General features: G+C 34.9%; 1 protein-coding gene across 1 annotated transcript; it reads left to right on the forward strand.

The window, feature by feature from the left end:
* Nucleotides 1-20,055: 20,055 nt before the first annotated feature.
* Nucleotides 20,056-54,463, forward strand: LOC134232237 (sortilin-related receptor-like). The gene is given in 43 exon segments (XM_062714189.1): nt 20,056-20,349; nt 22,033-22,266; nt 23,212-23,373; nt 23,991-24,058; nt 24,465-24,648; nt 24,896-24,994; nt 25,421-25,596; nt 26,036-26,246; nt 26,538-26,726; nt 29,057-29,145; nt 29,305-29,480; nt 29,643-29,832; nt 30,013-30,230; nt 30,535-30,704; nt 30,893-31,128; nt 31,416-31,680; nt 31,859-32,000; nt 33,412-33,555; nt 33,697-33,801; nt 33,970-34,071; nt 36,342-36,419; nt 36,704-36,711; nt 36,953-37,090; nt 37,523-37,590; nt 38,611-38,739; nt 39,288-39,388; nt 39,852-39,980; nt 42,827-43,099; nt 43,346-43,437; nt 43,439-43,458; nt 43,754-43,929; nt 44,058-44,170; nt 46,321-46,437; nt 48,620-48,869; nt 49,586-49,684; nt 50,160-50,266; nt 51,121-51,328; nt 51,747-51,853; nt 52,093-52,288; nt 52,520-52,632; nt 52,895-53,093; nt 53,220-53,446; nt 53,811-54,463. Coding segments are annotated over 43 exon segments (6,501 nt in total). The 3' UTR covers nt 53,910-54,463.
* The last annotated feature ends 17,626 nt before the right edge of the window (nt 54,464-72,089 follow it).

Here is a 72,089-nt window from a genome sequence, read left to right on the forward strand (position 1 = left end):
ACACTACCACCTGTCGACATTTCTCTTTCTTGCATAGCATTTAATTATATATTATCATTTATAAAGATTATTTTTTTCATTTTGTAATTTACGACAAATACGCTAAAAGTTTATGACTAGTATATCGCTTGCCTCCATAAAATTCAACCAAGGATTCTTATTAAACGTAGCTTAATTTACAAACTTCACGAAAAGCATAACTGTTCAGAGAACAAGTTTACGATGGATATTTTTATCCTAATTTTTCTTTAGTCCTTTGTGGCCATTATCTCCATTTGTAAAAAGAAGTCCATTGCTTTGCCAATATTGTGATTCAATGACGTCATCATTCGATTTTAAATCAGAAAGCCATGTATGTTTAGCGATGGAAATGACTATACAAACAGTCTGAATCAATAAAACTAAAAACCCAAGAGGACTTGAACTTCTGCAGTGTTTATCTGGCTGCACTTTTGCTTCAGCAGGTTTATCTAAATTCCTCTTTGACTGATAATAAATTCATGTAAAACTTTTAAAAATTCTTTCCATCCATGTTATCGACACTTCGATATATCAAGCCGGAGCTGATATTGAAGACAGGATCCGTAGGGCTGATATTGAAGAGAGCATTTTAAAACCTTTATCACTTCCCAGTGCCACTGATTGCATCATTTCATTAATTTTCCCCGCCGCTGGCAGTCTGAACAGTCTAATAACAAGGCATTTTTGAATATTTAACAATTTTTTTTCCAAGGACAAAGAACGAATCTTGTTTACTTGGATATCAAGATTCTTATTTCACTGTTAAGGTTAAGCGTTCTGTTTTTATCGTCTGATTGCATTCTGTTTATCTTATTCTACAAAATAAACAAAAATTTCGAATTTCCTCTATTAAGGACAATAAATTATATCAATGAGCAAACAATTTTAATCAATATCGCTTCTTCTGTAAATACAAGAGATCGTCGCTTTTCTCTAATTAGTTACAGTTAAAAGTTCGTTTTTGGTAAAACGTCTATATTTCATGTCATTTGTTTGCCTTTCCCTTCCACATTATAATGATCAGGCCCAGGGCAATAAATCGCAGATGAGCTGAAGCCAGATGAAATTCCTCCATAATAATGTGTCAAGGTCTAAATATTGAAAATGAAAATAAAAATTTAGGATATGCATGACATAAGCTGATACCGTCTGATATATCTATTTCATATTCGGAGATTTTACTAGAAAAAGACGTTAGTACAATTCTCAGTTACTTCTTGGACTTTAAGAAGGGCGTGGTATTCTCAGTGCTACGTAATCAGCGTCTGTCAAATGGCGAATAGATTCTCACTGGTTAGAAAGAAATTAATAACATCAGGAACTTTAAATCGTTGTTGAAAACGATCAGACGACTTAAATCCCACCTCTTTGCCGTAGGAGTCACTGTTATTGCATATTTGCTACGATGAGATGACTTAAGTCCCACCTCTTTGCCGTAGGAGACACTGTTATTGGATATTTACTACACTCGTTGACATTCGCCCGAATTTCTATCCCATGTATATTTCAACAGTGAAAGAAAGCTGTGTAATATTCGGACGCTAATTATGTAACGTCGAGAATGGCACGCCCTACTGAAAGTTCAAGGTTAACTGAGAATTCTATTAATGCTAAACTTACCCAATCTTAATGACAAACGTGATGACTTCTACTTTCAATCGTCGTTTTCCCTGATTTATGAAGCAATATGCCATTATCACCTGCACATGGGGTTTATGTTTTTTATTTGATTCGATAAGCAAGTGCATGTTCTACGTACGTATTAACAATTTCTGAAACGAGGCAAGCTATTGACAAACAAGTTGTTGAAACAAGGATTTCGACAATCCCGTTTAAACTCATCATTTCGCAAGTTCTATATAGTCGATACAATGATCTTGTATCAAGTACAATCTATCATTTGACTGATGCGTTTTTTCATACTTACTGTTAGGCCACTATATACACAGTGAATTGTATACGGATTTTCTGTTTACCTGGTCATGACAAGGAGGTGTGACCTGTCCAAATAGATACTCCTCGGAGGCGCCTTTTTCCAATTATAATATTTCAAATAGAGGTCCGTGATTGTTCTTCTTTATTGTTCCAATGAACCTTTAAGCTCAGGCACGTAGCAACAGGGGGGCCAGGGGGCCTGCCCCCCTTTTTTTCCCTTTCCTATTGAAAATGTCCATTGAAAGGTTGGTTGGCCCCCCCACTTGTTACCACAGTATAGTGATATGAATGAAATTGTAGTATTGTAATGCAAAAAATTGGAAGTGAAAGGAAGTTGGCCTTGAAAAATAGTTACCCCCCCTCCCCCCCCCCCTCCCCGAAGTAGGATTTTCGAGCTTGGAGAATTTTCCTTTTTTTAATTTTTATTTTTGCTTGTCAACCTTTACAGGTAAGTAATTTTTTTTTCTCTGGTTGCCCCCCCCCCACTTTCTAAAACGATGCTACGTGCCTGAAGCTTGAATACTGTTTGTTATCTCCATATGTTATTGTTGATGCATTTAAAAACCAGTCAAGCTATCACAACATGATATTAAATAATTATATACCGGTATATCATTGGTGTATAACAAAGAGTTACATAGGAAACCCTTGTTACAACTCGCCTTGAAATGCTTGTGTCTTCAAAGTGCGTTAAAGCTGAACACGATTCGTAAAAGGTATATGTGTCCGCCATTTTTGTTCGGATTCTCGCTATATCTGCAGACCCCTATAATTATAAAGGGCAAGACGTAATCACTGTTCAGTGTAATCAGTCGACACCGGTGTAGACCGCCTGTTTACTATACTGCATTGGGTTGCGACAATAATAACGTAATACTGGAAAGTAACTTTAAGATACCAAAGAAACTTACAATTAAATAGTTGTACTGGTCAGTGCAGTATACAAACAAACACAGATACACGTAACTGCAATAAAATGTAAAGATAACCAGCACGATCGCCATTCCACGCCGATACCCAAGATAATAAAGCAGTCAGTTCTAACGAATCTGAAGATTGTACCCTGGAGTTGATGTATCGTAGATAATATCGACAAGCTAATTCAGAGAATTTGTGTCCCCCGCTTAGGGAAAAAGTAAACCATGCGCAGTTCGTGGAGGGGGGGGGGGGGTGTCAGATCCCCCTGACTTAAGTTGTAAATAATTAAATTTGTAGAATTATTATATGTATACATGTATACTGAAGCAAATAAAATACATGTATGTCAATATGCATATAAAGATTTGATTGCTTATTCTTTATTACGTGTATAGAAGATTCTTTTTATATGGAATATTTATCACACTGTAATAATGATTTTATAACCTCATAAATTTTTCATTTCACATGCTGAATACTATCATTTAGTAAAAAAAAAAGTATTTAAAAAAAAAAAAGAAAGCATCGACCGAGATTCGATCCCGGGACCTCTCACACTTGAAGCGAGAGACATGACCACTGGACCACGGAATCGCTTTGCCCGATGTGAAGTATATGTAGAACTGAAGTCACATATATGTATATATTCATGTTTTCATGTTCGGTATTCTCAAAATTTTACACAATCCATGGTGTTTGATTTATTTAGCCTGTATTAAACAGTTCTAATAGATGTAATAAGAACATAAAGTCCGCCGAGAACCTGTTTTATACGCAATAACTCTCCTCATGCCCCTGCGCTAAAAATAGCGACATGCAATACTATAAATACTAATAAAACAACGGGGCGGGGCACTTTGAGAGGGGCGAGAGACGTCCTAGGGAATTTTGGTATAAAATTACATTGCATAAGCTCAAAATCTTCTTGAAATATCGCCCGGAAATGATAGTATTACACACAGACAGAATGTATAAATTTACGACCTTGAACTTTAACCTTTTGACCTCAAAATCAATAGGGGTCTTCCTTAGGCCACAGGGAGTTGTTATATAAAATTTCATTGCAATAGCTCAAATGGTTCTAGAGATATCGTGTGGAAACGAAAGTGTTTTAACATACAGAATTTGCTTATTTATGACCTTGACCTTTGACCTTTTGACCTCAAAATCAATAGGGGTCTTCTTTAGTCCATAGGGAGTTGCTATGCTAAATTTCATTGCAAAAGCTCAAAGGGTTCTCGAGATATCGTGTGGAAACGAAAGCGTTACAGACAGACAGAAAGACGGACGGACGGACGGACGGACGGACAGACGGACGGACGGACGGACGGACGGACAAACCCAAATTAATATCCCCCACTTTTCAAGCGGGGGACAAAAATGGCGTATACCTATTTATGAATCGTGTTCAGCTTTACGTTAGTGTTTAAATGATACTCATCACTAAGATAATAACAGTAGTGAAGGAGAAACTTCAAGAGCACTGTACGTGCAACAATATATTCAATTAGTATAAATCAGATGTGGATACTTAAAAATCCCAAGGAACTTTTGGAAAATTTGAAATCACAAGATTTTACAAAAAATCAACAGCTTAAAAACTTAGGACTTTTCAACTTTATACACAACCATTCCCCATGATAAACTAAAGTCCAGGCTTTTTGATACCATTGACAACTGATTTTTCAATAAGAATGGAACTCGTAAATTTACTTACCTTTTCAATGGTCATTTGCAAAATTATTTTGTTACAAGCATTCTGATTGTACACACGAGTACTCTGAAGTTGACATCAAAATGATTCTTGAGTTTCTAATTGACAATATCTTAGCAGTTTTCCAACAATTTATTGGAATTCCCATGGGTACCAATTACGCCCCGTTATTAGCTGACCTATTTTTGTATTCATTTGAAGCAGAATTTGTCCAAAATCTTATGCATGAAAAGAAGAAAATACTTGCTGTGATCTTTAAGTCGACATTTAGACATATCGACTAGGTATCCATTCCTATGTCGATACAATATATCCCGGTGAGCTTGAGATGAAAGATATCACAGAGTCTGGAACATCTTTTTCATATTTGGATACTAGTACTTTACTTTAAAGACCCAATTTTTTTACCGTACGGTTACCTGAGGAGGGGGAGTGGTCAAAGTAACAGTGGTGTTATTTACCTGGAGACCCCCAATACCCAAGATGTCAAAAATCTGTGTATAATTATGTAGCATTACACAGGAAGTCTGTGTTTGGTAATCAGGGTCAACAATCAACATTACGTGTTTTGTGTCTGGTTTTGAGTGAAACTACGTAAAATAATTATTTAAATATGGAATTTATTTGTAAACTAAACGCTTTCATCGTAATCATGTGAAACGGAAAGCTGTTTCCTATATGTTTAATATAGCGGAGGTTATCGCCCTTGTTATTTTTAATTACTCATTATATACATCGAAAATAAATACTTAATTAGTGTTGAATTTGAATTAAAGTGATCAATAATAATCTTTGTATGTTTCTTTAGTTGGGATACTAAAGGTTTGTTAATTGGAAGCTTGATTGAAATTTTAATTAGTTTGTATATATTTAATCACTAAGTATTTGAGATGGTACTTGAGATATAAGGGTTTTTACTGGCGATGATTAGAAAAAAAAAGGTTCTAGAGGTAAAACTCGACAAATCTTGTTGGTACATGTAAGAGTGCGGACTTCCCTGCTTATATTGTACTGTGATAAGTGTGTGGTCATCCCTGCTTATTACTTGACAGAGTGTGTGGTCATCCCTGCTCTGTGATTGGCATCTTAAAGTAGCAAGTGTGCGGACATCCCTGCTTGTTGCTGCGCAAGATCAGGTGTGTGGACATCCCTGCCTGCATCTTGTGGTAGAGCATTGGTGTGAGGACATCCCTGCCAGTGTCTCTAGACTAGAACCGTATTAGTGTCAAGTGTGTGGTCATCCCTGCTTGTCACTGCGCAAGGGCAAGTGTGCGGTAATCCCTGCTTGTCTCTTGTGGAAGTGCGCTGGTGTGTGGACTTCCCTGCCAGTGTCACTTGTTCGCTACCAGTAAAGACCTTATATAACGCAGTACCAAGTGATTAAGACTGCGCATTGTATATATTTGCAGCATCTCAAGGCTATCCGTTTTTATCACGGGTACGAGCCTGCGGGGGTTCACAGGCAGTGACCTCCCTTGCACGTTACATAAAATTTGGTGGCAGCGGTGGGATACCTTGAGATAGCTGGACAATGGAAGACGTTGACAAAGAACTGTCCATGATAGAGGAAAAGCTTGCGGAGCTGAAGGAAGAAAGTCTAAGGAACAGAAGTTTCAAGTCGTCGACTCCAGTGACCCCGCGTACTAAAGACAAAGTAAGAGACTCAGGTGTTGGCGAATCTCGTATCTCCGGAGAATTGCGGCAGACAGAAGAAAAGTCATTAACGCTTGAACATGATGGTGCGCTAACCCATCACGCACCTATCCTTGAAGAAAAGTCTCTAAGACAATCTCTCAGGGACGTGTTTAGAGAAACCGGAGCAAGACCCCGCGATTACATTCATTCAGAGTCTCCTACCAGATTCGATAGAGAAGCGGCGCAAAACGACAAACATTGGAGTAGACTTCGTACTGAAGAACTTCACAGAGACGATCAAAACGATTCTATTCTCCCTGGAATAACGAGAAGGAGGTCCAGAGTTAGATTTGCAAGTCCTCAAAGGGGAGACGATGCGCTAACAGAGTTTCCATCACCGAGACAATCGATAAAACCAGCAACGTATGATGGCAGTGGTCCTTGGTTGGATTATCATGCGCATTTCGAGGCATGTGCGGAAATAAGTGGATGGAGATATCATCAGAAGGGATTGTACTTAGCAGTTTCTCTTCGGGGAAGTGCGCAAGGGGTGTTAGGGAACATGCCAAAGGGGGCAAAGCCCGATTATCAAACATTTGTTAAAGCCCTTGAAGACAGATTTGCACCCCCGAGTCAAACGGAGCTATACAGGGTGCAGATGCGTGAGCGGCGCCAAAGAGCAGGAGAATCTCTTCCGGAGTTAGGACAGGCTATTCGCAGACTTGCAAACTTAGCCTACCCCACTGCAACAGCTGAGATTCGGGAAACACTGTCTAAAGACCAATTTGTGGACGCATTGGCCGACTCGGAAATGTGCATCCGCATAAAGCAGGCGCGTCCTAAACATCTTAATGACGCTATACAATTGGCTGTCGAATTAGAAGCTTACAACAGAGCTGAGAAAAAGAACTATGCGCGCCCAACTACCGTTGAATCCGCTGAAGGAAGAACTGTCTCAATGCTTGAGGAATTAAGCGCAAAGTTTGAGTCTATGCAGAGAGAACTCAGAGAAATGAAAGCAGAGCGCAGTGAACGTTCACAGCAATCCCAACCATGGAAAGCAAACCAAACATTGGAGACGCAGAAAAGATGTTACTTTTGCCGTAAGCCGGGACATTTACGCAAGGATTGTAGAGCTTTTCATGCGCAAAGGAAAGCTAAACCTCCACTTACGTCCTCTACTAGAGACCGCCCAGAAAGTGATGGTGCAAAGGCAAAAGACGCCAAGCCTTCCAGCAGAAGTGTCAAAACCGGACAGAAAGCATCCATAGGGGCAAGTCCAGTCGGAATGGACGCTGGCCTGTTCATTGAAATGGATGTCTGTGGCGTAAAGGCGAAGCTTTTGGTAGACACAGGTGCGACAGTCAGCCTAATATCTACTGAACTGATGAGTAGAATTCCAGAAGAGGACCGACCTAGGCTTGACTCATTCAGTCGGGATATACTGGATGCTGGTGGCTACTGTCTCCAGATAAGCGGTAAGGGAACCTTTCCAACACAGATAAGGGGATTCTCTTGCAAACTGGATGCTGTCGTGGCAGACCTAAGCAATGATGGACTTATGGGTCTTGATTTTCTGGAAGAAAATGGATGCGCAATCGATGTGACCAAGAAGAAAATGCGCATCAAGGGAAAACAATACGACCTGATAAAAGAAGGAAGTTATGGGTGCTATCGCATCGTAGCACCGAACAATGTGACACTTCCAACAAATCAAGAGGTAATCATAAAAGGGAGAGTGTGTGCGCCAGAGGGCAAAAGCATTACGAAGATGCATGGTTTGGTGGAACCAAATGAAAAGTTCATGTCGACAGGTACTCCTGTCGGGAGGACCTTAGTTAAAGCAGACAGAGTTGCGCTGAACATGGGACCAGAAAGTAAAACCATTTACAGTGGCACTCATATTGAGAAAATGTCATCCGTCTGCGCAGTACAGACAGAGAGAAAGGCAGAGAGTAACTCTGTGTTACAAGAAAAACCTGAAGTCTTATTAAGGCGCAGTAGTACAGACCTGACAGAAGATCAGATACCTAAAGTGAGGGGCTTTTTGCGACAGTACCCCCATGCGTTTGCACTCAGTACCTCTGAGTTAAGTTCGACCAACGCAGTTGAGCATGGAATTCATGTTGGCAATGCTCCTCCCATAAAGGAACCTTTGCGACGTGTCCCTTTAGAAAAGCATGTAAATGATATGCTGGAAGATGGAGTTATAGAGCGCGCCTCTGGCCCCTGGACAGCAAGTGTTGTCTTAGTCCGAAAGAAGAATGGCAGTACTCGCTTCTGTATGGACTACAGGAAATTGAATGGACTAACCGTCAAAGACACCTACCAATTGCCGCTGATTGATAATGCGCTGAATAGCCTCTCCGGAAATGCATGGTTTACGACACTGGACTTGTGTTGGGGATACTGGCAGATATCTTTGAAAGAAGACGACGCAGATAGTACAGTAATGGTGCTTAAGGCAAAGGATGAATCTCAGGAAAATGAAAAGAGGGGTCTTACTGAAGATGAAGTTGAAATTAAGCGCACGCGCCATCCTCCCCGCTGGCATGAAGAATACGTTTGTAAACAGTGTTATTGAAAGGCACCTGGGCCAGCAAGTGAACCTGATTGGTTCTATTTACCATTGGGTTAAACAAAATTATATTATGTTTGTTTTGCGTAATGGTAAATGTGAAGGGTGACTGGTATTACTATTCTGTTGAGTAGAATATTTATATATATTTTATTTTGCAGAATGGTGAATACAATGTAAATAATTTTTTTTTTCTGTGAATTGCGCTTTTGTTAGATTTTTTTGAATGCTGCTATGTGTTTTCTTATGCGAGGACGCATAAAGCTGGGGTGGGGGTGATGAAACGGAAAGCTGTTTCCTATATGTTTATTATAGCGAAAGTTATCGCCCTTGTTATTTTTAATTACTTATTATATACATCGAAAATAAATACTTAATTACTGTTAAATTTGAATTAAAGTGATCAATAATAATCTTTGTATGTTTCTTTAGTTGGGATACTAAAGGTTTGTTAATTGGAAGCTTGATTGAAATTTTAATTAGTTTGTATATATTTAATCACTAAGTATTTGAGATGGTACTTGAGATATAAGGGTTTTTACTGGCGATGATTAGAAAAAAAAAGGTTCTAGAGGTAAAACTCGACAAATCTTGTTGGTACATGTAAGTGTGCGGACTTCCCTGCTTATATTGTACTGTGATAAGTGTGTGGTCATCCCTGCATATTACTTGACAGAGTGTGTGGTCATCCCTGCTCTGTGATTGGCATCTTAAAGTAGCAAGTGTGCGGACATCCCTGCTTGTTGCTGCGCAAGATCAGGTGTGTGGACATCCCTGCCTGCATCTTGTGGTAGAGCATTGGTGTGAGGACATCCCTGCCAGTGTCTCTAGACTAGAACCGTATTAGTGTCAAGTGTGTGGTCATCCCTGCTTGTCACTGCGCAAGGGCAAGTGTGCGGTAATCCCTGCTTGTCTCTTGTGGAAGTGCGCTGGTGTGTGGACTTCCCTGCCAGTGTCACTTGTTCGCTACCAGTAAAGACCTTATATAACGCAGTACCAAGTGATTAAGACTGCGCATTGTATATATTTGCAGCATCTCAAGGCTATCCGTTTTTATCACGGGTACGAGCCTGCGGGGGTTCACAGGCAGTGACCTCCCTTGCACGTTACACATGGTAATGTTTTGAAGGAAAAAAATAAGATTCATGTATATCGTTTTAGAAAATGTTTTCCTTGCATAAAAGAAAAATTCACGAGTAAAAACTACAAATCAATAATATTTATCTTTTTTAATCTTCAATAAAAGAAATCAATTGATTTAGAAAGTCTGACTATTGAAATAAAAAAAATATTGAACCACCTATTCGTCGTGCATGTGAACATGCATTTACCGCGATCGGAATGTATTTTTTATGGCCAACAATGTTGTCCAAAATATTCCATATTTTTTATTCTTCGTGTGTTAACAAAATTTTATTGTTAGAAAGACTTCTTTTCAGAATCGGTCACTATTAATTACCTTCACATTTTCATTACGTATATATTCAGACGCTAGAGGAAATTCGAGCATTAATTCTGACATCAATTTCTGTACAACATCGTGCGAATTGTAGCCATAGTACAAAATAAAACATCTTTTAAAAACTATGCTATGCCGTTTATCAGTGCTGAATATTTTTCTTATATCTCATTTCCTAAAAAATAATTTAATTCGTCGGACTTCTAATTACGGCAATTAGAGCCGGTTTCTGTGGACGCGGTCTTTTTTTCTACATATAAACGTGGACGATATAACACTTACAAGTAACAAACAGCAATGAAGATAGAAAAGAAATATTTTATTATGTCAATGTTTTAATAATCTACTTTCAATTATTTTTTAAAATAAAATTCAAACATATTGGAGTTTTCTAATACGCGTGTATACTATGCGGGTACATGAAAGCGTTTGACGCGTGACCAGGTAATTGTTTTTAAAACATGCAAACTCGGATTATCAAAAAGCACAGGTAGCTGAGCTGTCAATCAAATCAGAAGCTATTGTTTTTTTAATGATTGACAGGCGGTAAATTATTGATCTTCAATCAGGTAGATTTTGGGGGCGTTAACATAAAATTGGGTGTTTAAAAAAAGACGTTAATGGTTATCTAACAACCAAGCTCTATGATAAACGACGTGATGAATTTAACTTTTCATTTGTCAACTTCCCTTATCTATATTTATAAATTGATAAATTTTGCAAATAAACTCCGAAACTGGTGCACCAGAGTTCTTACTTACTCCTGTAATACCACACTACATACAAGATGATGTCCGTAAACTATATTTAGATTTCACTTGGATAGTAAGTATCGTACATAAAATTAAAAGTCTACTTCAATTTTCTGAAAACAGCCATGAAATAGCATCAACGTGAGTATGGTGGCGTTTCCGGTTGGCGGATCTAAGCTACTGGCAAATTTTAATGAAACTGACAACAAACAATCGGTTATTCATTTCGTAAAACGTTATCAATGAATTATTCAATCAAAACTTGAGTTAAATGACATAAAAGAAATAAGTTGTGATACCCAATTAAAAAACGAAAAGTGCAAATTATTTTCGTCAATCACCAATCTCAATATTGACGGAAGCTTCTAGAACATCATTAAATGTTTAGATTTATCTCCCTTTTGCTACATTGTTTCAATCAAGAAATAATTGAAAATAATGTAACTAACGGAGTATTTGATTAAATAGATTCACAACAAATGATGTTATATAAATTGAAATACAATAAAAGTTTAGTAAAAACGAGCAAAGTATGCTTGGATAAATAATCTGAAACATATTGTTACCGGGAAAGCCACTAATATTTATTGATACATACAAAGATTATATAAACGTTACAATCGTATGGCTACAGGACAGAGCCCGATGTTATAAGAAGGAGAGTCAAGCGAATTGAGTGGCAAGAACATAAGAAAAACACTTTTGTGTGAATGGTCATTGAAACAATGGTAAACCATTGATAACTACTGAGAGCATCGTGGATACGAACCCGACGTACAATTTGTACTTTGTAATTTAGAACTTGCTGACAATAAAAGAGAAAACTTACGAATAAGGTACATAGGCGTCGGAACCGGGGAGGGGGTGTGGGGGGTAAGCCCTCCCCCTCCCACTTTTTTTGCAAAAATATACATTATATAGGCATTGAAAATTGGGATTTACCTTTTTTTGTTGGTTTAGCCCCCCCCCCCCAACTTTCGATTAGCCCCCCCCCTTTCAATATGCTTCCGACGCCCATGAGGTATTGTTCAAATACAATTAGAGCTGTAAAGTTTTTTGCTTTAATAAAGACATTTCGGTTTTTTTTTCTAAAAAAGTATTTTGTATCAATTACCTTGTCTATTCACAGGGGGGGGGGGGGGGGGCAAAAGCCAATTTTTACACGGTACTTGGGTTTTGGTTTATGAATATGTACATGTTTCTACTTTATTGATATGTAAAAAAGCATTTTTACTTATCGATAAGGGTACATGTACATTTATACTGAAACGCAAAAGAAACGCAACAAGCAGTAATCTACAAATGATTGAATTTTTTATCTAATGATTGACAAAAAAAATACAGTAAGGCTAAACTCACTTTTCAGAACATCAGAGATTTGATAAAAATGTTAAATGTTTATCTGTTGACTTTACTAAGTAACATATGACTGTTAAAACACCCCCCTCCCAGCCCACTCCAACTAATGTGTTCGAAACCCTTTATTTTTCGGTTTTCTGCAAATTATTAAACCCGAGAAGTTCGGAGTAGCTCTGGCAGTGACTCTGGCGAGAGTTAGTGAGAATACAGCGAGATTGGGTAAATTATTCATGGAATTTCGGCTAGATAGTGACTAGCACGTGGAGACATGGTAAACAGAAACTTATGTTCGTTTCAGTTTTCAATACCCTATATAATATATTTAGAAATGTACTTCAATCGATCTCTGTTGAATCTCTCTTGAATTCATTCAAACTTAAATAAGTATTCTCTACGGCGCCGCTGGAGGGCCAGGTAAAAAAAATATTTTTATTTGTTCGGACAAATTAGAAATTCGTTCGGACGAATTAGTTATTTGTTCGGACGAATTAGATATTCGTTCGGACAAATTAGAAATTCGTTCGGACAAATTAGAAATTCGTTCGGACAAATTAGAAATTCGTTCGAAATTCGGACAAATTAGAAATTCGTTCGGACGAATTAGTTATTTGTTCGGACGAATTAGATATTCGTTCGGACAAATTAGATATTCGTTCGGACAAATTAGTTATTTGTTCGGACGAATTAGATATTCGTTCGGACAAATTAGAAATTCGTTCGGACGAATTAGAAATTTGTTCGGACAAATAAGTTATTTGTTCGGACAAATTAAAAATTCGTTCGGACAAATTAGATATTTGTTCGGGCAAATTAGATGTTTGCACAAATTATCCTGTAAAGAGAGATATACACTTTGTCTATTCAGGAGGATTCATCCTTTTTTAATACATAAATAGCTCTTTGGACCATGACACACACACGTAGCAACTAGACATGTGATATTAAAGTCGGGTATGTTGATTGTAAATATTCGGAAATAATGGATCTATACCGGTATAATATATTATAGGCCTAAAGTCTGCCATTCTGAAAGTATATTTTCTGAAAGCCCACTAGTAAATTCAAAGGGTCAGTAACTTCTTATCAAACATATTTTCACTCCCATCCCTGACTAACACTGGGGTGCCAGTGGTCAGTTACCGCTTCTTTGAAAAGATGAGATCCACTTCTTAAGGTTTTACTCCTACTGCAGGCAATTGGTACGGGAAAAAATTGGCATTGAAAAAGTAAGCCCCCACCCCACCCCCCCCCCCACCCCCACCCCACGAAATAGGACTGTCAACTTTGGGCAACTTTTCCTGAGTCACCCCCTTTTTTTTTGCTCGTCAACTTTTCAGGTAGCTATTTTTTTCTCAGCCCCCCCCCACTTTCAAAAACGATGCTACGTGGCTGTTTTGTATTATGTTGAATAAACTTCGGACTCAAAATATCGAGCCTCTTATTCGATTGTCTTAATTTTTTTAAGGTGGGGCTTACTAGCTAGGACATTTGTAGATTTGCTTCTATACCGCTGTTCCCACATTTAAGTATTTTGTAATAAAGGAACAAAAAGAGGGAATCTCATAAGTCCATCTCCAATAGATTCTTTCTAAGATCGTTAAAAACTATTATTATGTATCTATATAAATTTTATTTTATATTTAAATATCAGAAAAGCGCATGAATTAAAACATGCAAGTATAATATTGACCAAATTAAACACACGCCCCTTTCCGGGAAAAGGATAAAAAATAGATGAATACATGTACGTTCCTAGAAAGTGCAGTAAAATTTAAAAACACATCATAATTTAATGCAAGTTAAGGTTCTCAATGATTGAGACAATCGATCGTTTTTTTAAATAGAGGAGGGGGGGGGGGTTGTTACTTGAAAATATTTTGACATTCATTCATGATTTATTTTCCCCGTAAAAGGGGTTGCTTTCATAATTTCCCTTTCTATGTGAGTCATTGGCCTATCAAACCTTCGAACTGGTACTCAACTGTAAAAGCGTATAAACAAAATCAAGAAATGCTGACAGTGAAATTAAATAGTTTGTTCGACTACATGTACCTCTCCAAAAACGGGAGGGGGCTATAATTATGCTCTGAAAATCAATGGACTAGGGAGTACTGTATACAGGGAAATTTTCGCCCCCGTTTTATTTTCGCCCCTTTCGCCCAAGCCTCATTCGGGCGAATTTAAAACGGGACGAATTCATATAATACAGTATAAGTACTTTAACAAAACTTTGGCAGGGCTAATTTAAAACGGGGCAAAATTGTTCGCAAGTGTGAAAGGGCGAAAATGACCCTGTATACAGTACATGTATACCAGATTGATCGGTTGACCTCGTTATTCACCGGCTCGCGAGTCATATGAACAACCTGGGATCAATACGAAAGGTTCATTTTTGTGAAGTTTTCTAAATTCACAAACAGGAATATTTAATTAAAAACTCAATGAGGACCTTTTAATCATTTTATACACCGCATATGTTCCAGATTGATTGACTGAATGTTTTACGCCGAATCGGCAATATTTCAGCTACAAATCGGCGACATATGTATCAGAAATGTATTTCAAAAATCATTCACATGTCATGATTAATAACTGCACGGTAGTTAATATGTACATAAAAAAATCATAAGAAAGAGATCAACATTAAAACGACTTATCTTCAAAATATTTATTGATAATGTTGTTTATTAAAGTTATTTTGCAAAGAATCAAAATAAAATGAAACGTTTTGGTGCAAACCGCACATTATTCGCGGTGTCCTGATAGTTGTTCACAATTTCTCTAATTTGTCCGAACAAATAACTAATTCGTCCGAACGAATTTCTAATTTGTCCGAACGAATATCTAATTCGTCCGAACAAATAACTAATTCGTCCGAACGAATATCTAATTCGTCCGAACAAATAACTAATTCGTCCGAACGAATTTCTAATTTGTCCGAACGAATTTCTAATTTGTCCGAACGAATATCTAATTCGTCCGAACAAATAACTAATTCGTCCGAACGAATTTCTAATTTGTCCGAACAAATAAAAATATTTTTTTTACCTGGCCCTCCAATATTGCCAAATATTTTGTTAAACATGCAATTTTTTATTTCTGTTAAGCAGACTCAAACTTGACTTCCGGTTATGGTATGAAAATAGTTCAACCGTTAAATTACCGATGTTTACCAAATTGAAGATATCCATAATTTTAAGATACAAAATTCTTTACTTTACATAATTATTTCCCCCTAAATTAGGGTGTTGCGTTTCTTTTGCGTTTCAGTATATATCTATAAACCAAGATCCAAGTACCTGTGAATTTTTACCCCTAACCCCCCAAAAATCAATTTATTTATAATATATTTGTAAATGATGTATATTCGCTGCTTTTACCCTTCATGAAAATGAATTAAGATCATCTGAAGTACAATATCCATAACATTATAATTATGAGGTTTCACATAAAAGAAATCATTCTTCTTCAAGTTTTCACAAAAAGTGGGTGGGGATGGTGACGTACATCTACTTCATGAGGGATTTTCTTCCCTCTATAAGCCTGTAGTCTGTCAGGAAAATCTACAATTTACAACTACAATATATTTTCTGTTTAAATTCAATTTCCTGTGCTTGCGCGGGTTTTTATCTAGTATACTTTTATATGCAGCGATATACCTTCATTACCTGCATGTGGAGTTTATCTCTCAGTTGATTCGATACGTAAGATCATGCTCTACGTATGTACAATTTCTAAAACGAGGTAAATAATGGACAAACAGGTTGATGAAAGAAGAATATCAGCATTCTCGTAACCAATAATTCTACTAGCGGGGACGTCACAATTGTACAACTTCAAATAGAATTCGTAAACCGCTTTTGAAAACTAGCAGGGACTAAATTTTGGCGGAATTTTGGCGTATGAAAATATCCTCTTTTCTGCCTCTCAAAATTATGAAATAATTACAGAACATAATTTTTACACAGTCAAAGACTTGAGGAACTTCTCAAATGTAAGTTTAATTAATAATAAGGGACTAAAGTTCCTAAATTTATTAAACAAAAATGATTTTCAAACAAACTAGAACTATGTTAGCTTTTATAAGCTTCCAATCTGAGCAAATTTTTTTGTTTCTGTATCATTTTGCATGTTTTTGTGACAACTTTACCATATGTGAAAATGAGAAAAATTTAAATATATGAAGCCTGTAAAAAAAGTAATATATCCTAACTAAAAATTTAAGAAAAGTAGAGAAAATTTGGATTAGGCAATATCCATTTTAGCTAAATTATTTATGGCAATTTGGTTATATCATCTTATAGACCCTTTATAGTGGTATCTTTTTATGCAAAAAGAAAAACATCCAATCTTTTGAAATATAAGTAGGGATCGCATAATTGGCAGCAGTATTTCAGTTTTTTATTAATTATTAATGTCCAGGAAAAAGGTAATAAACTTGACCTGACCTTGTCTCTAGTATGAAACGGTCAAATTTAATCTCATTGATCATCACTTACTTACTAAATATTGTCGACTTGATTCTGTGAAAATTTCATTAATTTTAAATACAAGTTATATAAAGAAATATGAGAAGAATCCTACCTTAAAGTCATCATTTAGTAAGTTCTATGGTGGATATGATGACCTTGTCAGCAATTGGAATTTATCATTGAGTCAAATGCTGAGTTGGTTCATTATTTATACACACTAATTGAAGACGGATTTTTCCGTTATTTCCCGATCATGACAAGGAGCACACGGCGGATGTGACCGGTCGGCAGGGGATGCTCACTCCATCATGGCACCTGATCCCACCTTTGATGTTTTGAAGGTCTGTGTTTGCTCTGCTCCTATTTTGTATTGTTTTATGGACTTTTAGCTTGAATACTACTGTTCGTTATCTCCATATATTTTATGTTCATTTTTTCAATGTGTGTTGATTTTGAACTCAGATCGCACTTTAATTCTTTTTTCAAAGTGCGTTGCCACAAACCCTCTCCTTTTGGAATATTTTCTAGATCACTCACAGTTTGTGTTATGAAGAGGTTTTTTTTTAATTTACGAAACAAGGGTTGAATAGAAACCTTGTAAAAAGTTGAGGAACGTATCACAGTAACTATACAGTTCTAAACGGGAAAATGCAATTTCTTTCTTGATGTTACATAGAACTTGTCATTACTGCGTAAAGCCACCAAGCATACGGGAGCAAGGAAAGATAACTTAATGTAGAGTGCGATTTTGTGAACAATAATTAAAATAGTGACTGAGTATAACTGATAAACTATATATAAAGGGTTTATGTCGGAGGTTGATATTAGTTATATATATGCATCATAAATAGTGTAGCTGTAATATATTTATTAATATTATAAAAACTAAGAAATATACTTTTTGTTTTGAACATGAAAATATTCAATTTATCTGTCAATAATTCTACTAGCGGGGACGTTGCACATCGTTTAAGGGGAAAGGGGGGGGATGGAGAAAAAAAATCAACACTTACCTCAATGAACACAATGAATACAAATAAGAAATTTTACAATGCAAATGGAAAATATAGAATACAAGTAAAAAAATATATATAATTCATATGGAAAATTATATATAGTACAAATACAAATTATACAATAAAAATGAAAAAATTTAATTATAATTGTACAATACAAATGGAAATATATAGAATAAGGATAAAATTACACTATACAAATGGAAATTTATTCAATACAATTAAATGGAAAAGATCGAATATTGCAACGTTTGACATGCCATAGTTCTTGGGTATAAATATTTTAGACCTTTTGACCTTAGACTAAAAGTGTGACAAACTTTAACCTTGGTCATATCTTCGAACAGTTTGTATCATTTCTGTTCCCTAGGAATCATTGATTTATTTGATCCTTTAATCTTATAGAGTCCCCCCCCCCTTAAAAAATAGTTTAACATTGGCCATATTTTTTTTTTTTGAAAATATGGTTGGTACTTACCCAGGCTTTCTTATTTCATTGGTATAAAGTCATTGATACAATTAAATACATCCTTTCTTTGGGGTGGGGGGTCTTGACATTGGAGTTTATAACCAGGGACCCGGCTATATATATATATATACATGATGAACCTTGTGCAATAGTATAAAGGTCTCTGGTTTAACTCTGCATTTGAGACATTTAAACCTTCGCTATAGACTGCCATCGATGGCATCAGTGTTTTACAAACACATCTTCTTTATGCGCCCGGAGGGGCGTATATTGTTTTTGTCCTCTCTGTGTGTCTGTCTGTCTGCAAACTTTAACCTCCGCCATAATTTAACTTTCGAACCATGAAAGATAGAGACTTCATATTTGGTATGCGTACTCAACTAATTAATCTCTTTCCAACGATACTAATGTCAATGACCTTGTGACCTTGACTGTGACATGTATGCTAAAAATAGTATTTTGTTTTCCAACTTTAACCTTCGCCATAACTTTTAAACCATGAAAGATAGAGACTTCATATTTGGTATGCCTACTTGGCTCATTAATTTCTTTCATATGACACCAAGGTCAATGATCTTGTGACCTTGACTGTGATCTATATGGTAAAAATAGCTTTTTTGAACTTTCACCATAACTTTTGAACCATAGGAGACAGAGACTTAATATTTGGTATGCCTACTCCACTAATTAAGTTCTTTCAAATGACTTCAAGGTCAATGACCATTTGGCCTTGACTGTGACATTTATGCAAAAAATAGTTTTTTTTAACCTTAATCATAACTTTCGAACCATGAAAGATATATAGAGACTTCATATTTGGTATGCATACTCCACTAATCAAGTTCTTTCTCATAATACCAAGGTCGATGACCTTGCGACCTTGACATTGACCAAAAATATTTTTTGAACTGTGTTGCCGCCGGGAGTATATAGTGTTTCGCAAACACATCTTGTTCCTTCTTTTTTTTTTTCTTAGGATTGTCATTTTTTTTCCGAGGGACAGGAAAATTGACCCCCCCTTTTCAAAATCGATGCTTCAATATCGTTTTAAAACTATTATTTATATGTATGTCATTGTTCGCCTCGTTAATTGAAAAAATGAAATTTGTCGAGTTGATACATAGCCTAACCCTATACATGCTTAGCGGTGTTTACTGACTGATAAACAATGGTTTTCTTCAGAAAATGAGAAATAAAAAAATATTGGATGTAAAACTAGTAATAAGTGATGCATTTATCATCAAAGTATCTTCTGAGGTTAAAAGCTTTGAAATAGGACTAGGCTATGTTAACAATGGTTTTCTTCAGAAAATGAGAAATAAAAAAAATATTTGGATGTAAAAGTAGTAATAATAACTAAATAAGTGATGCATTTATCATCAAAATATCTTCTGAGGTTAAAAGCTTTGAGATAGGACTAGAACATTTAAATAATAATTGAAGTCAAAAAATATATTGGCCCCATAATGAGTGTTATGAAAATGATTCATGGTATTATGCAACTGTCATGTGAGTTTGGCGTAAGAATATGAAAAAAAAACATGATGTGCTATTTATTCAAACTTCTCTTAATAAACTTGAACTCCAAAAAAATAATAATAATAAAATGATAACTATAGTTCAAGGAAACCAGATTTTGCATCAATATTACACAAACCTGGTTGTATTATAAACTCGAACTATTTTGTTTCATAAAATCAAGGGAGATAATAGCAATAAACACAAAGATGGCGACCGAAGCCGAAAGGAAGCGACACTCTCGGTGTCTTGTTGTTTTTACGTTGTTGATTTACTTTGAATTGTCACTGGAAATTGACAGTAAAGATACACAGAAAAGGAAGCCATATTTAGATTTAGAGCGGTTAAAATCAAAATATGATAGCCGAACATTTGTGATTGATTCTGAACTTTTCAGAAGTGAAAATGGATTTGATGCTTCAAAGAGTGTCCCAGCAGATTTCAAACTGCGATCTAAGAGGGATGCAGCGTCACCTAAAAGTCATTCGCCTAGTGCAGTTTCTGTAAGCATAATTGTCAAAAAGATTGTTATGAGTAAAAACACAGGGGTCGGTGACAAAATCATCAATGATAACTTAACAAATAGCAGTCTGCATCTTTGTATAAATTTATCAGCTGTTTATTGATTTGCAGATGTAAGTGGTATCATATTCTATTCTATGGGGCAAATGCACTTTCTTGATGTTCTGCATTAATCTTCATAAATGTGATCATGCGATTGTCGTACTAAATAGCCATGCTTGCAAAACTTTTGAATTTGATGTATGATGAAGAATTGCACTGCACGTTTTTTTTGCAGGTACTCCCTTTCCTCAAAATACAACATGATTTGAATATTTATTGCTTCTTCTGTGGTTTAAGTCCTGCATATAATGACAAGTTTAGGTCTGTTGCACACAGAACTTCCTGGTTACTGGTGTTTATTACAGTTGTGAAATCAGCATTTGCCAACAGTGGTTTACAAACTTAACCTGTTTCTCTTGCAAGAGTCAGGGATGAAATAGTCACGTTTAGTAATCTACATAAACAAAGGGGCTAATCTGTATGCTTGTAAATTTTCATTGTACGTACCTTGTGTACCTTTACATAAATGGAACTTGAACAAACAAATGATCTAGCTTAGGGCGTGAAAATTTTGTATGTAATATAAAAAAGGCAATTGTACTGTACGTGGTATTGGTATTTTGCAGGGCAGATTGATATAGTTTTGGTGAAATATTGGACATGTTGGATAACAGCAATTGTATCTTACACATGTTCAACATCATCAGACTATATGATCTGTAAACAAAAACTTTTTTTCTGTGCCTGACAATATCAAAATAAATTTAATGTTAGTAACTGCCAGGTAAGTTCAGAAGAACATGTAGATGAAGCAAACCATTAAAAATTTAACTAACAGTAAGATGGACATGTTCATTATATTATAGGTGCATGTTTTACAAAAGTACAAGAAAACAGTGTAAGAACATGTGTGATTGTCAGGCAGGATTGATCACCAGTGGCCAGGTAGATCAGTTAGTAATAAATCTAACTAATGATTCAGCATGTTAGGTTTGATTCCTGGTCTGGTCCATCATATGTTTCTCCTTTCTGGTTACATTAAGTGCCTTGCTTTGATTTGGAATTGAACAAGTGAAAGCAGAAAGACCTGCCAGGGAAGAGCCCTTGTAGGTGTCTTTTGGGGGGTGAAGACCATTTAAGGAGGGAGAAATGTGGTGGTCACTCACCGCTAGGCAGGTTTCAGGCCTATTGACTAGTGATTTCAGAGGGCCTGGGTTGGAGACCTGGTCTGTAGCATTCTCTCCTAGTTGGTTACACATGTATATCAAAAAGGCACCAAATTATTATTGGTGATAACCATTGATTGCATTTGTTGTTTACTGTTGTTATTTATTTCACATTATTTGACAGAGTTCTTTTTCAATCATTCAGCAAAAATTCCATGACAAGCGTAAAAAAGAGGTTAAGTGGGGGAGAGGGATAAAGTAGCATAGCCCCCCCCCCACCTTCTTTCCCCTCATATCAATGATAATAACAGAGAATACTTATCTTTAATGATGTACATGATTTTACCATAAACTTTCCCTCATAACTTCTCTAATCTGTTCTATTATCTACCTAACCTTATAACACTTTACATCCAGTGACAAGATAGACTTAATTGTTTTTCTGTGTCTTTTCAGGTGCAGTTAAATGACAGTCATACACAGATGATTGTCCACTGGGCGGGGGCGGGGTCAGAGGTCATCATCGCCCTGTCCCGCAGTAGTCACCCCACCAACAGTTCCACCAGTAACTTATTCATGTCTTACGACTACGGGAAAAGCTTCCAGAACATGAAGCATTCTATTCTGATACCGCATGGAATGACCCCAATCATCCATCATTATTATAACAGCAGAGTGTATAATTCACATGTAAGAAAGCAGAGTACATTCAACATTAATCAAAAATTTAATAATTATTTCCAAGTATATATTGAAAAAGAGGAGTTGGAATTGATTTTTTTGAAAGGGTTATAAATTCCTTTGTTGGTATATTGCACATTGCAGCATAGTAAAACACTGTTTCTCTTTTAGACTATGCAAATTATGATTTGACATGAAATCTTATTTACCATATACCCTGGTAGTAATTGTATAAAATTGAGGATATAAAATGAAAATGTCCCTCTTTCACCCCTTAAAAGTGCATGTTAAAGTGCATAATTTTAAATATTGAAATACATTGTAATTAAATTTACATAATCTGAACGACAAAATATCCAACATTCTTTGATCTTGTTAAACCGTTGTGTCTACAAACAACAGCTATAAATAGCTTTTCTTAATAAGAAAAAAAGACCCGATGATTTGAATTTTTTGAAGTGTTACTGAATCTAAAAATTGGCTACTTGCCATTTTACTTCAATTTATGAAGTCAACAATTTTTTTTTTTTGTGAGATATTATTACTTTTCAAATGAAAGCAACAACCTTTTTTTTCGCCAATATAATATTACCTGTGCTAATGGTGTACTTAGATGAAGCAGGATGTGACAGACACCTGCATGATCTTAACGTATATTGTGACCAGTCACCTTGAAAGGCAAAATGTTGTCTTTCCTATGAAAAGTGATATGCTAGAAATATTTCCTTCCAAGTGGGTATAAACACAGAGAAATGCACATCTATTCATTACACTGCACCCCACTGTATATGTACAATTTAGAAAGCATTGTGAGAGAAATGGTAGTATGTGAAATTAATAATTTTTAAAGACATGTACTCTTCTTACACAGTTACAACTAGATTTTGAGCATTATACATGTTTATATTCTGCTTGTATTTCTATATTAATCATTGTTTGATCCTTTTTTTTCAGTACATATTTACAGACATTGTACATAATTATATTTTCACCACCCTGAATTACGGGCGAACCTTCACATCACACAGTGTGCCATTCAAACCAACAGATCTGAAGCTCCACGCAAGCGATCCTAACCTAGTTCTGGGGATGGACAAAAATGATACCAGTAAAAAGGTAAATAAGCGTCAAAGGTCAAATATAGTACCAGTAAAAAGGTAAATAAGGGTCAAAGGACAAAATGATACCAGTAAAAAGGTAAATAAGGATCAAAGGTCAAAATGATACCAGTAAAAAGGTAAATAAGGGTCAAAGGTCAAAATGATACCAGTAAAAAGGTAAATAAGGGTCAAAGGACAAAATGATACCAGTAAAATTATACCTACATGACTGAAAGAGTTAAATGAGCTTGTGTAGCATATTAAAATTCAAATCAATGGTACAACAGTTAGAGAAAATATTCACACTGTGTTGATCATAACAGTTGTGTCAATTCCCACATGTACTTTCTTATTTAATTGTTCGATATACATTTAAATGGTTGAAATTTCAATAAAAAGTGATGGCACTGTTTACTATGTGGACAGTGAAAATTAGAGACCATTAACTAAGAGAAAGCCATACTCGATGTATAAGCCAATCCAATGTGTCATAAAAAAAGTCAAATATAGAGTTTATGTGTTTGAGAAAATGTTTAATAATGATTGGCAGAAGGAATGGTATTCTATGCAGTTTCCTTGAATTGTGACAATATTTAAATATTTAAATTGACCTGATTATTCTTTATATTACAGCTTTATTTGTCCGAGAATTTTGGATACACATGGAGAATGGTACAACAAGGGGTTGTGAATTTTGAGTGGTGAGTTTTAGTCACTGTAACAATGATAACTCATGCACATTTTAATTTATTTAAAGACAAACGAATTGTTTGTGTGAAGCAAATAATTTCGGATAATTTTCAGGCCTTCTCAAATTATGATAGAAGAAAATGTTCAAAAAATTGGTTGTTTTTCATTTAAATAAAGTGACCTTGTATTAAACATAATGATTTTAGATTTGAAAAGGTTATAATGTCATTTTTAAGTTGATTAAACTAGACCACTGCATGTACGGTACACATCTGTAGAGTATTAAAACTAAGAAGATTCATGCATGTGTAAAATTTTATTCATAAAACATGTACACCGTATGTCTTTCCTTCGACTCCAGGGGAGAGGCCCCATATGACAATGACTCCATTATTTATGTTTTTCTTTTGACTCCAGGGGAGAGGCCCCTTATGACAATGACTCCATTATTTACGTCGAGCGGGAGCACCATTATATCGATGGCAGTGGGGGGTCTATCCTCAGCAGTGATGACTTGTTCAGAACGCGACCTAAAGTGTTACTGTATGGGGGCAAGGACTTCAAGATGGAGGGGCCCTACATGTTTGCCACCAAAACACAGGTTACTTATAAATTCAGTTTTCCAAAGTAGGTTTCTTTGATGTACAATTAGTCTAAGAGCATCACAGTGTATTGAACAAAGTTCTTCTATAGTCCATGTTAAAATGTTAGCAGAATTAAGCATTAAAAGACAGAAATTTTCTAAAATGCATGGTCATTTGTGTACATAAGCTTGTTTGATCGTGTATTTTTTCACACTGTATACTAAATAAATTCAAAGTTAACATGCATGTATTGGCTCTTTGCAGAGTTTGTTCGGGGCACGCCAGCCAGTAAAACAGCTCTGGGTATCGTACAAGAGAGGACGTTTTGCCAATGCAGAATTTTCTGAGAGACTTCCTAATTATGTAAGTCTAATCGTTGTTTGATTGGCTGTTTCATGTACTGGGTATTAATTCTGCAAAAAATTTTTTTTAAAAAGCCAACTACAATGATTAGTTTACATGGTATTGAAAAGAATATTTTAGAAGTATAATTTGTGTTCTATACACTTGAGAATTTTAGGGAATTTACAAGTAGAGGATAAAAATTATGTACATTGTACATATATGTTGACATGAATATTAAAATACTGGGCCTAGTGTAATTTTTAAATTAGCCAGTTACATACATTTCACATGTTCAAGTTATGATGGGAAGACATGAATGCCACAGTATTTCAGAATTTCATTTATAATAACGTTTGAAATGCAGAATAGATGATTGAATTAAAAAACATATATTTATATTTCTGGATATGATGTAGATTCATGTCTAAGGAATTTCTGTTATAGGATTTCTATGTCGCGGATGCCTCAGAAGAGCAGGTGTTTCTGGTGGTCACTCACAATGAGACCACTGGTCAATCCCACCTCTACATCTCGGACATCACGGGGGCCAAGTACTCTAAGACCCTGGACAACATTGTCTACTATAATCCGGAGGGGGCTCACAGGAACAGCTGGCTCAAGTCAGTATACACAAGAAAAACTACAAAATAAAATTCTGTAGTTATATTTAATCTGGCATTCTAAATGGGTACCAAATGGTTTGCTTTATACAGTATTACTGTATTCTTTGAATTCGCCCAATTTAAAATTTGCCCACCCAAGGTAAGGGCAAAAGGGACGAAAATAAAACAGGGGCAAAATTTTCCATGTATACTGTATATAATTATCTGGCCCAGTTTAAAAAAAAAGTTTTGAAGTTAGGTACCTGATAGAAGATTGAGACATGTCATAACTTTTTAGATTGATGTGTTTTAAAATTTATGCAATTATTGAAAAGATATTATATGAGCCTATAAATAACTTTTCCATGACTGGTTGCTTTTATGTATAAAAAAATTAAACATTTGTAGTTTTTTGAAATGCTCTTATGATAAAAAAATGATCAAAACATTTTTACAGATATTTTGCCAAAGAAGCGTTTGTGGATTTAACAAAGATCAAAGGTATGAAGGGTGTGTATATAGCTAATCAGCTGACTAAGAACGACAGCTTCCAGAAAGATGACCAGAGAAGCATGATAACGTTTGACAAGGGTGGACAGTGGTCACTCATCAACCCGCCTCCGTATGACATCAACGGCAATAAAACAAAGAACTGTACCAAATACAGTGTAAGTCTGCAGTCAGAAAATTAGATTGAATGTTAAACAGAGGGAGAAATGATAATAGTTAGCATTCAATGATTTTCATACTCATAAAGGGAAAAGTTATTTTACTTAAGATACATTGTAACAATACCTTTTTTATTGCAAGTGTTTGAAGGTTGGAAAGCTTTGAACATAAATTAGTTATTTGTAAGACTTAACTTGCATCAGCTCACTCACACATTCTTTGTTCGTGAGAGAGGTTTTCTCTGACTACCTGTAGTACACTGTAACTGATGGAAACATGACCAATTTCAGAAGGATAATTGTTCTTCACTGCATGTGACACAAGAGTTCAGTCGATTATATCCGGGGGCTAGGAATATTCCCATTTTATCCCGGGAATCAGCACCTGGCATCGTCCTGGCAACAGGGGTCATAGGGACAAGGTTAAAGAACCAACCTGATGTTTACGTGTCATCCAGTGCAGGATATCAGTGGAAACCAGTAAGTCATGTCAAAAAAGGGCTTCATCAATAATAGGGATAGTCTACATATATAAAAAGTTTTTAAAGCTCTAAAATTTTTCCACAATTAAATTTTATTCACTCTAAATTAAACAAAAGTGTATTGAAACCAACAAAGTTTTCAATACTCAAGTAATAAATTTAATGAGCTATTAACTCTTTCTTCAAAATCTTGACACAAAATAAAAATTAACTGTAGTTTGTTTTGTACATTTTTAGGTCACCTGAGTAAACTCAGGTGACCTATTGCTCTCTGTTTTCGTCTGTCGTCGTGCGTTAACATTTGAACATTTTCAGCTTCTTCTCTGCAACCACTGAACCAATTTCAACCAAATTTGGCATAAAGCATCTATGGGTGAAGGGGGAACAAAAATTTTGAATTTCATGATCCCTGCCCCCCTGGGGCCTGTTGGGTGGGGCCAAAACCACTAAAATTAGTGCAATCTTTAAAAATCTTCTTCTTTACTCCTAGACATCAAGCAGTCAAACTGTTTGCATGATTGTAATCAGCAATGAGTCCTCTACCAAAATTGTGAAATTCATGGCCCTGGGTTCAGGGGTTCTAGTGCTAGGGCGAGGCTAAATAAGTAGGTAGTGAAAATGCATTATTTCTTTGAAAATCTTCTTCTCTGCTCCTGGGTATTAAATAAACCAACTAAGCACATAGTTAAGCTGAGCAAGAGTGCCTCTACCAAAATTGTGAATTTTATGGCCTCAGGGTCAGGGGTTCAGGTGTTAGGGCAGGGCTCTATTGATTAAATAGTGAAAATACATGAATTCTTGAAAATCTTCTTCTCTGATCCTGGGTATTAATAAACCAACTAAGTACATAGTTAAGATGAGCAAGAGTGCCTCTACCAAAATTGTGAATTTTATGGCCCCAGGGTCAGGGGTTCAGGTGTTAGGGCAGGGCTCTATTGATTATATAGTGAAAATACATGAATTCTTTGAAAATCTTCTTCTCTGCTCCTGGGTATTAAATAAACTAACTAAGTACATAGTTATGATGAGCAAGAGTGCTTCTACCAAAATTGTGAATTTTATGGCCCCAGGGTCAGGGGTTCTGGTGTGAGGGCGGGGCTCTATTGATTATATAGTGAAAATACCTGAATTCTTTGAAAATCTTCTTCTCTGCTCCTAGGTATTAAATAAACTTACTAAGTGCATAGTTATGATGAGCAAGAGTGCCTCTACCAAAATTGTGAATTTTATAGCCCCAGGGTCAGGGGTTCTGCTGTTAGGGCAGGGCTCTATTGATTTTATAGTGAAAATACATGAATTCTTTGAAAATCATCTTTTCTGCTCCTGGGTATTAAATAAACTAACTAAGTGCATAGTTATGATGAGCAAGATTGCCTATACCAAAATTATGAATTTTATGGCCCCAGGGACAGGGGTTCTGGTGTTAGGGCAGGGCTCTATTGATTATATAGTGAAAATACCTGAATTCTTTGAAAATCTTCTCCTCTGCTCCTAGGAAATAAATAAACTAACTAAGTGCATAGTTATGATGAGCAAGAGTGCTTCTACCAAAATAATGAATTTTATGGCCCCAGGGTCAGGGGTTCTGGTGTTAGGGTGGGACCGTATTGATTATATAGTGAAAATACATGAATTCTTTGAAAATCTTCTCCTCTGCTCCTAGGAAATAAATAAACTAACTAAGTATATAGTTATGATGAGCAATAATGCCTCTTCCATAATTGTGAATTTTATAGCCCCAGGGTCAGGGGTTCTGCTGTTAGGGCGGGGCTCTATTGATTATATAGTGAAAATACATTAAATCTTTGAAAATTTTCTTCTCTGCTCCAGGGTATTAAGCAGATGAACTACCAATATAGTTATGATGGACAAGGGCCCATATCTTCCACAATTGTGAATTTCAAGGCCCCAGGGTCAGGGGTACCATAGAGGGGGGGGGGTTGTACTTATATACTGAAAATGAATGAATGGTTTGAAATCTGCTCCTTGGTATTAATCAAATATCAAGGCCTAAGGATCAGGGGTTCATGTATGGTAGGGGCACTACTGATTATTGCTGAATATTACTGATTAGTTGTAATGCATTTTGTGTTCCCTTACCCTGCGTATGGGTATTAAGTAAACAAACTAAGCAACTGCTAAGTGTATTGTTATGATGATCAATGGTGCCTCTTTCAAAATTGTGAATGCCATAGCATCTGGCTGAAAACATGAATCAAATTCAATCACTGGAAAGTTGTTGCATAATGTTCAGGTGACCTATAAGGCCCATGGGCCTCTTGTTTTATATGATGAGTTTTGATTACGAACTAGTTGAAATTTCTATAGGCACTGAAAGGGAATTACTTCTATGCTATGGGGGATCATGGTGGATTACTTGTAGCTGTTCCTCAGTTCCAGAACACCAGAGAATTACTGTAAGTTAGAGATCAAGGTTAAAAAGCAACAGTGAAAGAGTATTAATAAATCTAAATATAATAAAAATATTCCTTGTTTTGCAGTTATTCCCAGGATTGTTTATTTAAGATATTCCTGGTAGATATTTTTTGTATTTTATAAATATTCCTCACTTGTAGATATTCCTATGATGAGGGAGAGACCTGGAACACCTACACGTTCCACAATGAGACAATCCGAGTCTATGGTGTACTGACAGAACCAGGGGAGGCTACTGCTATCTTCTCTATTTTTGGATCTCACCTAGGGTTCCACAAATGGCTCATTATTCAAGTTGATATGGGGAAGGTCTTCAGTAAGTATAAATTCTATCAGAATAATCATGTGGAATTTTATTATTGTAAAACCTTTTGAAAATTACTTTATAATACATGAATCTTTACACATTGAAATATGAGTTCTATAGACTGTACTAGTATTTTACAGACCAGATATGACATGAATTTTACTTTTCTAGGATACACTTGTAAGAAGGATGACTACAAGATGTGGTCTTTTACCGATAACCCACCATTTGCTGGTTGTATCCTCGGAAAGAAGTTAGTCATTGAACGGCGTATAGCCCATGCTTACTGCTACAATGGAAGGGACTACGATAGAACTATTGTAGAGAAAAACTGTTCCTGTTCCAGAGAAGATTATGAATGGTATGCAAATATTTCAACCCAGAAAATTATCATAGATTCATCAAGGACTAAAACTTTTTACACAGAACTAAGGAAAAAAAATTATTTACTGGTAGTTAATTCTGTTTTCATTTTTTTCTTTAGATGTTTCATCACTAGGGGTTTTTAAATGTCAGACAAGTGTTTATTTTGTTTTTACAGTGCCTTTGGTTTCCACTTGGAAGAAAGCTTGTTTAATTTCAACCAGAAGTGTATAGAGGACAATGATCCAGACATTAACATACATAAACCTCCCAAGAACTGTCCCCCAGGGACATTTTATCCCTACTCCCGGGGCTACCAGAAGATCCCTGGGGACACGTGTCAGTACGGAGAGGATTACAGATACGACCCCCTCATGTATTCCTGTCCTGTAGCAGGTGAGACTACCAATATGACTGGCTCATGTAACAAACAATTTCGCTACTCAACAACTAACAAACAATAATACTGTCCATGCAGTGACAGGTGGTAAAACAATCCTTATAAAATATAAATCATATTTATCTCAGATAACACAAATGTCAAAATTTGTGTCCATAATCAACCATCAATTTTTGATCATATAAAAAACTTAAGCATCCCTTGATCAAAATGTATGCATTCAGTTGATATACATATATGGCATATATTGGAGTTTTGGTGCAATAAATTATAACAAGGAATTATCTTTTTTTTTAATAGAGGTGCCTGAATTTCTGATTTATGTATCGAGTCGTAGCGTGTCTCGAGTTATGCTGGGGGATAACAGACAGGAAGTTATTTACATGGCCACCGGCATCAACAATGTCCTCGCAGCTGAGTTTGATCTCCATAGCAACTGCATGTTTGTCAGTCTTACTGAAGAAATACAGGTAAAACAAACATGTATTTGTCCTTTTGTCTGTAAAATCTTATATTTATACACGTATATGTAATTGTATTGGTTGTTTAAAATACATTTATTTATAATCTATTGGTCTCTATATACATATATCAGTGATATTATTAAAAGAATTAATGATTATGCCTGATAAACTGAAATAAATTGTATGTTACACAGAAAGTTTGTTTTGGAGAAAACACAACGAACACAGCGACAGCTATGCCGGTCATCAGTAAGAACCTTGGGAATGTGGAGGCATTGGCATTTGATTGGACTAGTAAGAATCTGTACTGGATTGATTCGGCGAAACGTAAAATAGAGGTGGCTCGAGAGGACGGCAGGTACAGGAAGGAGCTGTTTAACTCGACCTACCTAGACAGACCCAGGGCAATGGTTCTGGATCCAAGATTTGGGTACTAAACAATACTATTATCTTACGATGTATCTGAAAATTAAAAATTAAAATAAATTCTAATGCTGTTTTTAAAAATTTAGACAGTTTAAGAAAACTTTTTTCTTGTAATGTGGAAAAACAAAAATATTCTCTGTTGAACAGAAAGTCTTGAATTACAGATTTGTTTTTGCTTTTAGTTTTTGTTGATTTCAAGTTTACTGAATGTCTCCTTCAGTTTCTTCCATGCAATGTAGTTACACTGTATGTCATCATGTGCACTTTTTTCAAATGTCGTTTAATTTTTAGATACATGTACTGGACTGACTGGTCAGCTACAAACCCCAGAATTGTCCGAGCTTGGATGGACGGTACGCACAACCAAACCATTGTCACCCGTCCGAATGTCCACTGGCCAAATGGTATAACCATTGACTACCGCTCAGACAAGATATTCTGGACCGACGCCTACAGGCACGGTGTTTACTATGCAGATTCTGACGGGAGAAATCCACACACAGTGAAGTCTGGATATTACTACACGCCACACCCATATAGCATTGGAGTCTTCAAGGTAGGCTATCTGTGGTTTCAGGCTTGAAATAAAAGACTGCATATTATATTGATTAATGTTAATGATGTTGAAAATATATCCTTTTTTTTTTTTTACATTAACTTAAAGATATTTCATATTATCATATTTATTCTTTGATTAGTCACTATATTATAACAATACCTTTTCTTATATTTAGAATAATATATACTGGGCTGATTGGACAAAGAAAGCTGTGCTGACCACAAACAAAAACAATGGGTTGGGATTTAACCCAATAATAATCAGCAAAAGTAATCGTGTGAGGGACCTAAAGGTCTACTCAAGCACATCTCAAAGCTGTAAGATATACTAATATTTCTTTTACTACTTAACCTTTTGGAAAATAACTGTTCCAGAAATAACAATGACTTATTTAAAAAAAACAACAACAATAGTAGACTTATGTGTCTCACAGAACAAGGTAACTTTTCCACCTTCTTTGAATTTTAATTTGTATTTACTTAAATATAAGTGTTTTGTTGTAGAAACCAAAATTGTCTTAGCCATGAAAAAATGAAAATTGCAAAAAGCTGGAATGACCTTGACCCCCAGAAAATAGACAAGGTGTGAAGGTGTCCAATGCAGTTTACCGTACCTGTTTTCTAGTTATAAGGTTTAATAGTAAGTACAAAGAAGTTACCGCCTCCAATCCTCATATAAAGGGAACATCCTTTTGCACTTATACTGTGGCCTAAAGTAAGATATCAATGAAGTGTTAACGGTCTACAGTCTGAAGCCCTCGATAACAAGGTCGCACAAGGTAACTTTTTGATCAATTTATGGTTAAATAAAATCTTAGAAAGATTTGTATTATTTGTTGTTATTGTTGAGGCAAAAGAGATATAAAAAATGATTTTTATAAATTCAACCTTTACAGTATTTAAGTAGGTTAAGTAATCTTATGCAGTTGATATCTAACTTGTTCTGCTAATTACTGTAAAACAAATTATTTCAGTGTCTAACTGTTCACACTCGCACTTTACCAATGAATGGTGATGAAGGTCCTCGTCAAGTACCTGACTCTGTAACCGTGACGATGACTGCGGTTGATGGATCAGTACCAATAACAAGCACTGCTTCGTATGTAGAAAACTTTTAAACGTTTAATGGGGGACATAGAATGATAATCTTCTAAAAGTTTTGAGGGCATTTAATGTTGCAAAGACTTTCAGTATATGTTGAAAATCAGGAGTGATAGAGATATAAAAAGATATTAATTTCTCATTTTTGGAATCGGTGCATGTATTTAGCATAAATGTTGACAAAGGTCTATTGAATTCTTTTCTTGGTGAAGCTTACTTGGAGTTTTAAAAACTTCAGGTAATTTAAAATGTAAAAAGGGAGGGCAAAATCCTCGAGCGCTGGCGGTGTGACCATGACAATGACTGTGAGGACAAGTAGCGAGACATTAATAAAGGTGTGGTAATCTTGGTTTCTCGGAGGAGTAGCGATAACAGCATTGATGTGATGTAAATGGGGCAATATTGTACAAGCATCTCATATACGCAAGAGTATGCGTTTTACGAAGTACATTCTTATGCCTATAAATCTTCTTGATAAATCTTGACAATTCACATTCATTTTGTTTTACTACCAACCCATCTTGTAACATGGCATTGAAATTACCGTTTACATGTGACAATAGTTGTGTCTTGTGACAAGGTAAGTACTGATCAAGTTTATGTGTGACTTAAATATTGTTTTTTGTAGCGTACCCGACCTGTAGCCATGGTAAGAGCCTGCACACAGTTTACGTGCCCCGCCCCCAGTTCAATGAGACAGGTGTGAATCCCCCTGTTAACTGGACGTGTGACCATGACGATGATTGCCATGACAACAGTGATGAAATAAACTGTAAATACAATGGTGACTTATTTGATCAATTTATGGTTATAGCTTCCAATTTTCTATTTTTATAGAATTAATATATTATAAATCATATGCACTATTTTTGTCCCATATCAAATTTTAATTACTGTAAACAAATTATTTCAGTTCTCTGTTCACATCGCACTTTACCTGTGATAATGGTCGATGTATGTCTTCTGGTCTGTGACCGTGACGATGACTGCCATGATGGATCAGACGAATTCGACTGTCGTATGTAGAAAACTTTTACGTTTAATGGTCGACATATAAAAATATATTTTCTAAAATTTGACAGTTTTGAACAGTTAGTATTTTCATATAATGGTCAAATCAGGAGTGATAGGATATGGTACAAAAGTAATTTTTTAGCTGAATCTTTCTAAATTCTTTTCTTTGAAGCTTACTTGGAGTGTACTGTAGGTAATTTCCAATGTAAAAAGGGAGGGAACAGTTTCACTGTGCCATGGCGGTGTGACCATGACAACGACTGTGAGGACGGATGTGTGTAATGAACTGTGGTAAGTCTTGGTTTCTCTGATTAAGAGCATCGTCAGAATTGATGTGATGTAAATGTAGCAATATTGTACAGTGCATCTCATAATAACACCAAGAGTATGCAGTTTTCATGTGCAATCTTTTCTTTACTGCCTACCTGGGTGTGTCTTGTAATTCGGACAATTCACATTCATTTTGTTTTACTACCAAGTCATCTTGTAACATGGCATTGAAATTACCTTTACATGTGACAAAGTCTTTACGTGTCTTGTGACAAAAAGAAATGGGACATTTCTGAAGTTTGTTTAAAAAATTGCACCCTTATCTGTTTAACCCCTTCCATGGCAAAAATTTTAAGCATTTTAAGACAAATTAACATTAAAATTTCAATACATTTTTTAGACTTCTTGCAATTTTTGTATATACCATTGTATATATATTCTTGAAAGCAGGTATTGTGTAGTTTCTGAAAATGATTATACAGATACCATATCAGTTGCCATGGCAACGAAATACACGATAATCATGCTAGAATTTGCATTTATTTAAGAATGAGTATTATTCTACTTAATTTGCTTCGTAAATATATTAAAAAATATTTTATTGTTGTGGTGAAAATTATGAGTATGTTGTACATTTTTTACAAACCAATTTTTAAGTATGTTGTTGGACGGGATGGGGTTAGGTTGGGAGGTAATCACCAGAATTTAGCATTTTTACTTATAACGTGTTACCCACGTGTTGATTTCGATAATGGCAAAATCGTACTCAAATAGTGCGCAAAGTTTAACTCAAGCTAGAAAAAAAACTGATACAACCAGTTAAAAAAACTCTGTATATTATTTTATCGTAATTATTTTCTCTTTCCAACGTTGCAAAGGTTATTCTGATATTTGCAGTATTAATGAGTTTATAAATGTTTTTTAACACTATTCTCATTTTTCAAGTCAGATGCGTAGAAATGCGTATATGCCATGTAAAGGGTTAATTGGAAACAAAAGAGAAGCGATTCAGGAAAAAAAATTATTCTATCAGAAAGTTAAAATGATATTCATAAATCTTTAAGAATACCATCATGAAAATAAATGAAGTGTTTTCTGGAAAAGGTCCCTCACTAAATGAGCAGTCACAGTGATACTTGGAAGTTAACTTGAAGATTTAATAACAGCTTCATGTGTTAGTTGTCAGAAAAGAGGTATACGATTATGTTTGGTTATGAAGTAATGACACACATAAGCAATAGTTGCCGTCCTGTGTAGATTTCTAGTATCTTACTTCAAGGATTCTTTCCCCAACAGCTTGTTTCCACATTCAACACATTTTACAGATAAACTTTGTATTCAAATACATCTTGAATTTATCTTTGTATTTGTTCAAATCGATCAATGTCTAGTGATTAAATTTCAGACTCCACTACACCTTCTATAACCACCGGTGAGAAATATGCACAATGTCAATTATAGTAGTGTTCGTATATGTACGTGTACGTCCAAAGGGCTTAGGGCTTATATTTATTATAATTGTAAACTGTCCATATTATAACCTAATGTCCACAGAGGTTTGGGCTACTTACAGACCCATATACTGTATGTGTACTTAAAAATAGTGGGCTTCATATTTTAGAGGCTTTGGCGCAGACAATGCTGTGCTAATTCATGAATACCACTAAAGAATTCATTTATAAATACATGTAGAATATAAGGCACGAACATGTGTAGTGCTAATTCATGATTACGTCAACAACTCCATATCCATTGATTGTGCTAAATTTTGAATTTGCCAAATTATGTACACATACAGTAGTATATTTAAAGTTTGGATTTCATAGAAGCATATCATTTGTAAGAAAAGTAATAGGAATCGGTCTGCTTATTGTGTACTCGGAAATTATCAACATTTTTTAATAAGATACCTAATATATACTTTATAATTTATACAGATAAAAAAAAAATTGCAAAGGTAACACTGTTATAAGAATAACAAAGATTTAGGTGAAATCTTGCTTTTCCATGAACAATGTTTATATAAATCAATATGCAGATATGGGTACATTATACTCTCATTTTACACATCACTGCATAGCAGATGGTTAACCCATGTAAAAGATTAGTGTCTTTCTTTGTAGCTACCAGAAGTGCAAGCTCAGTGACACTTAATGTTATTTGTTTTACTCTGATAATTGTAGCCCAGTGTTTTATAAGTTTTGTGAACAGTATCACCAGTATGTCTGTCTGTAGGTCAGTATCTTATAAGTGACTATTGTTTACTCCTTACAGCCCAAGCCCCTACAACTACTACTTATTTCTGTGAGCGACACTGTACAGACAGGCGTGTGTGTTACGATTACAGACAAGGTGTGACGGAATAGAGGACTGCTGGATGGATCAGCAATGAAATATACTGTGTCGTAAGTTTATCTGTGTAATTATATGCTCCTGTTTTAATGAGCTCCTTAATCTGGATTAAAATTATTCATTTTCACATTTCTAGATCAGTTATAACCAAATCGAACACTAGTGGGTAAACATTAATTAATATACATGTGCATCACATGTAATTGAGTAAACATTTGAACATTTGGATCTGGTAAACAATAAAGTGTAGATGTACCTGTGTATTCAAATCTTTTAAATTTTAGACCCCAATGTAAAGTACATTCAAATCAGAATTAGGCCATGAAAAAGGATCTGTTTTATATTCAATTTTCAGTAAGAAAGTGACTTCGAGTGAGCTCTGTTTGCCATGACCAACCTCCTTTTGTAACTCTTTATTTGTTATTGTCCTGTAATGAATTTCATAACATTGAAAAGTACCCTCAAGAATAAGGGGGAATTTTACTTGAAATAAAAATCAATATGTATAGTAATAGCACATGTTTTCTGTGTAGGAACATCATCTCCTACTCCATTTCCTACAACTAGTGCCCCTGGCTGTAGTGAGAACCAGTTTTACTGCTACAGAGGTCACTCTATTTACCGGATGTGAATCTGACCTACAACCTGGGTTTGTGACAATGCTACTGACTGTGAGAACGGGGAGGTTTCATTTCCAGTGAATGTATAAGGTAGGCTAAACTTGCAAAGAAAATACAACTTAACATTGTGTTGTCATTCACATGTCATTTTGTGGGGGTTAATTTTCATATGTTTTCCGAGTATGAGGGAACAAATTTATGACCACCACGAATTGCAAAATTTCATTTGCATCAAGTAAACATTTTAAGCCCTATGTTCAAACCACACTTGCATGGATGATACCCCAAAGGATGAAAAATTACCGGGCTTGCTTTTGATGCTAATCTGCGCTACATTGTCAGCTCGACATGAACAGGTTTAAATATATTTTAAAGTCACTTTAAGCGTCATTATAAGTGTCTTCACTGTTAGTGTATTTTACTGTATTATACACCATTTGATATTCAGTATAACACTGCATAATTCCACTAATCATCTTTCAGCTGAAAGAGCATTGTCCTGTCAGTGACTTTAAGTGTTTGTACAGTGATGGCTGTGTTTCATTTCAAAGGTGTGTGATGGCTTCCCTATGTTGATCAAACTTGCATGGATGATACATCTAAGGATGCATACCACCACTTGCTTCAAGATACACAATCTGAGTACATTTGTCCTTTAAGATTTTTTTTTTTTTTAATGTTTTTGGTGCAGGTTTAAAAACTTTTCACAAAAAGAAACTTTAGAGCCCTATGAATGAGAGAGAGAGAGAGAGAGAGAGAAAGAACTGCAGAGGCAGAGAGAGGATGCACACTACCAGAGACAGAAGGACAGAGAAGAGAGAGAGAGATGGTTAAGAGAATACATCAGTCAATGGCCTCCAGCTTTCAGTCAAAAGTTCTTTGGTCAGGTTATTTTCCAAGGATATATATTTTTTAATCATACATTGTCTTAATAGAGGATATCAACACCTAAGGAGATGTTTCAGGCTTGCTTCGGAAGCAGAATCAGACCTATTAATTTTGTGGATGAGTGAAAATGTTAGTTTTAATGCATGTTTCATTTAAATAAACCATGAGTTTGGTGTTTTTGAGCAAATTTGAATGGAATGATACATCTAAGGATGCACACTAAGTGGAATTGCTTCGGATGCTGAGATTGGACATACATTTTTCAGATAATAGATTTCATATAAAAGTGATGGTTGCAGGTCTATTACCAAAAACTATTAGGATTATATAACATTGTATAATCCAAACTTTCACAAATGCTGCATCAAGAGATGAAAACTCCAAATTATTTTCAGATGTGATTTTCATTACATTTTCATAAGAAGAAGTAGTTTAAATTTTTTATAATGTCTATTTCAAAGTATGTCATTAATCATAAATTGCTTTTAAAAATATTTTCATTTTTGGAAGAATGGCTTTTAATTTGGTTAATTTTTTGTGTGACTTTGCCTTACTTAAAGAAACAGTTTCGTTGTCATTTTGTAATGATTGATTACCTATGTTTAAGTTTTGTGAACAGTATCACCAGTATTTTTTGTCTGTAGGTCAGTTTTTTATAAGTGACCATTGTTTACTCCTTACAGCCCCAGCCTACAACTACTACCTTATTTCATTGTGACGACATGTACAGACAGGCGTGGATGTTACGATTACAGTCAGAGGTGTGACGGAATATTGGATTTGGATGGATCAGATGAAAATATTCTGCCCTCGTAAGTTTATCTATTTAATTATATGCTCCTGTTATAATGAGCTCTTTAATCTGGATTAAAATTATCCATTTTCACATTTCTTGATCAGTTATAACCAAATGCAACACTAGTGGCTAAACATAAAATATACATGTGCATCACATGTAATTGAGTAAACATTTGAACATTTGGATGTGGTAAACAATAAAGTGTAGATGTACCTATGTATTCAAATCTTTTAATTTTTTAGACCCCAATGTAAAGTACATTTAAATCAGAAATAGGCCATGAAAAAGAATCTTTTTTTACATTAAATTTTCAGTAATTAAAGTGACTGCGAGGAACTCTGTTTGCCATGGCCAACATCCTTTTGTCTCTTTATTTGTTATTGTCAACAATAAGCTGAATTTCATAACATACGAAAAGTACCCCCAAGAAAGGGGGTTTTACTTGAAATAAAAGTCAATATGTATAGTAATGACACGTGTTTTCTGTGTAGGAATATCAACTACTCCATTTCAAAACAACTAGTGCCCCTGGCTGTGTGAGAACCAGTTTTACTGCTACAGAGGTCACTCTATTTACCCCATTTGTATCCCAAAGACCTGGGTGTGTGACAATGCTACTGACTGTGAGAACGGGGAGGATGAAGATGCCAGTGAATGTAAAGGTAGCCTTTTTAAAGAAAATACAACTTAACATTAGGTTGTCATTCAGATGTCATTATGCATTCTGTGGGTACAGTGAAACTAATTTTTGTGGGGGTTAGTTTTTATCGTTTTTGAGCTGTGGAGAGACCCACAAATTTATGACCACCACGAATTGCAAAATTTCATTTGCATCATGACTAAACATTTTTAAATAACGAAATCAAACCCACACAAAGCTTATATTTTTCCCCCAAAATTAATTTTTTGCATGTCGTTTTGATCAGATAATCCGCCCATTGTCAGCTAAACAATGATACAACAAGTTTACAATATATTTTAAAGTCACTGCTTTAAATTCATCAAACAAATTTTTCTTCTAAGGGTCATTATAAGTGTCCCTTCAATATTAGTGTATTTTACTGTATTATACACCATTTGATATTCAGTATAACACTTGGGATAATTCCACTAATAATCTTTCAGCTAAAGAGCATTGTCCTGTCACTGACTTTAAGTGTTTGTACAATGCTGGCTGTGTGCCCCAGTCTAAGGTGTGTGATGGCTTCTCTGACTGCCTGGATAAATCAGATGAGATGGGATGTGACATGACGTCTACTTAACTTAAAGGTAGACAAGTATACAAACTATTACTTTATGTCCTTTAAGATTTTTTTTTTTTTTTTTTAATAATTTATTGCTTTTTGTAATTTTTTTGACAATTTGGAAAACATTGAGAGAGAGAGAGAGAGAGACTTGTTTGGAGAGATCTTTCAAAGAGAGGGAGAGAGAAGAATCTGAGAGAGATTTAACTGCAGAGGCAGAGAGAGAGAGAAGGACAGAAACAGAGAAAAGGACAGAAACAGAGAGAGAAGGACAGAGAAAGCGAGAGAGATGGTTAAGAGAATAAGTCAGTCAATGGCCTCCAGCTTTCATCAAAAGATTCTTTTTCATTATTTTTATAAGATATATATTTTTTAAAAATTCATACATTTCTTAATAGAATTGCTAAAGGATGAGGGATTTCTGTATAAAAGATCAAGACAAGAGTCAAAAGCTTTTTCAAAGTCCACCAGGAGCAAAAGTCCTGGTATATTTTCTTCTTCTGTAAATTGCATGATCATACCCATCTAAGGAGATGTTTCTGTTTGTACATTTGTACAGATAGATATAATGTTAATATTTAAGGCAATAATATTTTTAAGCTTATCAGTTTTATTCACAGAGCCTAATAAAAATTCTTTTTTTGAAAAAAGTTATAGTAGTGTTAATTTTATTGAAACATAGTTTGAAAATACTAAAAGAGACTCAACATAATTTCACATTACCACAAAAATGTTATGTTGTTTCAGTTTCTATTTTAAAGAAGGTACATGTTTTATTATCAGTTTTATTAATTTTGTGCAGGAAGGAATTTGTATATATTTTAAAGTGCATTCCTAAATTGAAACCACTGAAGTTTGGTGTTTTTTGTAATTTTGAATGGAAGTAAATAAATTATCTAGCATTCACCATTGCTCAAATCAAATATTCGATTCCAAGAGATTTTACCCAACGGTTCAATTTTTTGTCGAATTAGTATTTCATATAAATCATGTGATTTTTTGGCATTCAGGAGCGAATAAATATTATCTGGGATATATGGGTAAGCTATTTTTGATAAGTTATTTTGATCTCTGTTTATCTTTCTCAGCCATTCTAATATTGATGCCTTAATGCCACTATATTCAGGAAAATGTGTTTTTATGACATATTTGATATGTAGGTCATTCAAACTCAAAAATGTCCCATCTTCATTGAGTTGTCATTAATACATAAAATGTTATGAGAAAACCATCTTTTATAGAAGAATGGCTTTTTATTAATGGTTAATTTTTTGTTATGGAATAATGGTTCATAAAGAAGTAAGTTTCAAATTGTCATTTTGTAATGATTTTTCACAAAAGCTTAGCCATGCCTGTAACACGTCCTTCCAAAAATTATTTTTTAATTTATTCATTTTTTTGACAACATACTCTTGCCCACAACATGCAGTTTTTTTAATGTCAATATCTAAAAAGGAATCTAACTTGTAAGTAATGGTGTTAAAAGTAGAATATAATCCATTGTCCTGCAGTAACCATTTTTTCATCCAAACTAGTTTTAAGGACATAATGAACTCTCTTAGTATATCATCTTGAGGCCCCCTGCTTTATAATTCATTACACAAATTTTTCTTTTTAGTCTTGAATGAAATATTACTTCCCATTACATATGTATAAAATAGATTTTCAAATTCTTTCATTTGAATTTCAGAGGGACTTTATGCAAAAACATGATTTAATGTTGGCAATAAAAGAGTTTTTAGAACCGTATTAAAAGACGAACAAGAGGAGTTAAATTTCTCTTGTTCCAGTGTTGTATTGATTTTTTATGTTACTTATTTTTGATGCATAATTAAGCATAAATACATTTTTTAGATCTGTGTCAAAGTCAATGCCTAATAATTTAAAAGTTACTTTTCCCCACTCTAACATATGATCTGTACTTAGCATATCATTGCTATCATTTATCATTTATCTTTTTTAGCTCACCCAATCCAGACTACCTGAGTTTTACTGTTATTCATATGCAAGCCGGACATATTCGCAAATCTTTTAAGAGTAGTGAGACTTGTTTGAAGTAATCTTTCACTTCCATCTTATACTAAAGAAGTATCATCTGCCAACATACTTAACTTTTTTTCAGTATTTATAAACGGAATCCCCTTTATACCCTTATTGTTTCTGATGCTGATTGCAAGGATTTCTGCTCAAATGAGAAATAGATATGGAGACAAATGGTCTCCTTGACGGCAGCCTCTGTGTAGGTTAAAAGATTTCGACAAATTTCCTCCTTGATTAATGGAAGCTGTAATATTTGTGTAAAAAAATATCAACCCATTTTCTAATAGAATTGCTAAAATTAAAAAAATTTAAGGGATTTCTATATAAAAGACCAAGACAAGGAGTCAAAAGTTTTTTCAAAGTCCACCAGGAGCAAAAGTCCTGGTATATTTTTTCTTCTGTAAATTGCATATCATATGTAAGACTAGTCTTATATTTTCAGAAATATTTCTTGCATACTACCAGGCTTGCTTCGGATACTGAATCCTTGTATGAAACCAGTTTGATCTTGATGAATAATTTTACCAAGATATTTTTTCATTCTATTAACAATTGAGCCTGATGCAATTTTATAAACAGTATTAAGAAGCGAAATAGGTCTCCAGTTTTTTAAATATTGTCTCGGTTTATCACCTTTTGGTATACAGGTTATTATACCATGTCTTTGAGTAGTACTTAAAGTCTTATTCTCATAGGCATAATTAATGGACCTTACTACAAAAATACCAATGGACTTCCAAAATACCTTAAAAAACTCTGATATAAAGCCATCCGAACCTTTAAGATTTGGATACATGTATATATTTCACAAAGTAGCATTCCTCTCTTTTCAACATGAAAATTTCATCATCTTTCAAATGAAGAAGAAACCCTGCCTTGTATATAGACATACACTATTCTCTGTGTCTGTTTCAGCTCCAGAACTCTGTTCTCAGCTTAGAGATGAGAATTACGAGAAATTCCGTCAGAACTACTACGTGTGTAACTCCCAGGGAGTGGAGACTTGTGGACTCTGGTTGAGAGTGTGTGATTGGACAAACCCCTGTTATCTCTACAACAACCTGATTGTTACACTCTGTAGACAAAGAAGTACAGTATCAACTCAGTTTTTATTTAATCTAAAAAATCTTTCTAATATTTCCTATAAAATTGTTATCTCTTCATGTGAGATAGATGATAAAAGAATTTGTTTTTTTTTTCCTGTTGCATAAAGATACTTGAATTTGTAAAAATAAATTGGTTGTTAATATAAAAAGTCAAGTTGTCATGCATATTTTGATTCAGTTAACAGAAGATGCTGTGAGGTGAATTATGAACTGTTGTTTTTTATTTTAGTAAATGTGACACACTTGGAGGCCATTCCTGACACAGAGGGTAACATTCTTGTCACCTGGCAACCGCCTGAAAATCTAGCCAATCAGAAGATCTAGATATAAAGTCTCTTACTTGTAAGTAATAGGGTTAAAAGTAAAATATAATCCATAAGTCAAACAGAAAAACAAAAACATCGTGTAAGTATATATTGTCCACCCTTTTATACTTTCCCCCTCTATTGAAAGGATATGTAGCCTTATTAATTAACGATAATCATAACACTTTATAATAACATTTATCATAAGGGGCGAAAATAAAATTTGGTTGAAAATTTCCCTGTACACAGTATATATGTAACATTCATATGCTTGTTTTGATTGATTTCCTATGCAGAGTGTTTAGGTAAACAAGTACATAAAATTTTTACAGAGAAAAGGAGAATGAGAAGACTTGGCAAAATATTACAGAAAACCTTAGCAGACATAATTACACCATTAAAAATGTGCGATCTTTGACCCCATATGTGATCACAGTGTATGTCATCACGCCTGACAACCGGACTCATTTCCCTGTAGAGCCCATTACTGTGACAACCTTGCAGGAAGGTAAGTCAGGGCATGTTTTTTATTGTTATACAGTAAGATATAAGTCAAAATTAATTCTGCATTTTATTTATCTTCAAGAATGACTTGGCATGTTTATGAAGGAATTTACCTATTTTTTTCAATTGTAGTACCTAAAGTACCAGGGGCTTTCAGTGTGAATTATGCCTCAAATAATATGACGGTCCAGTTAACATGGACAGCCCCACCTGGATCGCGCCCAGGGGAGATAAGGAGTTACAAAGTAAGCTCCAGCTGATTGTTAAAACCCAAGATAAAAGCTCACATTGCAGAAGACTATAGAGGAAATTTTACAGAAATGTTTATTAACATCACTGGGAAATGAAGTTGGTTAATCACATGATCAAATCCTGTGAAGTATGAAGAGCTTTTCAGATTTGATTGACATTTGTATACCAACTGAATTTATTTCTTAAAGAATTTTTTAAACTCTTTACTTTAATATTATACATATATCAGCATTTAAGACCCATTTGTATGGTATTTAGAAAATATTGCACATCTAGTTGCCCATTGTAGATTATGACAAAATGGGACATGACATTTTGATTTAAAAAAAAATTAGAAATGAAGCCATAAAGTTTATCCTTACCAGTACATGTAGTTTTAAAGGCCAAAAATTCCATAATTCACTGCAAAATTTTGGTCTTTTTTTTATACCCCCCGCAAACGAAGTTTGGGGGGGGGGGTATATAGGAATCACCTTGTCTGTCTGTCCGTCTGTCTGTCTGTCTAGCTGTCCGTCTGTCAGAGCAAACATGTCCAGTCCATATCTTTCTTACGGAGGGACATTAGAATCTACTACTCCACACAAAGATTGCCCATGACCTAAGGGTGTGTCATGACCTTGACCCAAGGTCATTTGGGGAACTTCAAGGTCACTGGAAGAAAAATTTCATAATTCATGTCCGGTCCATATCTTTCTTATGGATAAACTTGGTAAGTTCTCATTTCACACAAAGATTGCCCATGACCCAAGGGTGTCATGACCTTGACCCAAGGTCATTTGGGGAACTTCAAGGTCACTGGAAGAAAAATTTCATAATTCGTGTCCGGTCCACATCTTTTTTATGGATAAACTTGGTAGGTTCTCATTTCATGCAAAGATTACCCATGACCCAAGGGTGTGTCATGACCTTGACCCAAGGTCATTTGGGGAACTTCAAGGTCACTGGAAGTAAAATTTCATAATTCATGTCCAGTCCATATCTTTCTTATGGATAAAATTGGTAGGTTCTCATTTCACACAAAGATTGCCCATGACCTAAGGGTGTGTCATGACTTTGACCCAAGGTCATTTGGGGAACTTCAAGGTCACTGGAAGAAAAAATTCTTAATTTGTGTCCAGTCCATGTCTTTCTTATGGACAAATTTGGTAGGTTCTCATTTCACACAAAGATTGCCCATGACCTTAAGGTGTGTCATGACCTTGACCCAAGGTCATTTGGAGAAGTTCAAGGACACTGGAAGTGAAATACATAATTTGTGTCCGGTCCATATCTTTCTTATGGATAAACTTTGTAGGTTCTCATTCCACACAAAGATTGCCCATGACCCATGGGTTTGTCATGAGCTTGACCCAAGGTCATTTGGGGAAGTTCAAGGTCACTGGAAGAAAAATTTCATAATTCGTGTCCGGTCCATATCTTTCTTATGGATAAACTTGGTAAGTTCTCATTTCACACAAAGATTGCCCATGACCCAAGGGTGTGTCATGACCTTGACCCAAGGTCATTTGGGGAACTCTAAGGTCACTGGAAGAAAAATTCATAATTCATGTGTGATACATACCTTTATTATGGAAAAACTTACTTCTGAAAAACCCAGCGGGGGGTATTTTGTCCCGTTTGGACAGTTCTAGTTTCTTTTTAAAGCATGTTTTTTATTCTCTATGGACAAGAAAATGATATCAACTGATTCTTACATGTACCTGTTCTGTACTCTTATGATAAGCATAATAATTATAATATCAAAATTATTAATAATGTCATTTTTCCAAACAATGAAAAAAGATTAATAAGAATGTATCTTTTACAAAAAGCAATATATAAAACACATAAAAGGATATCTCTATTAGCTATATATGAAAGGGGCATAACTCAATTTTGTTCATCCTCGAAAAAAATTAGAATTGTGTGATTTCCCTTTTTGATATGTTAATAAAGTTGATCAATGTGACAGTGTTTGACCTGATAAGACAGTTCCTAAGAAACTTTCTTATTAATTTTTATAACCTTAAAGCTTCATTTCCAAATTCGTGTGTAGCTTGATTTGAAATGCTGTTATATATACATGAAGTGTGCATGTATGATATTTGATATTTAATACATGTAGTAACAAAGACACTCTGTATATGTATGATTTTGTTTGTAGATATACTGGAAATCTGCAGAAAAGAACGTTACTTCCTTTACAACTGTTCCTGGAAAGACAGAATCTTTCTTATTTGACAGTGGAAGGCTAACCTACAATAAGAAATATCAGTTTTGGGTAAGGTAGTTTTAGATCTACTGAGAGAGACCAGAATAATTTATGAATTGGAGAGGGGTCCAATGTCGGCTTGTTCACCTGTTTGTGAACTTAATTTAAAATGCTACACCTATTTCATTTACATGTATAATAGGATTCTGATTAAACTTGGTACACAAGCAGACTACTTATTCAATTCAGTTTTATCATTGTTACAAATTAAAAAATAGAAACATCCATGAAATTCTTGCAATATACTGCTTTTTGTCATTTTTAATTTTTTTTTCCAAAACAAATTGGTACACAAATATACTATGAAAGCAAACTGGACAATTCTCAATTTTCAAATCCTTATAAACAATTACATCACATATTTTCATCTTCCTCTGTTCTTAGTTAACATCATGTAAGTCAAAGAGAATTTTTTTTAACTTTTTATCCTTTACACCACCAAGAATTCCTGAGAACACATTCCATCCATAAATACAATACTGCACTCCATCAGAGCCAGTGCTGAATCACTGGAAGATACTTGTATCATTCACTGTGTTGTTATCCTGCCTTCACATTATTTCTCCAGTTCTTCCAAAAATGCTTTTGATATCCATTCTTAAAAAATGTAAAATTCCAGGTACAGAAGGTTATAATTTACATGTATTCTTCATGCCATATTGTTGTTTTTAGCTCACCTGAGCCGAAGGCTCAAGTGAGCTTTTCTGATCACATTTTGTCCGTCGTCTGTCCGTCCGTCTGTAAACTTTTCACATTTTCGACGTCTTCTCAAGAACCACTGGGCCAATTTTGACCAAACTTGGTACAAAGCATCCTTGGGTAAAGGGGTTTTAAATTGTTAAAATTAAGGGACATATCCCCTCGCAAGGGGAGATAATCAAGAAAAGACAAAAATAGGGTTGGGTCATTAAAAAATCTTCTTCTCAAGAACCACTGGGCCAATAAAACTGAAACTTATGTGGAAGCATCCTGGGGTAGTGTAGATTCTAAATTGTTCAAATCATGACCCCCAGGGGTAGGGCGGGGCCACAATGGGGAATCAATGTTTTACATAGAAATATATAGGAAAAATCTTTTAAAATCTTCTTCTCAAGAACCACTGGGCTAGAAAAGCTGAAACTTATGTGGAAGCATGCTGGGGTAGTGTAGATTCTAAATTGTTCAAATCATGACCCCCGGGGGTTGGGCGGGGCCACAATGGGGAATCAAAGTTTTACATAGAAATATAAAGGAAAAATCTTTGAAAATCTTCTTCTCAAGAACCACTGGGCCAGAAAAACTGAAACTTATGTGGAAGCATCCTAGGATAGTGTAGATTCTAAATTGTGCAAATCATGACCCCCCGGGGGTTGGGCGGGGCCACATTCGGGAATCAAAGTTTTACATAGAAATATATAGGAAAAATCTTCTTCTCAAGAACCACTGGGCCAGTAAAGCTGAAACTTATGTTGAAGCATCCTGGGGTAGTTTAGATTCTAAATTATACAAATCATGACCCCCGGGGGTAGGGCGGGGCCACAATGGGGAATCAATGTTTTACATAGAAATATATAGGAAAAATCTTTGAAAATCTTATTCTCAAGAACCACTGAGCCAGAAAAGCTGAAACTTATGTGGAAGCATGCTGTTTTAGTGTAGATTCTAAATTTTTCAAATCATGACCCCCAGGGGTTGGGCGGGGCCACAATAGGGAATCCAAGTTTTACATAGAAATACACAGAATAAATCTTTGAAAATCTCCTTCTCAAGAACTACTGGGTCAGAAAAGCTGAAACTTACGTGGAAGCATGCTGGGGTAGTGTAGATTCTAAATTGTTCAAATCATGACCCCCAGGGGTAGGGCGGGGCCACAATAAGGAATCAATGTTTTACATAGAAATATATAGAAAAAATCTTTGAAAATCTTCTTCTCAAGAACCACTGGGCCAGAAAAACTGAAACTTATGTGGAAGCATACTGGGATAGTGTAGAATTCAAATTGTTTAAATTATGATCATTGGGGTAGGGTGGGGTCACAATATGTATTACAAGGGGGAAATCTGGTAAAGAACTGAATGGCCAAAGCTTCTCAGGTGAGCGATGTGGCCCATGGGCCTCTTGTTTTAATTAATATGAGAAAAGCATATAATGTCAAGTGCCTGTTAAACAAACCTCAATTTTAAAATATTTCGCATTTATTATTTTCTGTCAGGTGTCAGCAGTGAATCTAGCTGGTGAAGGACAGGCCACAGACAAAACCCCTGAAAAGGGCCTCATCTACGATCAAGGGGGCATCACTATAATGCCGAATTTCACAGAGCCCCAGAGGCCAGACAATTTCACCATAAGGTTGAACTGGCGACCTGTACCGGGAGCGGACGGATATAGGATTACCTACCAAGACGCCATGAAGGTTCCTGTGACAGTCGACGTTAAGGGCCGCACAAAAGTCTCTACAACAAGTAAGTCAAACACATAACTATTGGTATTTGACATCTCAGATTGTAATCCTTATTCAGCTTTGTTGCCTTTAAAAATATCAAATGAGCTTTTACAACATCAAAATATCCAAAATTGATGTGCATGTATTTATCAGGTTATTTAAGTGGGTGCATTGCGTGCCCATAATGCGATTAAATGGGATGGTTGGTGAATATAGACATAAGTTCTTCAAACACTGTATTGTATTCAGTTGTTTGTTAATCCATACATTAGTCCAATTCAGTAGATTACTGTAAACCAACTTTTATTCGCGACGATTAATTTTCGCGATCAAGCCTTTTAGCATCTGTTTTTAATAGACAAATATACTATAAGGACCGGTTTGCGGCGAGAAATATTCGCGATGACGAGGCTCTCGCGAACTTCGCGAAAATTTCTGGCACGCTAATAAAAGTTGGTTTACAATATTTCTACTGATTTTAATTTTTTTGCTTGACATCTATTCACTTTACACACAGATTGATGTAGATACATGTAGGTTGTCCATATTCTGGACTCCATGGTCTGTCCACATCAGACATTGTCCAATCAGCATTAATTCTAGACAAATGTACTTTAATTTCTAAACATCAATTACCTGTGTTGAGATGCTGCTATATTATAGATAAATTGAGGATTGGTAAAAAAAAAAGAGAAGGATGTCTTTTACTTATTTTTACGCATTTGAACATTTCAGTCAATAATCTGTGTCCAGGATTTGAGTACGAATTCCAGATGGCTGCGTACAATAACCATGGCGACGGACCATCAAGATCCATCATGGTAGAGATGAACGGTAAGCTATCAACTTAATTCAGTCAAATGATACTACAGTCATATTATAGCAAAAGAATACAATTGTAGGTGAAATGATAAACTGTAATATGCCAGTCAAACTTCTATTCTTGCAATAAATCTTAAATGGTTAAATAAATACAACAGTGATTTATGATGAGTATTTCTAAAAAAGGGGTATATCTGCTTTGTTTTTATTCATAGTGTGAAGTAAAACTTCATTATAAATCTAAAATTTAATGAACATCAGAATCATAACACGCAAAATTTTTAAGAAAAAGTCAATGGAAGAGAAAAAAAAGGAAATTTCTAGAAAATACATATATTTTGAACAAGGTTTGGCTCAAACTTGTAATATGACATAAATAGTGTTACTTTTATTGCAGGTGTTATGTTAAAATAGTGACTGTCAGAAATATAGAAATCACTTCTCTGTTTACATTCAAATGATTCTTCATGTGAGAATTGTGTTTTAGGGACCACTCCAACTTTGGAGATCGCTAATGCCACAATGCAAGATAATACAGTCTTTGTGATAAGCTGGAAACCTGCACAACTGAACTTGGACAAACCAGTGCCTATAGTGAGTGAACTATCAATAAGTTAAGTTTTTAGGTAACTTAGGTCACCTGAGTTATTTAGATGTCCTTTGTCTATCAATTCATGTCTATTAAGTGTTGAATGCACTGAAATGGTTTAACACATTACAACAAAGTTTAAGCTCACCTTAGACAACTATAAAGACTTTCCTTTTCTGAAAATATCTTAATTGCATTTTACCTAACTGTTTAAGCACTCTTTTTAAGCCTGTAGAAATAAGCTTCATGCAAAGCCCTGTCACCAAACATTGCTAGTTATAAAGATTAAAAAATAATTATATATTATAGGTCTTTTGTTTTTAATTTCCAGGGTTCTCCATGAGCTGTTTTACTGTGTTGCTCCTGATATAGTAAAATTTTCTCTGACACAGTAACATTTCAATTTTTAAGCGTGCGACACAGTAAAATTTTTGCAAACACAGTAAGATCTGTGATAATCAGAAAATCCAAACATATAAATTCTCTCTAACTGAAATTTTAATCAAATAATTCTACCGTCTTCCAATTCTAACAGGTAGAGCACTTAATTAGGGCTTCACCTTGCATAATCATTTATCTCCTAGACCCTCGCTGAACTTTACGCATGAAGGAACAAAGACAAATAATTTGTTTCACACTTCCGTGTAACAGTTAATTTGTAGATGCATTAAAAATTATAATGAATAGTGATTTAGTTGCGAATTTGATAGGAAAATACCGCGAAATTTTAGTGCTTCACGTAAACTCTACACCACAGTAAACTTTCCAACGATGGAGAACCTTGATTTCTATATGTGCCTCTTTTGTTACAGAAGTAGACTGTTTACTTTAAGAGAGAATCACTGACTTGTTGTTTTAGAGTTACACAGTATTTTATGACTATGACCCTCGTGACCTTGAACTTGGCACTGACCCCAGAAAGAAGGCTAAGAATGTAACAGTAACCAATAGAAACAGTGCCACATTGAAAGGACTGAGGGCCTGCGAGTCGTACACGGCGAGGCTGGCCATGACTGCCCCAGGGTTCTGTCCCTTGTCTGACATCGCAACATTCGTCACTGGAGAAGGTATGTTGGGAGAAAGGTAGATCACAACTGGTGAATTTGCAATACTGTGGAATCATTATTGTTAATTTATCTGTTGATTGAATTGGTTGAATATACGAGTTGCCCACGAAATAACGTCCCCACGAACCAACAATACTGTTTATCCACAAACATTGACCTCAGTGAACTAAAATGATTCCACAGTAGTCAGAGGAAATTAAGTTTTAATAGTACAAAATTTATAGATTCATAGATCTATAAATTTATCACATGAGTATGCATATTTACAAGGAAAGAATTTTCAAAGCAATTATCTTGTTCCTCAGAAAGGATTGGATCATTCATAATTGTAGATATGTTCCTTGAAAACTATACTTTTCTTGGTTGTCTTTCTCCAAAAGTATATTTCTAAGAGAATCTTGTCCTTTAAATTTTTCAGATGAAAGTGCCCAGCCTGAGAATGTCAATTTCCAGTTCTTTAAGGGCAGTAAGACAAAAGGAAACCTAACATGGGAAGCTGCTTGTTTTGAGGAATTTATAGATGTGGTTTGTTTTTCATCTTTTTTTTCCTTTTGTAATGTTTGTATTAGATTTAATTTTGGGGGTAATTTTTACACTAAAGGATCTATTGAATTTTATCTTAAATTGCAATTCTTAGTGAATTGTTTGATGGTACACAAAGAGAAATCAAAAGCACTGTACAGCTTTTATTATTTATGTTTATGGACAAGTATAAATTTAAATCAATTATTTTATTTTACACATGCTTTACATTTACAATTTAGGGATATGTTGTTATAGTGACGGAGGACCGAACCAATCAAACGTTTCGATCACAGAAGTATACTGCCACTAAGGACCTGAAGTTGTTCCAGACCTTGGGACTCCTGCGGAGGGGAGCTACCTACACAGTGGTCATTCAGAGGGACGTCCAAGGGGTCCGCAATCCCCGACCTTCAGATCCCTACAAGATCAGAGTTGGTAGGTCACTCTTAGGGAGGGCTGTTTAAGAAGTCATGGTTAATTTTAAAGACTCAAGTGAACCTTTCTGCTTGAAGTTGCTTACCGTCTGTCTATTAACTTTTCACATTTTTGACATTTGCTGATACTGATATATGTACTTTATGTTTGATTATTATTGATATACTACACATATATATATACTATATGTTACATCATTAAGTACTGATACTGTTATATTGTATGTTAAAGAGCCCTATGCCAGTCCCCTGAACCTTGTGGGAACTCCCCAGTCTGATGAAGGCAAAATAACCTTGACCTGGACCCCAAACACAGTGGATCATCCAAAACCTGAAAACTTAAAGGTACACATGAATTATTCTACACATGTTCATTGAATTATTGAATGCTTTATGGTCATCACAGTACCTAGTAAGTATTGATTGCCAACCATTATATCCTATGTATGGAGTTAATTATTGCTAAAAGACTTTAAGGTCTTGTAACAGATCAATCTTATACAAGTATGTTTATAATACAGTTAAAAATGGGGTTAAGATGGTTTATTTACTATTGTGTTAAGGGATGTATTTTGCAGTATTTACATGTATATTTTCCTATAAACAGGGATATGAGGTGCAGTGGATGAGGAGCCATGAGGGAGGAAGTCACTCCCAGACTGAGTTCCAGACCCTGGGGATCCTGGGAGGGACCATCACAGACTTCACCGTCCAGAAGTTCTCTGACTACCACTTCCGAGTCCGTGTGGTGACTAAGGATGGCTATAGGGGGGCCTGGAGCCAGGAGTATCACATGACATCCTCAGGTATGAGTAGTATACTCGTCACTTAGATACAAGAGTGTTCAATCACAGACAAATACAAGTGGACAACTGTAACTTGAAGTCGTTTTTGTTTGTCTCTATTAATATGAATTTATATTGATTTTTCAGAGGTGATTGCAGAGCCCCAGAGTTCTACAGTTACAATGAATAAAACAAATCTCATCGCTATCATTGTCTCTATTGCCACTGTTGTCATTGCTCTTGTCGTCGTTCTCGCCTTCTTTATCATCAGACATCGCCGACTTCAGAGAAGCTTTATGGCGTTCGCCAACAGTCACTATGATTCCAGATCAGGGACGACGACATTTAGCGCCAATGATATCGGTAATTACACTGTTATTTAATCAAATGTTAACATGTACAACTGGTAACAGTTTTGTTAATTTGAATATTTTCTGTTTTCTTATTATTTTCCATCGTCAAATACATCTTTCAGAATGTTTCCTCCAGTCAGTTTTAAAATTCAAGCAAATAAACACACATCCCTTTACATTCATCAGAAAATAGAGAGTAATAAAACAAACATCTTTTTCAAATATTTCAAAGTTTCATCGTTTTTTCTAATTTTTTTTTTTAAAAAGTACATTGGTTATAATTTTTTTTAAACACTTCAAGCAGGGATGTATGGGATTTACTTGTAAGGAAACTAAATGTCTTTGAAAATCAGCTTGTATTAAAGAATAATTTTTTTGAATTGAGGACATTTTGTACATTGTACATGTTCTATTTTTAGGTGAAGAAGAGGATTCTCCTATGATACGGGGATTTTCTGATGATGAGCCCCTTGTGATAGCATAATGGACAGAGACAGAGAGCTTGTGCCATGTGTGATCTCCGATGAGATCATACGTATTGTGATATACTGTCTTTGTCAGACCTTGTCACCGTGTGACTTTTCTGTGATTTTACGATACATATTTCGAATTTAATCTTTCAAGGTGTATGTATTTTTGAAAATTTAGTAACCTCATTTGTTTTGGAAAAATATTCTGCTTTTTACATGTATATACTACATGTAATGTTACTACATGTAATGTAAGTGTTCTTTTTGGATTTTTATAACACTTCATTTTCTTCTGTATTGAGTCTTTTACCATTATCATATTTAAGGACTTGTATATCTAATAACCTGAGGGAACTCATCATTTGTTTTTATAAGTGTTGATTTATGGCAATAGCATCTATTTCATTTCATTTTAATGTTTACACGTCATTAATTTGTTTATTGTAAGATTATGAAGCTTCACAAAGGTCTGGCCCTGGAATCATGAAACATCTTACTATGTAGACAAAATCTTCATAATCTACTAAAATGTAGCAGCAAAAAATAAAAAAATTATTAATATTGCTCCATAATTAGGGCCCCGCAAGGATTTGCGGGTGCCCTATAGTAATCACTCTGTCTGTCCGTCCGTCTGTCTGTCTGTCTGTCTGTCTGTCCGTCTGTCACTCTTCCGTCCACAAATTTTCTGTTTTTTTCTAATAACTTTTTTTATAGTTGCCCAATCAAGTTCAAATTTGGTATGGTAGTTCAGTAGGCAGAAATACATATTTTGATGCTAAGTTTGCTTCTCTATGTCTTCTGGTTTGGAGCTGGGGTGGTGGGGTAGATTTTAACTATGCTTAAGAATGACTGGGCAACTTTTTTTATGGTTGCCCAATCAAGTACAAATTTGGTATGGTAGTTCAGTAGGCAGAAATACATATTTTGATGCTAAGTTTGGTTCTCTATGTCCCCTGGTTTGGAGCTGGGGTGGTGGGGTAGATTCCTTAACTTTATATACAAAAGCAGTGGCAAAGAGAGATAACTGCTGAAGATGTTGCCATTGTAAACTGAATGCTTCTATGAGTCCCTTGGGATTAATTAGCTTTCCTCCTGAAGAAAATCCAGAGCATTATCTTTATCTGTCAAATTGAGATGAATTACCACCTCTGTCTGCAAATGAAGTTTGTTTTGAAGTTAAGTCAATTTGAAATGCTATGAACACTCTGAAATGTGGATTTAAATATAAATATTTATAATTTATTTTTGTTTAAAAGTTGTGATTTCTTTGAATTCTAATAACAAGAAATAGATTAAAGAAGATTTTTTGATTTACTTTTTTCACTTTATGTTAATTCAAGAATATTATTAATTTTTAGGATAGTTGTATAAAAACACCATTTTATCATTAATACTGAAAAAGTTCTTATTGTAACTTAAGAAGAAAATGATGAGAGAGGTACAATTAATCCCTTGGGATTAATTATCTAGCCTGCTGCAGAAAATTCAGTAGGCTTATCTTTATCTGTCACTTTAAGATTAATGAAACCCCTTGTCTGCAACTGCTGTTTGTTTGAAGTTAAGGTCAAGCCTTCATGATACATGTATTTGCATTCATTGAAGGCTGGCATTTTATATAACACATGCTTCATAATCATGATAATTGTTTAAATATACATTCAATGTTAAGTTGTTTTTTACTGCCTAATGTAAATACAAGGATATTATTTTCAGGTTTTTGAATATTCAGGAATTATCTTGAAATTTTAAGAATACAGTCGCTGTTGCTTATTCTTCGTACATTTTTTTATCATTCTGTAAGCTGCACCCTATTAATTCTACCCCATGGCGGGGCCCTTGCTGACTGGTCAGTTTTCTAGTTGTTTTATCATCTGCAAATTAAGGGAGTAAAATAAATAATTAGTGAAATTTTACAGAGGATTGAAGATTTGACTTAAGTCAAAGTGTGTTTCATGATTCTATAACTAGTTTTGTAGCTAAAAAAGAAGTTAAAAAGACACAAAATTGATTGGTTTTCTTTTATATGTGTTTAAGTTATATGAAAACCTGTCGGTAAACATTTACCAAATTTTACACAAGTAAACATTTTAATGAAAATGTGAAATCTAAATAATGTTAAGTATTTTTGATACCAAACAAGTCGGTGTGTAAATGTAGGTGAATTAGCATATCAATCAGAATTGTGTACTTCTGCTTATAGAATTATACATTCCACTTTATAGCCTTAAGTTTGCTCAGAATTCATTGTTCTTATGAATAATTGTGCATGTTGATAGGGTAGAAGGAAAAAAAATGAATGGAATGAGAGAGAGAGAGGGAGAAAAGCACTGAATTCCTGTTTACTTTTTCATGGTTCTAAAAATAATTGTTCTTTAAAATTAGAGATTATTCGGTAGAGAAAATGTTCTCATGGAGATTTTTGATAGTGCATTTGTTAAAGACTACTTTGTTGCAAAGTTTCATTATTTGATATTATAATTTTTGTATAAGAATTATAGTAAGATAATAACTCATCTTAGTAGGACAATTTGGTAGAGGAATTTCTGAAGCCAGGGAGCAGGATCTGCTATTTACATTTGTTGGATGATATTTGATGTCTCTTTGTGAAATATATCTGATTTTCTAATGACACAAGCACATAAATATGTTTTGATGAGATTTATTTTCATTACATGTTTCACATTTTCATATTTTTTTTTAAAAAAAAGACCTATAAACCGTTGGTGTGATTCTGTTGACATGTAAAAATATCTTATTTCTATATGACACTATTGAAAGGATGCCTTTTTTTTTATTTGTGTTACTGTAGATGTACTTTTTTCCACGGGGTCACAGTTCCGCGGAATTGCAATTTCTGTTTAGTCCGCAGGTAGAAAATTATGCGGATTTTCTAGATTGTCACTATATGCCTTACATTTGTATTAAGTACGCTTGGACAAATTTTTGCGGAAAACCTGTGACCGCGTAACAGTACATAGCATAAATTAATACCACGCAGAAAAAAGTACTTCTACGGTATTTTTATGTCAATACATAGGAAATGATACTGATTTTTGAAGACATATCCATTTATCTACTGATTAACTGAATCTCAGCTGTCTTAACTGTTATATGTATATTGTCCTGTAGAAAGTGCTACCACTCTTTGTTTTTGTCCCTATAACATATACTGATGAAATTCTGTCGATCTGTTTTATGGCTGAGAACCTATATACCTCATTTTCTTTTCTACTATCCCTTCATACAGCATTTCATTTTTCATCGTGCTCTTTTTTTCTCAAGCAAATGGTGAAGATTTTATTTTAATTGAAATCTTTGCCATCCTCAGTTTCTACAATAAAAGAATGAGGAAAGAAAATATAAAGTTTGTCATGATAATTATTTCATATGGTGTACATGTGAATGTCTTGTATTTGCTATTGCTTCTCTTATTTCTAATATACTCCTGACCAAAGACTGCTTACTAGGAGACATGGATATGAGTTGTTGAGATACATGTATATTAACCAGAATTTTCTCTGAATCCTAAGCAATCTGATGGTGAATTGCCCTGAATGTTTTGATATGTTTCTTTTAATTTACTTTAGTTATCTGAGCAGCAATCTATGTATTACATCTGACTTTAAAAATAAAATGTCAAGATTTTAAAATCACTTCGCAAATATAGTAAGGCTCTCCATTAATAAAGTACCATGTTAATTTAGATTTTTTTTTAAATAAAGGTATTGCCTAGTGATAAGGCTATTTTCTGCGTTTTGTATATCGGAAAGTTTTTACCCCATCCCCTTAATTTGTCATTACACATGTTTGGGTCAATTGGCAGTTTGTATTATTTTTTTAAGCTTCCTAAATTTATGTTTTTCGTTGGTTTATTTTTCATACATGTATTTAGTTGTTGAATGCATATTATGTTGTATTACTTACTCAAAGCTTGAGATGAATTTTTGCTTTATTTGTTTATTAAACATCACCAAACTTTGTTTCTTTTCACTGCGTTTGAACTTAAGGAAGACTTGGTTTTAGATTAAACTTTCAATTTATTGCTCTACTCAAGTGAGTAGACAATAGCATTTTACCAGTTAAATGCTACATAGCATACAGATTCTAGATAGCAGCTACTACTAAATAGCACATAGCTACATGTAGTAGATAGCTCACAGCTACTAAGGAGCACATAGCTACTAGATATCGCATAGCTATGAGATAGCACACAGCAAGTTGCCAGCTAGATACATTACAGAACTACTAAACGGCAAACAGCTACTAAGTAGCACATAGCTACTAGATAGGACATACTTTCTCTATATAGCACACAGCTACTAGAAAGCTCACAGCCACTAGATAGCGCTGTCTTCTAGATAGCACACAACTTATAGATAGCAAACAACTGAGAAAATGTGTAATAGGTCCCGTATGATTGTTTGACCCAAATATCAAGGCGCTAACCAGCACTCCTGTAGATGTCATAAAAAGTTGACCAAAGTTGATTGAGCATATAACCTTTGTATTCTGTTAAAGCGCTTAAAGAGAATGATAAGATTTTTAAAGGATATTCACTGTAAGGACACGGAGACACTGGAAGAATGAACTATAAAATTTTGGTCTGATTCGCAGGTTTCACTAGAGAGGAGAGAGACAACTGAACAATTGAGCTGGACTTCAAAGAACGAGGGCGCTTTTGATTGACATTCGGCAGGAATCTGAGCGTAATTGAAAAGTGAAAAATTTTTCGTCATGTCACATGAAATTTAAAAAAAAAATTTATTTATCGGGTTCCTGTACAACAGGAAAGGAAAATATTTTCCAGAAATTGAGCTTTGGTTTGCTAAAAAATAACTTGAAAATTGGCCAGATCAGACATTTGGTACAAAATGGTACATTTTTAAACACGTTTTTCTAAAATTTTTATATCTCTGGGTCTTCTCTCCATGATTTTGAAACGTTATTTGTGTGTATTTTAATTCAAAGAAACGAATACACTTTTTTAAAAAGTGGAGAGAAGACCCAGAGACCACGAAAAACGAACTTTTCCCCCAAAAATCCAAATGTGTGAATGTGGTGCTTCTTTGTCCTTTTAAAATCATCTATGTATCTGCAGCGGTGATAGCTCAGAACGATGGGCTACGTGTTCAGTGCACTGGACTCGAAAAGTTTTTGGTTCGAGCCTGGCATGGGGCGTTAATTTTTTTTCTTTCATGCCAACAACCATTTATTTTCTCAGTTTCGTTTTATGTACTGATATATTAAAATTTTGAATTAGATTAATTTTGGTTCAGTTTGCTTCTCGAGCGAAATCAATTCTAATCTTCTATTCTATATAATGTACATCATGTACACGTATCATGCATCAATATGCATTAAATATTTTAGATGTTATTTTTTGTGAAACATTACTATGTTATAGTACCCCCTAGGAAAAACGGACAAAAATGTTACAATCTCAGACTTTCAAACTAATTGAAAAAAACCTATGGACGTGTTTGTAAACTCGGACAAACTATGTTCAGCCAACCAAATAATGGACATTTGAACCATAAATGTTTCGTACAAATGATTCCTGCAGATCACATGCCAAATGCGCCCATCTTCTTTGCTACAATAAATAATAATACTCTTTGATTAAGTTTCTTTTTGTGGCAAGATAGCAATCAGACCACAACTGTAGGAGGCGTAGCCTTTTAAAAGAATTTTACAAATATTTTAATTTTAGTTACCATGGCAACATCATTCATAAAAAAAAATAATAGAGACAATTATGTATCTTAGTGAAGTCTATATGCATGCTGCATTATATTAAAATCAAACCTAAAATATAGAAGGAAAAACACTTTGAAAGTATTAATTTGGCAGAATTATCTGTTTTTAGTAACCATCCAACAGTTCACCGAAATCACAAAGCAATTTCTTGGTATAGTCTATTTGTGTGTCAAGGTTATATTGAGATCAGACCAAAACTGTAGGAGGCGTGACGTTTTGGAAGTATTTCTTAGAAATTTCTATTTTTAGCAACCACGGCAACACTTCATTGAAATCAAAAACCGATAAACTGAATTATATACCTTAGTGTACTCTACTTGTGTACGTGCCAAGTTATGTTGAAAAAATCAGATCAAAATGTAGGAGGAATAGCATTTTGAAAGTATTTTACGGAAATTCCTATTTTTATTAACCACGGCAACACGGTCCATCGAAATCACAAACCTATATCTACACAGAATTATGTATTTTAGTGTACTCGACTACTTATGTGCCAAGTTATTTTGAAATCAGACCTAAACTGTAGGAGGAGTAGCATTTTGAAAAATTGAAGATAAATATAAACTGATGTAGGCACACAGAAACGTATCTCTAAATAATCAATTTCACTGGCATGCTTGGTCATTGAAGATTTGAAAACTGCGCAAAATAATTTCAAATTTCAGATCTCTGGAGATGAAGAGAAATAAATTGGCACCAACTATTTACCACAACATGTTTCATTCCTGGAAAAACCGGGCTTTGTAATAGCAATTGTAGACAAATGCTTTTTCTCTGAAATGTTCATATCTTGGGATTGGTCGTCTGCGAAATTACTTTGTAAAAATTATTTTTATATACACCCAAGTACATTGAGGTTGATATTAAAAAGATCAAAAGTGGAACCAAAATCAAAATGGCCGCTGTACCTGTAAAGTGCATATTCCATACCCGCATGTTTTTAATTTTAACACAAAGGTTACAAGGGTTTCCAAAATCTTATTAAATATGCATGGCCATTTAGCAACTTAAATGATCATAATATTTTGTTTAAAAAATAAACCTATCGCACCAGTTGCAATTACCCGCGTGTTCGCAGTGGTTAGAGAGTTTGCTTTAGAATCACGTAGTAAAGAGTTGGATCTTACATCGCTAGTTTGAATCCCCTGAGACCAGTCCTTCGGATGAGACTGTATAAACTGAACGAGGTCCACTAGTGTCGCAGTAGGTGTCTGCATGAAAAATGTCCCTCACGGCTCAGTGGCCCTCAATGCCGAGTATAGGATTAACCTTTCACCGGCCAGTGTTTGTCTCTCCATATGAGTAAAAAATTCTGGGAAGGAACCTTAAACAACATACAAATTACAATCAAAATGCTTATCTGATAACTAAACAGGGTCCTAGATACCACTGTTGAGAGAATTAACTGTGGACATCGTTGAACAAAATATCAATATTGAGTTATGAGGTCTTTTTTGAGAAGCCTAATCGAATGAAATACTAAGTATTGAGTTAATTGTAATGGGACCATCTTCGCTAGCCAAGGGGTTCTTTAAAAACTATTTAGTGTTTCCTTTCTGTCTTTTTTTTTTGTACTGAAACATGTGGAAATAACGAACAGTATTCAAGATCAAAAGTCAATAAAACAATACAAAATAGGAGCAAAGCGAACACGGACCTCCAAAATATCAGAGCTTGGATCAAGTGGCATGGAGGAGTGAGCATCCCCTGCAAACAGGTCACACCCGCCGTGTGCTCCTTGTCATGATCGGGAAATAACGAAAAAATCCGTTGTCAATTCAGAGTGTAAATAATGGGCTAACAATTAGTATTAAAAACGTCAGTCAGTATTTGACTCAATGAAAAATTGTATTTGCTGACAAGGTCATTGTATCGACCATTGTTACAACGCACTTTGAAAAATTACGCACTTTGAAAAAAAATTTCAAAGTGCGTTAAAATTTGGGACCAAGCTAACGCACTTTGAAAAAAAATAATTTTTTTTTCAAAGTGCGTTAATATCGACCATATTAACGCACTTTGAAAAAATGTAAAGATTGATCAATATTCCTTCAAATAATCGGTATGAAAAATAACAGATCCTGGTTTGATAACTTTTTTATGATAAAGTCACTGTAGGACCTGAGATATTGACGTTTTAAATATTTAAGGTTTTGATAAAATAAAAGGGAAAATTAAAGGGTCTTGAAAAAAAGAGTGACGATTGTTTAAGTTCATTAATTCCTTTCTTTTTTTTTTTAAATTCTAGTCTTTGATAAGTAGATGTAAAGGTGTATAGGGGGCACTAACAGAGGACAGCTTCAAGCAACTTAGCATTTATCATAATAAAAAGGGGCCAATTTGATTGTTCAAAACTATGAAAATTCTTTCTCTCTCATACGTTTTACTGTACTTAAAAATTTCTAGTTTTTATCTGTTTTAATTAACTCATTTATTATTGAAAGTTTTCAACGTCATACCAGTTAGGTAAATACATAACTATATGAACTCTTTGAGTATAGCATAGACATCGAGACTGGGCGAAAGGCCAGGGGAGGGGATGGGGGGCTAAGCACTCCACTTATTTTGGAAAGATATATACATCGTATAAGCATTGAAAATGCAGCGTACCCTTTTTAGGTTTATTGCTCCCCTCCCCCGTTTGTTACCGACACCTATGTATTGGAAAGATAAAGACTTGGACTTAGGGATCTTATACCCGTCTTCTCCTCTTTTCGACGGGAGTAAAATCAATTCATTTTTGAGGTTAGGGTTAGGCTTAGTTTTTTGAAAGATAAATAACAAATAAAATCTTTCCATGACTAAAATATGATTTTTTTTTTCAAAGTGCGTTAAGTGTCTCCATGGTAAGATATATTGATGTAGACTCTTAACGCACTTCGAAAAATTTTTTCAAAGTGCGTTGAGTTGGTCCCAAATTTAACGCACTTTGAAAAAATTTTTCAAAGTGCGTTGATTTTGTCCCAATTTTAACGCACTTTGAAAAATTTTTTCAAAGTGCGTAATTTTTTCAAAGTGCGTTGCCACAGACCATAGAACTTACGAAATGATGACTTTAAACGAGACTGTTGATATTCTTGTTTCATCAACTTGTTTGTCAATAATTTAGCTCGTTTTAGAAATTGTCCCTAAGTAGAGCATGCTCCATCGTCGCAAATCACGGCCAAAATGTATGATCCTCTCCCATTCTGGAGAGAGCTTTATGCGAACTCCGGACCGTGGCTTGAGACGATGAGCATGCTCTTGCGTATTCGAATCAACTGAGATATAACTCGGTATGCAGGTGATGAATGTATATTGCTGCATAAGTAAGGGAAGTTTACGAAAGAAAAGTTAAAGTCTTCACATTTATCATAGAGTTTGGCTGTTTGATTGCCATTAACGTCTTTTTCAAGTAAAATATCCAAATATGGAACACATGTGTAAGACTCGATCTGTGGTATCTTTTATTTAAAGTTCACCAGGATATATCCTATCGACATAAAAATTGAAATTACCATTGTTAATTTGGCAATTCGTCGTCGATATATCTAAATGTAGAGTTGAAGACCTCTTCCTCTCTCAGAGCAATGTTTTTCAACATGGGTCGTTGGATGAGACATAGTAACATATTTTTCCATTAAGGTTAAAAAAGTTTGTTGGATTTCTCTATTTTCTACAACCCTCCTAAATGGACGGTGCTCCTTTTCTCTAAGTGTCGATTAGTCAAGGGAAATTTTGTCATTGCAACAGGGCAATGAACAACACATCAGTGTTAAAATACTTGTGTAAAAAAGAAAGGAAATCTTCGATGAGACAAATAGCTTTCTGTCATGTGACCATATAGACAAGCCCATCTGTGTTAAATTTCACTCCATTAGCAAGAAAATTCTTAAAATTAATTCGTCATCTGAAACACATATAGTATGCATTTTTATCAGATAACTTGTATAATTGTGCGATCTAGGAGCACCTGCAGAATCTTTGTGATTCCTACTATGTCACGTACCACATTCGTTCTTTGGTCTGTATTCAAATGTTCCAACACCTTTTGACAACCATTTTTTGTTGAAACTTTGTAAGATATCTTTAGCAAATTGATACAATTACTAGTATTCTGTTAGGATATTTGATGCTCGTACCAAATGAATCGTGGGAAGATTTAAAACAAATATTTTCCTCTTTCAGATTCTGTAAACAAATTAATAGACACCGTATTCGATCTGATTATGACAAAAAAGTATGTTTGGGTTATAGATTTTAATTTTGAAATTTGAACTTGTTTACATGATTCCTTTAACAACGAATCGAGATTTTATACGTCCAGTCTCTTGATTTTAAATCTAATAACAAGATTATCTGTAATGTGATATGAAAACTATTTGTGAATACAATTTATACACATTTTTTGCTGACCATGAATAATAAAATGCATCTACGGAATCAAAGCTGGGCAGTCATGAATATTTTATTATGCATATTATATTGGTTTTGATAATCATTGAAAAATCATATCAATATATGTTGCATTATGCCTTCCAGGTGATCATAAGCATTATTCGTTTGAACACTGGATAAGTAATATATAGATAAAGAAATCCCAAAGTGATTTAGCAACCCTCGAAGTACAATATTACTTCGCCCTTAAGGTTTCTGAAATACTGCTCTTCAGGTAGTTTTAACTGTCATATTGTTTTCTAAACAAAATTTTTTTTTTTATAATTTTGATATTTTTTTTATATGAAGAAGACAAGTAACATGACTGTATAGGTAGGAGCTATCAGTAGTTGTCGTCAAAATTTTGTTCTAATAACAGAATTTATTAAAGATCTTTTGAATACCATGGATAAAATGTACGGAGAAAACGAATTGTATTCAAGCTCAGAAGACTATTCAAACAAAATAAATCAGAAATCAGGAAAACACGGACCTCTCCAACATGAGTTAGGATCAGATACCATAAAGGAGTGAACGTCACCTGCCGAAAGGTCACAATCACCTTGTGTTCCTTGTCATGATCGGCAAATAAAGGAAAATCATTTTTTAACTTTATGAAAGATTGTATTTGCTGACAAGATCATTGCATTGACCATAGAATTTCGAAATGATGACTTTAAACGAGATTGTTGATATTCTTGATTCATCAACTTGTCCAAAACTTCACTCGTTTTATGAATTGTTCATACAAAGAGCATGTTCTTGCTTACCAAATCAACTGAGATGTATTACCCCATATGCAGTCGACAAGGGTAAATTGCTACGCAAGTAATTAAGGGAAGACGACAATTGACAGTTAAAGTCATCACGATTATCATATTTTAAAGCTTGGTTGCTAGGTTTATCAATAATTTTTTTTTATCTCTGAAATACATGTATATGGATATAACGAATAATTTTCAAGTTTAAAAGTCCATGAAACAATATAAATCAGGAGCAGAGCAAACACGGACCTCTAAAACATCAGATCAGGTGCCATGGAATAGTGAGAATCCCCTATTGACCGGTCAAACCAGTCATGTGCTCCTTGTCATGATCAAGAAATAACTGAAAATTCGTAGACAATTCAATGCGTAAAAAATGGACCAAAATTATCTACGAAAAATGCCAGTCAGTATTTGACTTCACGATAGATTTTTTTGCCGACAAAATCGTTGTATCGACCATAGAAATTACGAAATGATGACTTTAAACGAGACTGCTGGTATTCTTGCTTCATCAACTTGTTTCTCAATAACTTACCTCGTTTTAAAAATTATTCATAGTGTTACGTAGAGCATGCGCTTGAGTATCGAGTAAAATATCCAAATATGACACTAATGTGTCAGCCTTCAGGATCTTTTATTTCAACCTCACTAGGATGAAGGATATGGAGATAACGAACAGTATTCAATATCAAAGTCCGTAAAACAATACAAAATAGGAGCAGAGCAAACACGGACCTCCAAAACATCAGAGGTGGAATCAGGTGCCATGGAGGAGTGAGCATCCCGTGCTGACCGGTCACACCTGCCGTGTGCTCCTTGTCATGATCGGAAATAACGGAAAAATCCGTCGTCAATTCAGTGTATAAATAATGGACTAACAATTAGTTTGAAAACGTCGGTCAGCATTTGACTCAATGATAAATTGTATTTGCTGACAAGGTCATTGTATCGACCATAGAGCTAACAAAATGATGACTTTAAACGAGACTGCTGATATTCTTGTTTCATCAACTTGTTTGTCAATAATTTACCTCGTTTTAAAAACTGTTCATACGTAGAGCATGCTCTGGCGTATCGAATCAACTGAGATATATAAATGCCGTATGCAGGAAATGAAGTTATATTGCTGCATAAATAAAGGACGTTGACGATAAAAAAGTTAAAGTCATTTGTTTATTATAGAGCTTGGTTGTTAGATTACCATTAAAGTCTTTTTCAAGTTAAATATCCAAGTATGAAACAGATGTGTCAGACTCTATGGTATCTTTTATCTCAAGCACACCAGGATATATCGTATCGCCATAGGAATGAAAATTACCATTGCTAATTAACACTACGTCGTCGATATAACTAAATGTCGAGTTGAAGGCCACAGCAAGTGTTTTCTTCTTTTCACGCATAAGATTTTGCATAAATTCTGCTTCATATAAATACAAAAATAGGTCTTCTAATAACGGAGCGCAATTTTTACACATGGGAATTCCAATAGATTGTTGGAAGACCTGGTCTCCAAAAACAACATAGATATTGTCAATTAGAAACTCAAGCATCTTTTTGATGTCGACTTCAGAGTACTTGTGTGTTCAATCAAAATGTGTTTTAACAAAAATAATTTTGCAAATGACCAATGACCAAGTAAGTAAATTTACGAGTTCCATTTTTATTGAAAAAGCAGCTGTAAATGATATCAAAAAGCCTGGACTTTAATTTTCGTGGGGAAAGGTTGTATATAAAGTTTAAAAGTCGTATTTATTTGAGCTGTTGATTTTGGTAAAATCTTGTGATTTCAAATTGTTCAAAAGTTCTTTGGAATTTTTGAGTATCCACATCTGATTCACGCCACTTCGTGAATATATGGTTGCACAGTGCTCTTGAAGTTTTCCCTTCACTACTGTCAATATCTTGGTGAGGAGGAATATCGCATCGACATATGAATGGAAATAACTATAATTGTTTATTGATAATACGTCATCGTTTTATCTAAGTGTTGAATTGAAGACCACAATAAGTGTTTTCGTCTTCTCATGTAAGAGATTTTGAATAAATTTTGTTTTATACTGATACGAAATATATTAATCTGCTTATAACGGAGAGAATTGGTACCCATGGGAACTCTAACAGTTTGTTGGAACCACAAAGATACTGACAATCAGGCACTCAAGCATATTTCTAATATCAACTTCAGAATATTTGTGTGTACAACCAGAATGGTTTTTAGCTCACCTGAGCCGAAGGCTCAAGTGAGCTTTTCTGATCACATTTTGTCCGTCGTCCGTCCGTCTGTCCGTCTGTCCGTCTATAAACTTTTCACATTTTCGACTTCTTCTCAAGAACCACTGGGCCAATTTTGACCAAACTTGGTACAAAGCATCCTTGGGTGAAGGGAAATTTAAATTGTTAAAATGAAGGGACATATCCCCTCGCAAGGGGAGATTATCAAGAAAAGGCAAAAATAGGGTTGGGTCATTAAAAAATCTTCTTCTCAAGAACCACTGAGCCAGTAAAGCTGAATCTTATGTGGAAGCATCTTGGGGTAGTGTAGATTCTAAATTGTTCAAATCATGACCCCCGGGGGAAGGGCAGGGCCACAATGGGGAATCAAAGTTTTATATAGAAATATATAGGAAAAATCTTTGAAAATCTTCTTCTCAAGAACCACTGGGCCAGAAAAGCTGAAACTTATGTGGAAGCATCCTGGTATAGTGTAGATTCTAAATTGTTCAAATCATGACCCCCGGGGGAAGGGCGGGGCCACAATGGGGAATCAAAGTTTTATGTAGAAATAGATTGGAAAAATCTTTGAAAATCTTCTTCTCAAGAACCACTGGGCCAGAAAAGCTGAATCTTATGTGGAAGCATCCTGGTATAATGTAGATTCTAAATTGTTCAAATCATGACCCCCGGGGGAAGGGCGGGGCCACAATGGGGAATCAAAGTTTTAGATAGAAATATATAGGAAAAATCTTTGAAAATCTTCTTCTCAAGAACCACTGGGCCAGAAAAGCTGAAACTTATGTGGAAGCATCCTGGTATAGTGTAGATTCTAAATTGTTCAAATCATGACCCCCGGGGGAAGGGCGGGGCCACAATGGGGAATCAAAGTTTTAGATGGAAATATATAGGAAAAATCTTTGAAAATCTTCTTCTCAAGAACCACTGGGCTAGAAAAGCTAAAACTTATGTAGAAGCATCCTGGTATAATGTAGATTCTAAATTGTTCAAATAATGACCCCCGGGGGAAGGGCGGGGCCACAATGGGGAATCAAAGTTTTAGATAGAAATATATAGGAAAAATCTTTAAAAATCTTCTTCACAAGAACCATTGGGCCAGAAAAGCTGAAACTTATGTGGAAGCATCCTGGTATAGTGTAGATTCTAAATTGTAGGAATCATGACCCCCAGGGGAAGGGCGGGGCCATTATAGGGAATCAAAGTTTTAGATAGAAATATATAGGAAAAATCTTTGAAAATCTTCTTCTCAGGAACCACTGGGCCAAAATAGCTGAAACATATGTGCCCATGGAAGGATCATGGGGTAGTGTAGATTTCAAAATGTCTAAATTATGATCAGTGGGGTAGGGATGGGATGCATTATGTATAACAAGGGGGAAATCTGGTAAAGAACAGAATGGTCAACGCTTCTCAGGTGAGCGATGTGGCCCATGGGCCTCTTGTTAACAAAATGATTTTGCGAATGACCTATAAAAATGTTAAAATGAATTATAAGTTGAATGTCATGATTTTAAGTTTTTAGGCAATTCCATGAAGTAGGAGATAACGAGATTGACCGTATTTTGCATCGAGAAGTCTCAATGGTTATATTATTTTATATTTTTTACTTATAATGAAGTATATTGCTTTGGTTTTTAGCATTCTTTTGCTTGTTAGCATGACCTGTTCAAGTCACGTCATCCCAATGGCAGCTGAAATTGACTTTTTACAGCTGGCAAATAAATTTGAACGTTAATTTATTTAGATAAAAAAAGTCATGCATTGACATATAGCGTATTACTGTACAAAATGCCTTATTGACCTACTTTCTTGTAGTGGATCTCCAACTTTTGTCCTTCAACTTCAGGAGGATAAATTAAAAGTATTTAACATGTTATTAAACTTTGTGTATACATTAGAAAAATATTTTTGTTACAGTACTACAACAACGAAAGGCTATGATATACCGGTATAACATGTTAAAGGACTTGACCTTATTTTTGGAATTGTCAAAGTAAACATTTTGTGGAATATATTTTAAAAATCATTAAAAAAAGGTTTAATGCTTAGGAAGTAAATGTTTCCAGAGATTCATTTCTTTTTTCGTGACCTTAATATTTGACATTCTTTTGAATTAGTTATAAAAAGATAATGACTTATGAAGATAACAAACAGCAATCAGGCAGAAAAGACAAATTAATCAATAGAAAGCAAGGGAAGAGCAAACACGGACCTCTCAAACAACAGAGATAGGATCAGGTGCCATGGAAAAGTGAGCATTCCCTGTCAACTGGACAGACCCATTGTGAGTTTTTTGTCATGACCTGAAAAAACGGGGGATGCGAAATGAATACTTTATGGGAGAATGCTTGTGTTCTTCTTTCAACACTTGTTTGTCAATGGCTTGCCTCGTTTTAAAAATGTTTGCATGTAGAACTCTTCTTGCATATCTCATCAACTGGAAGACACAAATCTCATATTCAGGTAATATGATATTGCAATACTTGATATATAAAACGTCGTCGATCTTTCTCAATTTCAAGTTGACTGTCAAAGAAAATTTTCCTCTTCTTAAACATCATTCTGCTTAATTCATAGGAATATAAAAACAAGTTGGAAAACACGGGTACATAAAATATATTTGAATAGATTATTTTTGTACAGAATCAGAGTTTTAACAAAGTTATTTTTTTAAAGACAAATCACATAATATGAAAATGTTACGACTTTCATTTTTATTAAAGAGACACTCATGTTACTGTGAGCAGATTTGTATCACCGCGCATGTGTAACCTTTCAAGAAGGAACACAAACAAGAAGATCCTGAAGGAAATTTTAGATACAGATTTTAAAAAACACGGTAGATCATCCTAATATATGTAGTTTCTCCAAAACGTATCCCTCCAAAATCTTTTTTCATCAGGCTAATTGATACATTAAGAACATAAGTACATTAAATCCTTCATGTGTTCTAGATATTTAGATAATGTTTTCTTCTGAGTATAAAAGTACATTTATCAGCAGGATGTGCAATACAGAGTATACATTACACGTTCGGTTTTGCTGTGGAGACGGGAGGGAGTACATGTACTCATGAATTCTTTGCTAGAATTTTTAGCATCTTTATTTGATGCATAACTAACCACAATGATTTATACATTTACAATTGTAATGTGTTACAAATGTATACATGTCATATAGAATCTGATTTTGTTGTGGGGGTTCGTAAAAACTGGAAGAAAGAGTGCAAAGATTGTAATATCGTTACTTTGGAGGGCGGATGCAATATTAATGATATTATTTTTCAAAATGAAATATATGGAGATAATGAACAGTATTCAAGGTGAAAAGTCCATAAAACAATACAAAATAGGAGCAGAGCAAACACGGACCTCCAAAACATTAGAGGTGGGATCAGGTGCCATGGAGGAGTGAGTAACTCCTGCCGACCGGTCTCACCCGCCTTGTGCTCCATGCCATGATCGGGAAATAACGGAAAATTCCGTCGTCAATTAAGTGTATAAATAATGGACTGACAATTAGGATGAAAAACCTCAATCAGCATTTGACTCAATGATAAATTGTATTTGCTGACAAGGTCATTGTATCGACCACAGAACTTATGAAATGATGTCTTTAAACGAACCCGTTGAAATTCTTGTTTCATCAACTTGTTTGTCAAAAGTTTACCTCGTTTTAGAAATTGTTCATACGTAGATCATGCTCATGCGTATCGAATCAACTGAGATCTATAAACTCCGTATGCAGGAAATGAAGGTACGAGGGGTGATCAAAAAGTTCGCGAACTAATTGAATAACTTCCATAAAAGAAACAATATTTGGTTCCAGTGCTGATTATTTTTTAAATTAGTCCTATCCGATTTTAATGCACATCAACCACCGTTCTGCTCATGCGCGAATCACTTGATATAGGCGGTTACGTGACCCCCTCCGTAGCGGTCTGTCACAAAAGCTGAAAGATTTTTCAGAGTTTTATATTAATTTCCATGTAAGTTAATTTTTATAACAAGAACATTTCATTTGTCAGAAATGGTCAAATCCCGGCAACAGAATGGATGGATAAGAATAATTTATCCTTTCCAAAAATAAGCATGGCGACCATTAAAACCCAAATCTTCTGTCTCGGGAGAGACATTTATTCAAGGTGGATAGAGAATTGGTACCTTCTTTTATCATATCTAATATGTTTAAAATCTAAAATAAACGATATCTTAGATATTTAATAATTATATTATTGTTCAAATATTCAACTATTTTTCAAGGTGTAAATTGGAGGTCTTTGATAGCAAATTGCTTAATTAAAAACATATCTCTTTTCAAAGTTGCTTTCACTGAGCAACATAACCAGTGTCATTTTAACCATCTGTCTTCCTTGACTAAAACGACGAATCCAATCATTGATTGAATTTATGAGAAGTCATTTGTCTTAATAAACTGAGTAAAAATTATTATATGCTTCTGCAAAGGGATTTCTAAGATATACAATAAATTGTACAGTCGTTTGTTGAACGAGTACGACCGAGACAACCATTTTTCGTCACTAGTGATCTACTTATTGACGTCATTTTCTCATTGTGACGTCACAAACAAGGAACAAAACTTTATTCAGCATATGCTATTTATAGAACTTGTGTATGGCTATGTGTACACCAAATCTTTTTCTAATCTTAATTGTGGTTTTGTAGATATAGAGGTAGTTCGCGAACTTTTTGATCAATCCTCGTATATTGTTGCATAAGTAGGGAAGTAGACGATAGAAAAGTTAAAGTCATCACGTTTGTCATAGAGCTTGGTTGTTAGATTCCATTGAATGTCTTTTTCAAGTGAAACATCCACGTATGAAACAGATGTGTCAGACTCTGTGCTATCTTTTATCTCAAGCACACCAGGATATACTGCATCGACATAAGAATGGAAAAAAATTACCATTGTTAATTGACAGTACGTGGTCTATATACTTATATAGTATCTAAATGTCGAGATGAAGGCCACACCAAGTGTTTTCTTCTTTTCATGCCTAAA

Source organism: Saccostrea cucullata, unplaced genomic scaffold (assembly GCF_032062105.1).
Source record: "Saccostrea cucullata isolate Sc308-1 unplaced genomic scaffold, CSIRO_AGI_Scuc_v1 ctg1143, whole genome shotgun sequence".
In the NCBI taxonomy this organism is placed as follows: domain Eukaryota; kingdom Metazoa; phylum Mollusca; class Bivalvia; order Ostreida; family Ostreidae; genus Saccostrea; species Saccostrea cuccullata.